The sequence below is a fragment of the Patella vulgata genome, chromosome 4 (assembly GCF_932274485.2).
Source record: "Patella vulgata chromosome 4, xgPatVulg1.2, whole genome shotgun sequence".
Taxonomy (NCBI): Eukaryota; Metazoa; Mollusca; class Gastropoda; family Patellidae; genus Patella; species Patella vulgata.
Genome location: NC_065882.2, coordinates 16,083,334 through 16,155,422, shown reverse-complemented (window position 1 = coordinate 16,155,422; position 72,089 = coordinate 16,083,334). Strand labels below are relative to the sequence as shown.

At 37.6% G+C, this 72,089-nt stretch overlaps 2 protein-coding genes and 1 long non-coding RNA gene across 7 annotated transcripts; all 3 read right to left on the bottom strand.

Annotated features, from left to right (window-relative positions):
* Positions 1-4,286: 4,286 nt before the first annotated feature.
* LOC126818642 (zinc transporter ZIP3) lies at positions 4,287-5,634 on the bottom strand. Its single transcript, XM_050546166.2, has one exon. It carries the CDS (start codon positions 5,417-5,419, stop codon positions 4,310-4,312), a length of 1,110 nt encoding a protein of 369 aa, XP_050402123.1. The 5' UTR covers positions 5,420-5,634; the 3' UTR covers positions 4,287-4,309.
* Positions 5,635-23,422: 17,788 nt separating this feature from the next.
* LOC126818582 (uncharacterized) lies at positions 23,423-46,925 on the bottom strand. 5 transcript variants are annotated; one of them, XM_050546044.1, is made up of 10 exons: positions 46,788-46,925; positions 39,990-40,070; positions 38,402-38,516; positions 36,542-36,938; positions 35,902-35,987; positions 35,306-35,455; positions 34,101-34,523; positions 32,772-32,887; positions 31,619-32,219; positions 23,423-30,698 (listed from the first exon to the last, which is right to left on the bottom strand). In XM_050546044.1, exons 2-10 carry the CDS (start codon positions 40,053-40,055, stop codon positions 28,849-28,851), a joined length of 3,804 nt encoding a protein of 1,267 aa, XP_050402001.1. In that variant the 5' UTR covers positions 40,056-40,070; positions 46,788-46,925; the 3' UTR covers positions 23,423-28,848. The 5 variants fall into 5 exon arrangements, with proteins under 5 accessions (XP_050402001.1, XP_050402003.1, XP_050402002.1 ...); XM_050546046.1 differs by having other exon boundaries at positions 36,542-36,935; XM_050546045.2 differs by having other exon boundaries at positions 46,784-46,873.
* A 2,967-nt stretch (positions 46,926-49,892) lies between these two features.
* LOC126818687 (uncharacterized) lies at positions 49,893-53,292 on the bottom strand. Its single transcript, XR_007679303.1, has 4 exons — positions 53,259-53,292; positions 52,576-52,678; positions 51,149-51,274; positions 49,893-50,089 (listed from the first exon to the last, which is right to left on the bottom strand). It is a non-coding gene; the product is annotated as an uncharacterized LOC126818687 (long non-coding RNA).
* Between the last annotated feature and the right edge of the window lie 18,797 nt (positions 53,293-72,089).

Below are 72,089 nucleotides of genomic sequence, written 5' to 3'. Positions count from 1 at the left end.
TAAAACTCGTCGGTTTAATTGGTCGCAGAGTGAGTGGAAACGCCAAATTCTTCTCCAAACAATACATTTTATCTTAGTCTAAAAATAACTGAGGCATTGTGTTGATGGGTCGTTCTACTGTCGAGATTGCCGAAGGAACAGGTTGTCATATAATACGTTGTTATTTTGTTATTCCAAATATTATTTTACAATTATGTTATAAATTGAGCCCACTTCGCACATGGTCTGACATTTATTAATGGCTCAATTATATAACTAAATGTGAATATAGCTACATGTATACGACATTTATAAATCAAAACACAGTAATGGATAGAAATAAAAACTGGTTTAACCTCCCTATTTTCTGCACCGACGGGCATCCACGGGCATGAAGACGGACATCCATCAAGCAGTGTGCTTTAAGGGACATTTTGCCCGAACAGCGGCCATACGGCCTACTTTTATATAGAATTCCAACTGTCGATGGTTCTTTAACGTGCAGTGTGCTATATAGGACATTTTGTCATGACAGCGGCGCTACAACCTACTCTTATATCGAATTCCGACTTGTCGAGGGTTCTTTAACGTGAACACCAATATGTACACGGATTTTTCGTTCCATTCGAACTACTAGACGCTGTTCCTTGTCAGACCCCGCCCTTTACTACTGACAATGGGAAATCATTCCAGAAAATCTCGAGCAACTATCGCGGCTGTTGGTTTGTTGTTTTTCTTTTGTTTTTTTTATTTTTCGTCTTTGGTTTCCTGGCTGGGACTGCGACTTTAAACAAGTGTCAGCCAAACCGTGCCGTGGATTATTGTGTCTTTATTTGGCTATGTGATTTTCCTGAACTGACTAGGACCGTCACTTTAAAATATTGATTATAACGCACGTGTAGTACGTCAAAACAACTAATCCCTCACTTTAACGATTTAATTAACAATATTAATAATTAATGGCTTCCATGACATGCCTTCGTAAACACCGACTAATTAAAAACGCTGTCATTAAGAATATAAAAATGTTTCATTGATCCAGGTGGTAATTTCCTGACGAGAATAAATCTCTGATGATAATACACCTTCTTGCCTCATTAAATACAATAATAGCCCTCTCTTTCTCTGTCTCTCCCTCTCTGTCTCTCCCTCTCTCTCTCTCTCATTAAATAATATACAACAAACGGCAAAAATGGTTAAATAGCAGGATGGTTATTCCTACACGAATTATTTAAAGTCCCTGTGCGTCATTTAACTTTTGGAGGAAATGTCAATGGTATTTTCACGAAATAATCCACCCTAAAAATCATAGTTGGCACTAGCATGTGTTAACCATTTCCATATATCATCTGCAGACAAATTTTCAATTCATTACAAATAATACTGAAAAGAATTGAACCATTTTATTGACTGTTGGTAAGTCCAGTATTTCACCAAATTGTTAGTTTGTTATGATGGACTTCCGGTCAAAATACTATTCACCTTTTGTGAAGACAACCCGTGATAGAATATAGTAGGGTTGCAACTCGGGAAGGTTATTTATGATTTAGTTTCTATAGTTTTAGTTTTAACATGACGTTTTATCGTTAAATAAAATATAAATTTTCGTATTCCACCCATGATAATGTCCCTTTAAGTAACCCTAAAATTACCATCTAAATTGTACATATGTTTTTGATACTGTATTTTTGTGTTCATATTATGATTGCCAGTTGTGAACCTGTTAAAGAAGTGATTTTATATAAGCTGATAAAGTTTGTTATCGTATCCTGTATATATTATATGAATTTTGTAAATTTAAATTAATAAAATATTGTTTCGCCCCCTCCCCCACAAAAAAAAGCCGTTTTATCATGGCGTCGTCATGTTAAAACTAAAACTATAGAAACTAAATCATAAACAACCTTCCCGAGTTGCAACCCTTATCCAAGAAACATGTCTATTGATTCCCTTTCAATATTGTGAAAGACAAATCTCTAATAGGAATGCCCGTCTTCATTAGCCCAGTCGGTGCAGAACAGTAGGACGTTAAACCCCATTTCATTTCATTTCTAATAGAATTATCAGTGCTTACAATGTTCAATTCCGTTTAGTATTTACAAAAATATTTGGAATTGAAAGTTCATCAATATTTGCAGATCGACGCCATTTTGTTGTCTGCGAAAATGTATTGATAGTCCTGTTTTAAATCCCTTTGAATCCAAGTCGGAAGATTATCTACACCTGATACGTTGGTAAATAATCAATACGAGTACAATGTAGTAACGTGGGTTAAGCCGTGCGAAATAAAACATTTTAGCTAAAATTATCATTAGTGCATTACTGTTAACCATACACCTACCAGTTGTTTCGACCGTTAGCTCCAGCCCCTGTATAATATAAAGCCCCTTGTTTAAACAGATATCGACCTAATATTAATCTTGTTCCCCATTGTCAGTGGTGCAGGTCAGAGGGCCTGTCAATGGACATCGTGTAGTCTTTCGGATGCGACGGAAAACGGCACACTGTATGGCGTATGCCCGTCTTGATTAGCCCAGTCGGGGTAGAACAGTAGGGCGTTAAACCCCATATCATTTCATTTTCCTGTATAAATATAGGGACTGGTTATTTAGACAGAGATCGTCACTATCTATATAAATATACTTTAGAAACCAATAATAATATATTCTATTATAATACAAAAAAAAGTCAACCGGCAATAAGAAGGAACAGGTGGTGGATATTACGTATATTACCAACCTGATGAGAGAATGAGTACTGTAACCACAATTTCAATATGAGGGAGATATTCCTTGTCGCGTGTAAGTGTACGATCGGATCCACACCATTTGACTCAATGACAGACCTTATGATGTAAAGCAAACGCGTTAAACCAAACGATTCCCCATAAATGAAAATAATAGAATGGTGTTTAACATCTTATACTGGGTTCCCACTATCACGATTAGTGGTACGATTGAAATCGTGGGGTTTTTTTTATCGAGGCGCAATCGCGGTGATAATATCTGGTCTGATCACACGTTTGAGGTCAATCGTAGCAATCGTGTTGACCGTATCGAAAGTTATCCGAACGTATCTGCACGTAACAGATCGTGGGGTGAGGGGGGTGGTCGAATGGTTAGCGTGTGTGCGTTGTATCATAAGGTCTGCCATTGAGTCATTGATTCTTCTGTTGTACGTGACAAGGAGTAGGGTCGCCCGTCCAGCCTCGTGGGTTTTCTCAGGTCTAACGGTTTCCTCCCACTGCTAAAGACCCCTACGCCCAAGCAAATTGGACCATATGTTAGTCCCGAAATGACCTACTTTGTGTCGAGCGGACGTTAAACCCCTTTTCGCTCTTTTTCTCTAGCAGATCGTGAACACAATAGGGACAATCCTATGGTAATGCATCGCACGGCAGTGGGAACCTGGCAATATCAACACGTCACTCACTTCGTTTTAAACTATAAACATTAAGCTAATACGGTTGCCAATAATTGAGTGTTCAATGTTTCGAGGAACTGCGTTAATTTCTACATCAACCATTCTTAGCATTCCAACCTCAAACCATTTACTTACTTGCATTATCAATGTATACACGGAACCTGGTCTTTTGTACCCAGAAATCTTCCAGGGGCAAATGGCTTCTTAGAATTAATTATCCAGTAAATACAATTAATGCTTCGTTTTTACCGTTTACATAACAGGCATGTATGTTAGGGGACTACTGATGCCCGGTTCCGCTCTAGACAGCCCTGTATTAAAGATGCATTATGTAAGATTTGGGTAAAGAGCTGACAGTCCTCGCTATAATAGTTTAAACATAGATAAAGAAAAAGTAGCATGTTGAAAATTTCAGTTAAATTACTTTATTCTGAGCGAAGTTATCAATGTTAGAATTTTTTATAGGCATAGCGTAGAGTCGATTTTCATTGCTAGCCCACCATTGTTACGATAATAAACAAAGTCGTTAATCCATTTTAAAATTATAGTATTAAATGACTATCGTTTTTCGTATCGTATGGCTATCTGATATTCTAGAGAGTTGACTGTGGGCTTGTCATGTGAATAATTGTCTAATTAATAATCTATATAGTATAACATTTGAGGCCAAACGAAAGACGTTGAATAGGCCGATTTAGCTTTTACATAATGTTTCTTTAATACCAGAGTGGCAATCCCCAATGTAATTGATTTGTTATAATGTGAACCAAATAATTTCAATCCAGGCCTACCCCTCTTTACAACGAAACAGTTGTCGTAATTCATGAAAACCGCTAGGTGGTTACATACCCTGGATCAGACTGGACGATGGAGAACAAACCGTGTGTAGTTTACAAACAATTTAATTTCAACTTTGGGTAATAGCAAATATAATGGCCATGAGCGTGAAGCCAACAAACGAACATGAAATCCTTTTTAAATCACCTTGTCCTTCTAAATCCTTAAATAAAATGTCGAAAAATATGATATAAATGATTGTTCCGGTTGCTAGGCTTTGTAAAATGGCGTCCGGTACGCTGACGTCATCATACAACATGGCGCCTGACGATATGACGGTACCGATCACAATACCGACAGCAGAAATCAAAGTAAAAGTACCGACACATAAAAATGCCGTTCCTTGTTTTTCGTTCGTAGAACATAAATCCATTCCTAATTTAAAAGCAAGAACACATCGATGTACACTGATGGCGAAACACAAACTCCAGACGTGATTCTCGACACTTTGTAAACCCAGTGCCATTCCTTCAAAAATTCCGTGAAACGCCAGCGCCATTAGATATATAATAGAACGATAATGACCGCCATTCGTGACGTCACCTTTACTTAGTTCACTCACTACTTTTTTAACCTCCAGTTCCTGAAGAGGCGTTGATTCGATCTCATAATCCACCGTTTCCGGGATAACTTCAATTTTATCCATGTCTTCTAGCACGTGGTCCGTGTGATTTGGTAACGGCAGCGAATTTAAACTCACTCCATCGAATGTGTCTGATAAATGATTTGAATTGATGTTAAAATGGTCTTCACTATTGTTTAGATTATTTCTATCACACTGGTTCGTTTTTTCTTCAGAATCCTCGTAAGTGAGAGCACGAACGTATAAAAGTTGAATTATTTGTTCCACGAACACCACGGCGTAAAACCCCGCCATTATAAGAAGTTCGGCGACGGCGAACGTCGACCGGGAACCCAAGTTTCTCATCACGGCTTCCACCTTTGCGATGGTATCAGGAACCAGGTGCAGAAAGCACGTGGCTAGAAATAATCCGCCCGAAAAGCATCTTAATCCACACAAAACATATTCCACCGTTTCCTTGTGCTGGTTTAAAACTTTCGGTACGTTTTTCATGAGTCGAAGGGGGGATAACCCAGCAAGAACGGAGAAAGTGGTGATGAGGAGGAGAGAGATGATTTTTGCCACCACCACCTCCATGTCTATTTCTCGTGTCGTCATTGAGAAAGGTAAAAACTTTCCTCTTACCTTTACCACCTGACAATATCACTCATCATACATCCCTTTCATCTATACCGACTTAATCTCTTTGATGTTCCACAGGTAATCCCTTTGAAGTCATGTCGGCGGATTACCCTCAGATGTCAATGAGCGGTTGTTATAATACTCAGTAACAATTCGTCTGCTACAGATTGACACCGTGAAATGCGAAATTATTGAACAGTAGCGAACTGTCTAACACATTATTGATTGTCACGTGACATAGTTTCCGTTTGGCACGAGGAGAAGAGAAGAGATTATTGTCTCGAGAGCGCGTGGAACTTGTTCCTACCAACAGGTTGTCTGATATCACGTCGTATCGCATCTTTAGATGTGTAGTAGATATTGTCTCGGCATAACCGAGTGGTGAATTCTGTATTCAATCTGTATAATTAACCATCGATCTCCTTTAGCTAATTAGATAATGTCTTTAATAATGGCGGAGATTTCTGTAATAATGAAGAATAATATCAGAAACTAATTACATTCAGGCGGGGAGGCAGAACGAAGGGAGTAGAGCATGTTAAACAAACCTTCTAATTATCTCCCTTTCATGTCCTTTAGATTCATATGTTGGGAGTGGCGGGTGGTGTGGGGTGTAGATGTTCAAAAACACTGTTTCATGGGCCGAGAAGAAATTTCGAGATTTTTGAAGCTCCGCTCCCACTTTTCATAGGTTGCGCCTGTTGGGGTGGAAAGAGAAGTGTACCTAGTCTTTCGGATGAGACACAAACCGCCACCTCTTGTACAAATTGTTATTTGAAGAAGAGTGGGCGGAAACACCGCTGCCCGGACAGAATTCTTCCCCTCACAGTGCAAATGTTACCATAAAGATACAAATGACCATGCTTATTTAAACGTATTTCCTATATTTGGATTGCTGTCTGCGACATCACCTCGGTGGAAGCGGGTGTTAAATAAAGCTATTTCACACAATTTGGATTGCCAGTGTGGCAGAACGGTGGGTCTGGCAAGGTACAACGTTTTGGCCTTCGGTTGCCGAATAGGACGAAAACAGCGGTAAACGTTTAAAGAAAAATCGTTGACAGGGTCCGGTCAGAATCTCATTTCCTGAATGCCCGACTCCAATAGTCCGGGGGATCACGTGGCTAAGTGGGTAAGGCGCTGGCTCGCTAGCCTGGAGGTCGGGTGTTCGATCCCGTTTGGTGCATAGCAGAAGAACGATTCAAATAGCTGCTAACGGATACCAATACTGGCTTCATGATTTAAGACCTCAAAGGCTGAAAAGCCTTAAATTTTTGTCACGAAGGATTGATCCCACCCCTGTTCTTTCGTCCATCGATTTCTACTCCCGTACGTGACAAGGAATAGGGTCACCTGTGCATCCTCGTGGGTTTTCTCCCCCCCCCCACCTCTAAAGAACCGTAAGCGAAAACGAATTATTGAAATAAAATTGAACCGCGTGTTAAGTCCCGAAATGACCTAGCCTGTGTTGAGTGGCCGTTAAACCCCATTTCTCTCTTTCTCCTTCTTCCCTTGATTTCTGTTCCCAGGTTGTGTTTGACCGTGTAGTGGTAATATAAAGAGACTGGTTCATGTTAACAAGTAGTCCGTAATAACTAACTGTATTATTACACGATGCCTTGTCACTCAACTTCTGTTGATACAGTCAACACCGCTTCAATAACGTCTCGTCTCACTTCATATCTTACAACTAATATTTGTTTCTACTAGAGAGAAGATACGTCATATAATAAAACCCTTCAGTCTAGTAATAAGGCAGCAAGAAGAATGGTTAGAATTGAACCAGTTGATATTCAGTTCATAAAAAATGGTGTCGCCACAATATAAACAAACCCAGAGAAAGAGTTTCTATAAATGGAAGCGAAGAGTCCTGAGAGGTGATCATTCATATTAACAAACTCTTCATAACAACAGGATTCTTAGAGCCGAGCCGCTAATATCAGACTCGACACACAGTTGATTGGGTGTAGTGAGTCTTGCCATAGAAAAACAGGACAGAGAAATAAATTCATCTAAACAATTCTTCATATTCAAATATGCTGATCGTCATTTGAGGGGGTTTGAACACAGCACGATTCTTGGAGCCGAGACGTTAATATCAGATTCGATGCACAATTGGTAGGGTGTACAGAGTGTCACCGTAGAATAAACAATTACCAGAAATAATATAGAACCAAACCAGAGGCGTCATGTAATAAAACCCTTCATATTTAAACCCGCTGATTATCTTCTTAGAGATTTTGAAAAGCCACAGTATTGTGAAAGTAAATTATACTAAACTTAGGCTGCCTGTCTACAGTTAGCTCCGCTTGAGCACAAACACTAAGCTAGTTGACCGACATTTTAACTCCTAAATCAACGATTTTAGTCGAAAACACTAAGCATATTTCGAGAATTTTGAGAGGTATATATTCTGCTTTCATTTAATAAAACTGAAAAGGTTAATTAATTAGCCCCTTTGTGTATAGAAGATGTGCACCGGAGTAGGACCACAGTATTGGTGAATATGACAGCCATTTAGGTCAGAGATCTATTATCGAAGTATGAAGTAAATGGATCCCTGTGTGTAGAATGAAGTTATATCAGACCCACCTCTTTAGACTAACTTCAAATAAATAGTCAGAAGTAGAATTAAGCCAAGATTATTAAATCATTTGTCCATATAAAAATAAAGTAGAGTACTGTTTAGCCAGGCAGTTGTTAGAGAGTGTCACAATAATAAACCAACAAATTGGTGAAAATACCTTAGTAAACTCACGAGCTTATAATTGCACAATAATAAACTAATTACCTATTTGTATAAATGCCTGTTATGCCCTCTTTTCTCTGGTTTATTTTTTATTCTTCGTGTAATTGCGAATGAAGTACGTCTATTTAAGGCAATTGTCTCTTTTACTCTTTTTGAATGACCTTTTTAGTTGCCTAGAATTTTTTTTATATTTTATTAAATAGTCATGATTTTGAGGTGCAAGGACCAGGAAGTAAACATACCTGCATCAGGAAAATCCAATCTGTTTCACAGAGTATTACGAACTAATATCTCTGTAAAAGATGACTACCTCCAGCACGTGACGTCTCATCACGCGGCGTCTATCATTGGCTCAATGACGCGTGCATTGTTTACATAAGACCTCACTGGTTCGGGCTGAATGGAGCCTTTTACTAATTTAATACCATTTTTACACTAAATAGGAAATAATTTTTACCTACAAATACGTCAAACGTCTTTATTTATTTTTCTAATACATAAAAAAAATGTTTTAGAATTTAATTTGTCTGAGAAAAAAAGTTAATATTTGTGGCTCATTAAGTCGCATCTTTGTCATCCTTATCAGTGATTGTCGCGGCCTAGCGAATATTCACTGCTGATCAGTGTGAGGAAAATCTGGTACAAATATGACAAAATCAAAAGAAATGGGGTTTAACGGTGCACCACACACACACATTTTGGGGTATTAGTCACTCTGATTAAAATACAGATCCATATTTCGTTTCGTTTTTTTGATTCTTTCGTGGCCTACTCTACATGAAAATCTGACCGGTTGTATAGTAAAAGGTCACGTCAATTAGTTCGTACGAACGACTTTTGACCTTATGACGACAGACAGTGATAATCAATCAGCATTGGCGTTTCTAGTGGTTTACCCACAGTTAAGTTCATCGCACGTCAAAAAGTCGCCGTGACAGATGGTTTCATTGGCTAATCACTCACGCCATCCAGAACGCAGTTTATATAACAAGTCTTCCAGATCCTAGTGTAGTACAGACAAATAAAACGAAATTTTGAACTATAAGAAACGAAACGAAATAGGAGCTGTGTTTTAATCAGACTGGGTTTCAGTACAAGGTTAAAGGGTCCATTGGTATGATCGAGAGATTCGCGTTGTTACGCGCCCAGAATACACCTCGAAATGCAACAAATAAAATCTATTTTTCAAACTTTTCTGTTCTGCGAGAGGTCTAGACCCTACGCTTTTTATTTAATTCAGCATCCCCCCCCCCACAGCATTGACAAGGTTACTGGGGTCGATGACATTAGCTACTTAAATCATTACTTTTTCGGATATTGTAAAACAAGAATTAATAAAAGTAATGTGACCCGCTGGTGTGGACATAAAGACGACATTTACGCGAAAGATATTCTGCCTTTGAAATTTTCCTTTGCTTTATATTGAACTGGAATTGTAGCCATTAATGCATCTCATGTTTAACATGACGTCTCGTTTCCTCTACTACAGAAATATTTTCTTTCAGGCATTAATAAAAGAATTTTAAAAGAGTCGAGATAAAGTAAATGACACTTTGATCTTTCTAGTTTTATCTGACGTCATCCTTTGTGATCTGATCAAGTCTAAAGTCAACAGTTAGTGTAACGTTGGAGTGATGGTAATCAGAGAGAAAGAGAGAGAGAGAGAGAGAGAGGGGAGAGAGAGAGAAATGGGGTTTAACGTCCACTCGACACAAACTAGGTGATTTCGGGACTAACATGGTTTTTAATTTTATTTCAATAATTCGCTTGCGCGTAGGGGTCTTTAGCAGTGGGGGGAAACCGGAGGACCCAAAATAGTTCATATTGGGACCAACATGGTTAGCTTGTATTTTTTCAATAATTCGCTTGCGCGCGCGCGTGTGTGTGTGTGGGGGGGGGGGGGGGTCGAAACCAAGCCACTTGACTATAACGCCCCCTGGACACAAAATAGTTCATATTGGGACTAACATGGTTCAGTTGTATTTCAATAAACCGCTTGCGTGGGGGGGGGGGTCGAAACCAAGCCACTTGACTCGATGACAGACCTTATCATTTCACGCGCACGCGTTAAATCACTAGACCACCAACGCCTCCTGTGTAAACATCGAAGTCCAGATCACAAGGGGTATGCTCATCTTTATTAGCTTGGATTGTGCAGAAAAGTAGGACGTCAAACCCATTTAATTTCATAGCACACTGCATGGCGCATGTCTGTTTTCATTATCCCGACTGGCGCAGACGTACGCCTATAATTGACACTAAATTTCCCTTTCGTGTATTTTAATCAATGATGAAACAAAGGGGAGACAATCTGGATAGATGATTGTCTTTGGTGTCGTTGTTTTTTTATTATTTCTATCAGAGAGTATATATTGTCTTCTAGACTCAGTTACTGAGCTATAATTACATCGCGAGATTTAGTTTCTTTCTTGCACGAGATGTGGGATTGATTTATACACGTATCAAAGATTATTTCATTCAATCCTAGTTAACGTGATAATTACGTCTATAGATTTTTTCATCCAGTGTTTATTCGATGCGACTGTCGCTTCACAGGGAATTGCGTGACGTAATTGAAAGGTTGGTTTGAAAGAGAAACATGTACTTTATACATGCAATGTCTACAGCTCAGGGCCCAGGGATATAATATAACGACCTTGGAGCGATTTCAGAATCTGTTTACCAATTGGTTTCTAACAGTTAAATTTAATCCTAATAATAAACGTAATTCATAATACGTGAAACTATGGGTAGAATATGAGTTGGGAAGCTATGGTGGCTCAATGTGGACGGCATAGGTTCACTAACCGAGAGTTCCAGAATTCAGCTTCTAATCGTTCGAAAAAAAAAAACATTCGACGACCATTAGCCGAAAACGCCGCTGTCCGGGCAAATATTTCCCCCATAGCACACTGCTTTGTGCACACTGATCCGCAGTGAATATTTGCTTGGCCGCGACAATCACTGATAAGGATGACATTGATGCGGCTTAATGAGCTAGAAATATTAACTTTTTTCCTGCGACAAATTAAATTCTAAAACATTTTTTGTATATATTGGAAAAATAAATAAAGGCGTTTGACGTATTTGTAGGTAAAAATTATTTCCGATTTAGTGTAAATGGGTATTAAATTGACTAAAATGCAGCATTCTCTCCGAAGCAGTTATGTCTTATGTAAACAATGCACGCGCCTTCAGCCAATACTAGCAGGATAGTGGAGTAAGGGGGAGTTACGATCAGACGAACTCGGCACCTAAACACTATTCTGCAAATAAAACTGATACCAAGCCCAAAGAGTGGGATAGTGGAGTAAGGGGAGGCCACGACAAGACGGGCCTGGCACCTAAACACTAACCCCAAACGATGACATCTACCAATCCAGAAGCAGACGAAATCATCTACCAAACGATATGTTTTATATTAAATAAAGGGAAGAACTTCCCACTAAACCAAATCCATGGCCTAATGCCAAATGGAAAGATTGCAAAATCATATTCTAAAAACAGGAATCAGCTTCGGCTCTCCTATGTCTTGTCTGCGATATCACTTATGTGGAAGCAGACGTTAAACACCAAGAACTACTACTACTACTACTACATTCAGCCAATGATTCACACCGCGTGCTGTGACAGCACGTGTTAAGGCAGTCATCTATGACAGAGATATTATACGAGACTCGTAATTCTCTGTGAAACAGATTGTGCTTTGTGTATACCATCTTCATTAGCCCGGATTGTGCAGAAAAGTATGACGTTAAAGACCATTTCCATTTGTGTTCAGATTTTTCGTACCTTGTAGAATATTCTGGGTAAAGTTTATTAAAATATTCTGGTCCTAGTTTATTGAAATATCCAGGAACTTGTCTGCCCATACAATAGATGCTACATCTTTATAAGTACAGACGTTTCTAATTTGTTTTATATTTAGAAACCTTTGGAAAACTTAAATAGACTTAATTGTGCTTAGTTGCGTAATTCCATCTGTTGTTATTGGATTTAGAATGTTCACCCATTGTTTCGTATCAATTTTATGGGTCACACTTTATTGGTGTCAATAATAATGTTTCGTTTCTTTGTTATTTAGTATTATTCAACCCTTCTGTCTTTAACACTAGACATATTCCATATCTGATTGCGTTTCCAGGAAGTGACGCATCAAGACAACAGTGAGTTTACTGATTGGTTGGCTCAGCACTTCCTGTCTCGTGCTATACCGGATGTATTAAAGCGGTCATGAACGTGGTACTTTACGCAGTTGACAGAACAATGGCAAAGAAAGAGATTAATAATATAGATTCTTTTCACACACATTTACAAAATAAATGTTTTTAAACATATCCCCCATCAGAATAAAATAAACCTTTTAACTGTATCTATGTTTTGTAATGAAAGCATTCGAACTGACAATGGCGTCTGTTGTCAATCTGTCAGGGTGATCGATGTTTTTATACACTTTCATCAGATAAACACAACGACTGATTTATATTTTTTCACGCTGGAGAATAACAAAATACGTTTGATAAAATAACAAAATATATGACTGTTTTAAACCTTTTAAAAAGAAATGCGTGCCATGTTAGTTAAATTCAACTGTGTTAAACCTTTTAAAACGAAATGTGTATTTTATTTGTACTGTGTTAGTTTTATCTGATTCGGTTCTAAAAATAATTCATAGCAAATTGTACAAATGGTGGAAAATCAACACATTTTTCGCTCTTTAATTAAAGTCAACAGTGACTAATTTGCTGTCTAAAGAGTTAGAGTTTATTAGGTAAGGTCGTCTAATGACCTAAACATGCAACCAAAGCTCATTATTCAACTAAAGATAACATAAAGTATTTTATTTATAAATAATGTGTGTCTCTAGGATTGGAATCATGGGCATTAATGTATTTATTTAAATTATATTGACTCACTATATGTTATAGTCGAACTCGTTGCATTTTAAAAAAGGTAAATACGATTTTGTCTGTTAGATATTAATTGTAATTAACGACTGTGTTCATGTGTAATACATCATCAGTATGTGAGTGTGGCCACGATTAGGGACACCTTTCCTTACACATGAAATACAAACTAAAAAGGGGTGCGCTTTAGAGTAAGTAAATATAAGGAACAAAGTTAATTTTGTCAGTTTTGATAGAATAATGTTACTGATCGAATCACTGATCGATATTTGCTTTTTCAGACATATGTAATGTTTCACTGTTTAAGAACCCTTGACAGATAGAATTTGATAGAAGTGTGGGCTACAGTACCGATGTCCGGGCAAACTTGTGTGTTGTGTTGTGTTGTATATTTTGTTGTGTATTTTGTAGGGTATCGCGTATTGTGTTATTTAGTGTGTGCTGTATATTGTATTGTATATAGTGTATTGTATATAGTGTATACTGTATTGTATATTGTATTGCATATAGTACTGAATATTGTACTGTATATTGCACTGTATTGTATAATTGTATTGTATATTGTACCTTCATTTGTTTAAAAACATCTATTCATCTTTAAACCCCTTTCCTATCTATCGCATGTATTGTCTCGTCTATTCTAATGCGTACTGGATTGGACCATTAACGGATATACCAGCCCATTAGCTTAAATATAAACATCTATATAAAGTCACGATACAGATAAAGAAAAAAATATATAAATGCCACTAGAAAACAAAAAGACAATTTAAAATATAAAATGTGATGTGAATAATGATCACCCGCTTATTGTATAACCAGATATAAAGTCATTATTTCTAGAATACAACATCAATATACACATTATCCCCAGGCTCGGTAATCTCTTAAGATTGGTATTGTCTGGTGCCTGCAATTAAACAGGAATCGTTGCATGCAAGAGTCTAAAGACTTTTAATAATCTCGCGTATAATTTCCTAGATGGGATAATAACCTCTCGAGTCGATACATTATTCTCCCGCGATTAGAATCTATAAAATGATATTATAAGTTAATTATTCTCATTTAAGAGTAGAAATGATTACAAGAAATGAGTTTTCTACCCAACACCTGACAAACCTGTTACAAGTAATGAAGTTAAATTGTTTTGTTGTCTGGTTTTTTAGATTGAGTCAACATTAATTACATCCTGGCATTATGATATGGTGAGTAGGTAGGTCTGTGTAATTCTTAACTTATATCGCATTCAAAACCTGCAGGGCAAAATAAAGACAAAGGGGTGAAATGAAATGTGGTTTAACGCCCTACTGTTCTGCTCCTGAACTGGGCTAATGAAGACGGGCATACGCCATACAGTGTGCTATGAGGGACATTTTGCCCGGGTAGCGACACTATTGTATACACGGGACCTCGGTTTTTCGTCTCATTCGAAGAACTAGACAGTTGTCCTTGTCAGGTCCTCCATTCTGCATCACTGACAAGGGGAAACCACGCCGGAAAATCTGGATGAACTTTCTCGGCCAGTGCAGGGATCGAACACCCACTTAGCCACGACAACGGGGCGGGGGTGGGGCGGGTTGTGCGGCGATAAAGAACTGATATACATATGGATATTCGTTGTTGAATCTGTTTTTAATGTTCTCTCAATAGGCTATTGACGAGACCATTTATAGACTTATCACCCGGTATTGTGTGTGTCTGGGGGAGGGGGGGGGGGGTATGGAAGAAAGCCCAAGAGATTGTTGTGCAGACATCTATAGTTAGACCTAAAACAAGACTGAGTTCACTTCTTTATTTTCCGGGGGTGGGGGTGTTCACATAGCTTACATTGATTGTGTATATTCGAGGGTTTCTATAGCAATGGGAGGGGTGTGGGGTATCAAAAAAAGCCCAGGATATTGTTATGCAAGACGTAGCATACATTGATTTTTGTATACACTAATATAATATGTCCTTTGTGAATTAAGGACAACAACATCAATCAGATACAACCCATATACAAATAACAGCCAAATTAATCACGTGGTACGTGTTTACATTCTATCGTCTGCTGGTAATTTGTTGCTGTCCAATATTCCCGCCAAGATTGACCAACCGATAGATGCGTTACAATTAAATCTCGACAAATGATAAATGAAATCCAGTTCTACGACTCAATCGATCAGATAAATTTACGAACGCCTGGGGAATAAAATTATATGAAAGTGCATTTGATATGACAGGAAACAATAGGAAATAAACAAAAAATGTATATATCTCGAACAGGACTTTTCTCTCTCTTTCCCATCCCCACATTTGCATCCGCATGACACGTGTAGAAGCGGGTTGGGGGGGGGGGGGTAAAGTTAGATTTCCTGCCAGATTTTGGCGAATATTCGCAAGGATACATACTTAAAGAGGTTGGTAACGTTGTGATGTAGAGCGGATAGAAATGGTTCCACTACTGATATCTTGCGTAGTGGATGATTAGACTTCCTTTGATCGCAAAAAAAAATTACTGACCTATAACTACCTCAATTAAACGGACCCCACATTCTACTGCGTATAGCTTAACACATATATATTAAACTAATTCGCATTGAAGTAAACGTGAAACCTTACAACATAAATTCGTGATTTGATAAAACTCAAAAGTTACGTGATATTTCATCCTTTTAAAAATGGCCGCCAAATCAGAGTTAGAGCACGTACGTGATTAAACGTCATCTGGAAACTGACGAAAAACTGTTTGGTAACTATTTCAATGGTCCACTCTTCACTATTTGTAACATACTTACTTATTTTCATAAGTAAACTGTGATGATATGTATTGAGTCTTTTGACTTTGAAGCTATTTCTACTTGTTCAAAGCCTCGAAGAATGTATTTTCATAAGTAAACTGTGATGATATGTATTGAGTCTTTTGACTTTGAAGCTATTTCTACTTGTTCAAAGCCTCGAAGAATGAATCAATTGTAGCGGCGTACAGGACAGGCACCGTTACAGTATTGCAGCTATAGGGCGGATAGTAAGTAATATGTTTACTGCATGTAGCACCAGTATGCCAAAATGAAATGGGGCATAACGTCCTACGTCCAACCGAGGTAATGAGGGATTTTTTGCCAAGACAACGGCGTTTCCGCCTACTATTCATCCTATTCAAGGATTATTTCACATGCACCCCAACCTGTTTACAAGATCTAGGTATTTATTCCCATCTGAACGACTAGCCCCTGTTCCATTCCAGGCGCTCCGTCCGCCACCTCTGACGCCACGAGGTCAATCCAAGGACCGCAATGACCGAATCTATATTATAAGCAATAAGATTTCATTACAGCGTTAAAGGCTCGGGTGACGTGGCTTTAATTCCAAGCTTGTACGTAACAAGGAGTTGGGTCGCCTGCCCAACATGGTGGCTTTTCCCCGGGTCTTCCGGATTATCCCCACTGCTTACGACCCTACGTGAAAGCGAATTATTGAAATATAATAGTACCATATGTTAATCCCGAAATGACCTGGTTTGTGTCGAGTGGAGTGGACACCGCTCTCTCTCTCTCTCTCTCTCTCTCTTTCTCTCCGCCGTTTAATATGGATCCCAGCGGCAAACCAATATGTGGTTGTAATTCCTCGAGATTCAATCTAATCTCAAATAATTGCATCAAGACTTACATCACCCTCATTTCATTTTATTCCGTTAACCCCTGTCTCAATTCTGTACATCGATACGTTTTCATGACCCTGCAGAATTGTAAATGCGATTTCCGTGCCAGTCTGATTTGGAGGATTTAATTCAATTAATGATAATTGTTACGAATGCGTAGACGGTACGTACTTGACAAGAAAGGGGGTTAATTTACACTTGAATACGAATAACGGTAATTAAGACTCGCTAATGTTCGGCTCCATAGTGAATAATTTCTATACGTGAATTGACAAGTGATTAATCAGCGTAGAGGGAGGACAATAGAATAGCCGTTCTTACAGGTCACATATCAGACAATTAGGTCATGCCAGATGATCAGACTGCAAGTTAGCAATTAATAATTATACATACTATACACCTAATAGAACATGGAGCGGAATAAAAGGAACGTAGTCGACTGACGATCCCTATCCGGAGGTCATTTTATAGTTAAACATTTCTTACGTAATGACATATATCTAAGATAGGCTATTAGAGAGATTCTTACGCAGAGGAAACTCTGGCCTGATGGCCGAAAAACTTAAACACATTCATATTATATTTTATTTTTATTTCGTTTTGACTTTGATATTTACTCAATCTGATTAAAAAATACAGATCTATATTTCGTTTCGTATTTTTATACTTTCGATGGCCTACATTACATGAAGATCTGACAAGTTGTACTCGAAGGTCGTGCCAGAGGTCGTACGAGCGGCTTAAAATTTTGACCCTATGACGTCAGACATTGATTAATAAATCAGCGTTGGCGCTTGTAGTGTGTTACCAACAGTTCCGTGCATAGCACGCTACGAAATTGCCGTAACAGACTGTTCCATTGGCTTACCCCTCACTTTAACCAAAACGCCGGTAATATGGGCACAGCTCAGCAAATAGGACGAAAGTTATTTTTAGTCTTTCTCTCCCTTTCCCCCTTTTGCATGGCGATTTTTATTGACTTTTTGGTGTAGAATCGAAGAAAAGGGTTTGAAAATACATTTTCTGCCAGGTTGTGCTGAATATTCATGATTTTGAGGCGGAAGGATACAAGAGTTGAGGGGTTGGTTAGGTTGCAACGTAGGGCAGAAAATGGCATGTTTATTTGTCTCTACTTCCAGCTTTTGTATCTCAAGTTTTTCATGTTGAACCCCATACATAATTTTCGGCAAGAGTTTGCCACATGTTGCTCCATCTCTGGCAGAAAGCGTTCTACCGAACAAAAATTTTGGGAAAAGTTAGAGCTGGTCTAAGAGAGGAGAATTAACATTAAAGTCAATGGAGAAATCATTAGTGATCTGTGGCCATATAACATGAAATGAAATGAAATGGGGTTTAACTTCCTACTGTTCTGCTCCTATACTGGGCTAATGAAGACGGGCATACGCCATACAGTGTGCTATGAAGGAAATTTTGACCGGGCAGCGGCACTATCGCCTACTCTTATATCGAATACCAACTGTCAAGGGATCTTTTACGTGCATTCCAATGTTTACACGGGACCCTCCGTCCTGCATCACTGACAAGGGGAAACCACGTCGGAAAATCGAGATAAACTTTCTCGGCCAATGCAGGGATCGAACACCCGACCTCCAGGCTAGCGAGCCAGCGCCTTACCCACCTAGCCACCGTGGCTCCCGGCCAAATAACAATTCTTCCAGATCCTAGTGTAGTAAACACAAGTAAAACGAAATTTTGAACCATAAAAAAACGAAACGAAATAAGATCTGTGTTTTAATCAGATTGATATCTACTCTACGTGCTATCTAACTACTTCTTGACTGATTATCTGAAATTCTCTTTATTTCATTCTGACTTGATGTGTTATTGGCTTAATTTTAAAACGTTTTCATTCCGAATGAATCCGAGTCGGTCGGGCGATTATCTACCTTTAATTCATGTTAAATAATCAATTTGATACTGTTGAAAAAAAAACCCAATAACGCACATAGGCTTTAAAACCTACACTGTTTTCAGTGACCTTTGTGAAATTGCCACACTAAAAACATAATTACTGTGATAATATCATATACCACGCTCCTCTTTAATTTCAAATAGAATGGCTCGACAACGAAACGTGTTAGAGATGGCGAACATATTGGTAAAGTTTGTCAAGTTTTATCTTCCAATGTCCTTTTTTCATATTTTTTGTATAAAAAAGACGATGTGTGTGTATAGTTTGTTGCAGTTCGTGATGAGAATAAAACGACCAGTGTTTATGAAGGTTAGTTGAATATTGACATCATTATGTTGTAACAAATAGAAAAATGGCCGCCACTTTTACTCGATAGATTAAATAGAACACGTCTTAACTCCTTAGTTACCAACTCCCTATGTCAGAAACATGTCCGCCAGTTTTACTTCTTAGTTACCACTCCTCGGTTACAAGCCAATCATAGTTTTGGGTCTACGATGGCTACTTAGGGAACGACATTATAGGCTAGCCTATATCACTAGATTATTAGAAGCAGAACTGAAAAGGAGAAAGAAAAACATATGGTTCAATTGTATTTCAATAATTTAAGAGGAACTGGAGAAAACCCACGAGGTTGGACATGCAATCCTACTCCCTCCTTGTCGCATACACGAGGTGATTCGAAACCACGCCACTTGATTCAATGACAGACCTCATATATGGAACGATAAACGTCCAGTCGTTTTGAAGGGACAAACACCAATGCAGAGTATACGTAAACTCCCCTGTCCGGGAAAAATGTCCCCCGCATAGCACACCGCATGGCGTATGCCCGTCTTCATTTAATAGCACAGTTGGTACAAAAAGTAGACCGTTAATTTTCATTTTTTCGATCACATCACGGTTAGGTCAGATTTCTGGTATCTTGACAGAATATTCTTGTCCAAGTTTATTAAAATATTCTGGAACTTTCTGTCAATAAAATAGACGCTACAGCTTGTTCAGTGCGGATATGATGTCGGGTACTAATTGATCTCGCCTTCAGCAGATAAACCAAGTCGCCATTGCAATATGCCAGGAACAAAACCCAACACGGAAATATGGTGACACGTATTCCTGGGGTCTAATTGACGAGGAAATGACGGTAGGATATTTTCAGTCATACCGAGTTCATTCTTCTCGAGACTCAGAACAAAATGGTCGGATGTCTTCGGAAATTAGCTTGCAGGCGCGTGACATGTTATTAAACATATATCCGGTAATTATAGAGAGCAGGACGGGTAATAATCACTGGCTGTTGGTATTATCATATTACAGTTAATAACATGGCCGCTTGTTGAATTAAAGGGGATATCCCACGGGTTATTGGTAATATTATCTTATAGTTTATAACATGGCCGCACGATAAATTAAAGGGGGTATCCCGCTTGCTGTTGGTATCGTGATTATAACATGTCCGCTTGTTGAATTAAAGGGGATAACCCACGGGTTATTAGTAATATTATATTACAGTTAATAACATGGCCGCAGGATAAATTAAAGGGGATATCCCGCTTGCTGTTGGTATCGTGATATTGTTGAATTAAAGGGGATATCTTGCTGGTTATATTCCAGATAAAAATACCGAAATTGAAGGAGATTTCCCAGATAAAATGAAATGAATTGCTGTTTAATGGAGGCGGGTATACGCCATACAGTGTGTTATAAGGGAAATTTTGCCCCGACAGCTGTGCTACGGCCTACTCTAATTGAAATCGAATTCGTAGAAAATCGCCTGAATTTTTTGTATCAGATGAATACTAAACATAACTGTGACATATTATAGACAAATGTGATCGAAAACCATAAAAATAAAACACCGAGGAGTCCCGAATGAAATATTTGGATAAACAGTACCCCTATCCGATTCAGATGTTCAAGACATTCGCCTCAAGTTTATGAACGAAATGAAAACTATCTTCAGCTATCATTAATTGTGCATTATCTTTAATTAAACTTATACGAACGACTGGTGTAATTATATTCTAGCCCCTGGTTACCCACAAAATGTCTTTCACAAAATAAATTCTAAAATATCAAATTTACCCTGACAGGTTTCACAATAATTAGAAGATATCCAATCTATTGATACCACGACCGTATTCTTAGAGAATTAGTTTTACGATATTCAATTTAGTTCCATTCTCCCGGCGCTTTCTTACAATATTAATTCTAGTCGGTCCAATTTATTTCTTGTAGCTTTGGGTGATCGAATCATATTACATGTACGTAGATCTTCCCGAAGCAATTCTATGATGTTCAGGTTGAATACTTCCCGGGAGCTTTCTTGCATTAATTCTACGTCCATCAATTTCATTATTCTGACTTCCGGTTACACTATTTGAATGTGGTTAATTAAAGGTGCGAGAGAGAGAGAGAGAGAGAGAGAGAGAGTCGGATATGGTCATAGAGGTTTATTTTGTGTGCATAAAAAGTCTTATAGGCTTAATTTGTGTGCACAGAAAGTCTTATAGGCTTAATTTGTGTGCACAAAAAATCATAATAGGTTTACTTTCTGTGCACAGCCACAACCGACGTTTCGTTGGTTAAAAGGTATAAGCTTCATCTTTTAAACTGTGTGAAGAATATAATGTCAGGGTCAGAATATGACGTGAAAATTATCAAAACTGTTTGTAGGTTCACAACATTCTTCTTCTATTAGTGTTTAACGTCCGTTTACACCGATGTTGTATTTTAGTATGCCCAGCGCACGCGCAGGGATCTTTTATATGGGAAGAAACCGGAGAAAATTGACGAGGTTTAGAAAGCATACGCTCACACCTGGAATCGAAACTACTCGAAGCGCTACACCCCACCTTTATAACAGCCATTATAATGGAATAGGGTACTCCAGTATTTGGAGACTAACATAAGATAAATATACGTTTCTATGGTAACGTGTGCAATGACATCCGAACTACTAGACACACTTTCCTGTCGGTCGCGCAGGCCCCACAAATACCTGGCTTTGTAAATCCTGCGGTTCTTCCAGTCCTTACCGGAAGTAGAACCCGGGACATTCTAGCCAAAAGACTAAAATACCCCACATCTCAACTACCGAGGCCCGTCAAAATATCCCACCGCTCGACTACCGAGGTCCATCAAAATTCAAAATACCCCACAGCTCGGCTACCGCGGCCCGTCAAAATATCCCACCGCTCGACTACCGAGGTCCGTCAAAATACTCCACAGCTCGACTACCGAGGTCCGTCAAAATACTCCACAGCTCGACTACCACGGCTCGTCAATATACCCTACATGTATAACTCGACTACCGCGGCGCGTCAAAATACCACACAGCTCGACTACCGAGGTCCGTCAAAATACACCACCGCTCGACTACCTAAGCCTGTGAAAATACTACACCGCTCGACTACGACGCCCGTGAAATTTCCCCACCGCTCGACTACCGAGGCCCGCCAAAATACCCCACCGCTCGACTACCGAGGCCCACCAAAATACCCCACTGCTCGATTACCGATATCCGTCAAAATACCCACAGCTCGACTATCGCGGCCCGTCAAAATACCACACAGCTCGACTATCGCGGCCCCTCAAAATACCACGCAGCTCGACTACCGAGACCAGGTAAAGAGTAAGAAACATCAGAATATTCTTACTATTATTTTACCTCGAGTAATATCGCAGATAAAATTCCCAATTATGAAACTAGTTATACTTAATTAATGTTTACATACTTAACTTACCCTGTCTATAATTAGACACGAAGCCGGATGACCGACATTTTAATTCCTAAATCGAAGATTTCAGTCCAGACAGTTGTACTTCGAGAATTTGAGAAGTATTTATTCTGCTTCCACTAATAAAGATTTTATGACAGGTGTGAAACCGCGGAGTTGAACCGCATTGTCAAATGGTTTACTAATTTTTAATATGGTCGCCATTCAGGGCAGAGATTTATTCCTAAAGTAGATAGTTCTCTGTGTGCAGGATGGTAATGTCTATTGTTTCTAAACCCCGTCAGTAATTATATACAATATAAATAATTGATTTATTCCGTGACATTTCACACCAGACAGTCTCCGTTGAACTCGATTAAAATTCTCAACTGTTTGCACTGTTCGGTTCGTACATTCGCGGTTAAAGCATTCACAAGTTTCAGCAACGTTAGGAAGGTATTCACGAGGATCTAAAGAGTGGAACAATGACCGTTCGTAACTACAGAAGTAATTAACAGAACTCAATTGGAATTTATTATCTTCTTGGTTTCATTAATTTAAATTATCCGTATAAATTTCACACTGATTGGATGATTGATTACATTAGCTGTTAGAGCGCTTACAAGATTCTTCAATGTGAAACAAGGGTCACAACTCGAAAAATAATGAACAAAAACTGTTCAAATTTAATATATTTCTCAAATTCTTCGCCTTGCCAATATTTCTACTCAAAGGGCAAGTAATGGCCAAAGAACTGGGGTTTAATGTACTACCTGTCTGCACCATATAAATGGCCCAATGAAATATATGTAATATCCACCACCTGTTCCTTCTTTCTGACTTTTTTTGTATTATAATAGAATATATTATTATTGGTTCTAAAGTATGTTAATATAGATAGTGACGACCTCTGTCTAAATAATCAGTCTCTATATTTATACAGGAAAATGAAATGGCATTTAGCATCATACTGTTCTCTGCTCCCTCTGGGTTAAAGACGGTTAGCCTAATGAAGAAAACAAATCTCCGCATCTATAATAAGTCATTTATTTATTATATTTTACATAGCACTATTTTATATACTTACACTTTCTATACGTGATTAAATAAATTAAAACCATTAACAAACAAAACTAAAAAAAAAGGTTTTAAAAAACGAGAAAAAAATACAAACAAAAACAAAAAAGTAAACAAACAAAATTATATTTCTCACACCAAATACCCAGAGTCACACCAAACACCAGAGTGGGGATATCTAATGGTCCTTACACCAAATTTTAACATGAAAATAAGCATTTTAAAAATGACAGCATACTTGTGCAACTATTAAATTTCAATACTTAATTTACGAGAATTCTTGGTTCAAACACCAGAGTTGGAATATGTAATGGTATGTATCTCTTACACCAAATTTTAACATGAATATAAACTTTTTAAATTAAATAATTTATTCAAAAATAACAGCATACTTGTGCAATTATCTTAACTTATAATTTCAAAACTTAATTCACGAGAACTCTTGGTTCAAACACCAGAGTCGAGATATCTAATGGTATGCAGAGCCTAACACCAAATTTTAACACGAAAATAAGCATTTTAAATTAAATAATCTAATTTACAAGAACCATTGGTTCATGTGAAATAAATATCTAGGTATTGTTGTACATGCTAAGTCTGAATTTCTGTTCTTAAGGAAACGCTCATATTCCTGAAGCAACTGCCCGAGAAATACCTTAAAGATTGATTAGGTCTTATCAAACGAAACACTGCGAGAGTATAAGAAATACTCAGATACACATTCCAAATGCCTGCATTCAATATATTTCCACCGGGTTACGTCCCTTTATAAAATATTCTAATATGTGATCTTCCCCGCCCTTTATAAAATCAGTGCCAAAATGCAATTATTCCTTCGCGTCCTGGGGGAGAGACCCTTTCTGACATTCTATGTCCTTATGCTTCATATTCCTTAACAAATGCCCCTGTGCTTCATATTCCTTAACAAATGCCCTGAAATCGATGCAACTGAAGTTCTATGAAACAAATCGACAGCTAATAAATATAACAACATTATAGGGAACACAATTACCATTTTAATTAAAGCGACGTTGCGCCAAGAGAACCCTCAACGAACCGTCGCATTAATGAAAGTAGCAATTGTGTTCCATATTATGCTTTTGTGTTTATTACGTGTGTCATTTGCTAAATGCCGCTCAAAGCCTCATACCATCTCTCATACAACAATAAACGGTAGTGTATATTTATATAGCGCTGACAAAATCAGCTGGTCAAAGCTGCTCAAAGCGCTGGTAGTTTTACATTTCTTGGCAAGTCATCTCAACCAATAATAATATTAGAAATTATTTTCAACCAACATTATTAGAGCTTCATTTCTACTAATAACACCAGAGCTTCATTTCAATCAATGATATACCATTTTCTTTTCCATTGATAATATTAGAACTTCATTTGAATCAATAACATTTCAACTAAGGCTATTGGAACTTCATTTCAACTAATGATGTCAGAACTTAGAAACTAATTAGAAATTCATTTCTAACAATAACAACATTAAACCAAAATTACGACACAGTTGATACCATTATCTGTAATACGATTGTGAAACTGGATAAAAGGTCCAGAGAAGGCGTAAATTATGCAGCCCCACCCTCCAAACCCAAACACACACCCCCAAAATAAACTCCACCAGACAAGCGTTTAATAGTCTAAAAAGTCCGACTCTGTCCCTGGCCCGTCCACGATAGATAGCTATTTGTACTGTGATGTTATCTTACTGATGCTCAAGAAGGCCATGAAAGGAAGTAAGTAGTCAGATATTTCACAGTAGAATCGTGTCGGGTCAGTAGGTTTATCTTTGGCAAGATTTATTTTTTGTAAAACGAAGCAGGATAAATAAATAAATCCAATACTGGTATTGAAAAAAACATGGAGGTTTGGCACCTGAACAAAACGTAGTTATTAGAAATTGTTTACATATATACATATAAGAAATAGTCTATTTTAGCCTAAAATTAGCCCAGAGATTACCCTTACTTTTTTTGTTGAAAATAAATACATGTATATATAGGCCTTTACAAGAAATAGTCTTGTCTATCCATTCCTGCTGCTTACTTAATTAACTCCTACCTAATTCATACAATAATACAATATTCACATTTGATATAGGTTTCAGACTAGTAATTCATCCTCCTGACTTCAGTTATGTCAATTTTACCACCCTAACTCACCAGCAACCTTGTTGCAATAAGTGTTAACTTGTGGGATTATAATCAAATGGTTTTGGTGCATATTCGTAATTTTGAAGCGGAAGGACATCAGAAAGTAAACATTTATATAATAGGGAAATCCCCCCCCCCCCCCCCCAACAACCGAAAAAAATAAAATTGTGCAATAGCCTGTAGAACTGCAATCTGATTAATATACAGATCTATATTTCGTTTCGTTTTTTTTATACGTTTGATGGCCTACACTACATGACAAGTAACACGAAATTTTGAACTATAAAAACGAAAGTATCTGTGTTTTAATCAGATTGGTAGAACTGAATTCACTGAGGAGAGAATTACTAGTAGTTTGAGGACATACAAATAGACTATAGCCTAACTAATAGGTTTAAAAAGACTACCTGACCGCGACCTTAAAAACTAATGCACTCTGAGCGCTATGTGTATATACATCAGGTCTATATATGATATAGAAAGCAATGCGCAAGCAGGCATTTTAAACCAACCGGATAATATGCATTGTTTTATCAAGGTTAACCCCCTTTAGCTTTCCAGGGTGCTACAGTCTAAGGGAAACAACTCTTGTTTTAATCACATCAATATAAAATGTTGTCAAAATCCACACAGTTATCAGATTATTTACATATATTTAACAATTAACCATAGATATATTATTTTATATGTACATTAAAAGAAATCACAAGTTTTAATTATCACAAAATTAGATACATCTTAGTTTTTATTAATCTATCTACAGTTATACACTCATGAAAATATGGAAGGGGGCTTGGGGAAGAGTCCTTAAGGAACTGTCAGATTCCCACTTGTGGATTGATCCTTTAAGACAGAGTCCCACTAGTGGATTGATCCTTTAAGACAGAGTCCCACTAGTGGATTGATCCTTTAAGACAGAGTCCCACTAGTGGATTGATCCTTTAAGACAGATTCCCACTAGTGGATTGATCCTTTAAGGCTAAGTTACACTAGTGGATTGATCCTTTAAGCCAAATCCTTGGAGAAGTCTTGAAAGACAGGTCCTATAGGTCATTCTTGGCCGAGTTCCCCGTCAATAGATTTTAGAACAAGTGCTAATCCATTTGTAGCACAATTCTTACTTGAATGAGACTTCTTCTATCAGGTGCCCAACAACCTTTAACCTATAAGACAAATTGATTGGACAAATTGATTCATTAAGACAAATCCTAGGACATGTTTAAATGGATAACCCCTGTAGGTTATTGTTCTCGGTGTTGTCCTGATTGAGTTTGACGCATTGGTCAGTTTGTGAAATGAAATGAAATGAAATGGAGTTTAACGTCCTACTGTTCTTCTCTTAACCTGGGCTAATGAAGACGGGCATACGCCATACAGTGTCCTATGAGGGAAATTTTGCCCAGACAGCGGCACTACGGCCTACTCTTATATCGAATTCCAACTGCCAAGGGATCTTTTACGTGCACGCCAATGTGTACACGGGACCTCGGTTTTCGTCCCATCCGAACGACTAGACAGCTTTCTTTGTCAGCCCCTCCATCCTGCATCACTGACAAGGGAGAACCATGCCGGAAAATCTGGATGAACTTTCTCGGCCAATGCAGGGATCGAACACCCGACCTCCAGGCTAGCGAGCCAGCGCCTTACCCACTTAGCCACGTGATCCCCAGGTCAGTTTGTAGGATAAATCTTATTTGAATACGGTATGTACCATACTTTGGGATTTTTCAATAGGATAAGAAATGAAATGAAATTGGATTTAACGTCCTACTATTCTGCTCCAACTGGGCTAAGAAATCTTTAACATATAGGACATATAGTTCCGTTTACATGAAAGGATTTGTAAAACCTCAAGATAAATTCACTAGTCTGACTCGGTCCTTTGATCTTTATAAAGAATATCAAACGTAAAAAGGTACTTTACAGTACATAACGGTTAATAGAAACTTTTTAAATCAATCACTAATGATGAAAATACTATAAAGCAAGAAATAATTGCCATGCATCTTTTTCCTAACTTCTTTCATAGGAATTTAGTAATTGAAAGTAGAATTTTATGGATACTCAATTACTATGCAGCATTTTGACGAAGATACTATAGTGTTAATGAAAGGAATTCTGACGTCTGTACATGTATATAGATATCAGTAGCAGTGATTGTTACTTATTAGATCACAAATTGATGCGGATACTATAGTCTCTTATCAAGCAAATCAGAAAAGGTGTGAAATAGGAGCCAATGTGACATATTAGATCAAGTTATCCAGTCTAAACTAATAGCAGTTGAACGCAAATTTAGCCTTTGGTTCTATCTGTGAACATACTGTATACACATAGACATTCATGTATACCCACTTCACAAAACATATCAACACAACTAATTGAACTAAATCAACACTTTTGTTGTTATTTTGTTACAAAAATCAAAGTTGTCTATTCATTTTAAAGACTATTGGAAATATCAAAAACTATTACCGAAAACCTGATTTATACAAATTAAAGCACCAGTCAAACTTTTAACACAGATGGGGCAAGCCTAAAATATCACTACTAGAGAACGAACAAAAAGTCACCTTAAACCTCAATATCTAGATATTATACGGAAAACAGAAATTAAGTAATTTGGCCTAAAAAAGGATTAAAGCATTTGAGAAACATTTCAATAGAATGTAACTTGAATAACTAATCTCAGAATTCTTGTTGGTGATTAACAATTATTTGCATGGTTAGCCCAATAGAAGAGAGACCATAATAATATTTAAAGTCAAAATCATCATTTGTATTTTTCTGACAATGTATAATTTTTCATGGCTTCATCCACACCTAAATATACTCATTGATCATTTAAAATTAATCGAAATCAGATTAAAAAAGAGACCTACCAAATATTTTAGTGAAAACTATAAGTGGCGCTGGCTTGTTTAGACCATATCCCATTATTTATAACGTCGGCAGAGGATGTAGAATACTTTCAATTTTTCAAATTATCATGACTTTGCAAATACTGAACAGAATTTACCCATCTTTGGGCTGATCTTCCTTTTAGAGATTTAACTGTCAAAATATTGTAATTTACAAGGGATTTAAAATACTCAATTGACGTTCAGACTTTAAACAATTTAAATATTTTAAGAGAAATTAAATTGGTAGACTTATTATTATTATTAAATTGAACAGGAATATAGGTAAATATAATTTGCTAGATCAAAAAGCACCAATTAGAAAAGATCAAAATCAACTTCTCCATCAAAAAAATGATCACTTCGTGTATTTGGTCGAAATGTGGCTGGATGACGTTGTCTATACTCTCGCTTCTCTTTACGATTATTAGCTTGATCAAACATCCAGTCAGATTCCCTATGGTGGTCTCGCCTATTTTTGCGGTGGTGAGCTTGATTGAAAATCCAATCTGGTTCAGTTTCCTGCTGTCTGAGATTTTCACGATGATGCGCTCTATCGAAAACCCAATCTGGTTCACTTTCATGCTGCCTAATATCTTCACGATGATGCGCTCTATCGAAAACCCAATCTGGTTCACTTTCATGCTGCCTAATATCTTTACGGTGGTTAGCTCTATCGAAAATCCAATCAGGCTGACTTTCCTGTTTTCGGATATCCTCACGATTATGTGCTCTTTTAAATAACCAATCAGGTCGAGGTTCTGGATACGTTTCAAGCTTTTCATACCAATCATCTTCACCGTTGTCGTCACCATCATCATTTACCTCATGTAGATCTTGTTCAGTGTGATCATTATCTTTAACATCACCATGGTTACCATTGTTTCCATGGAAACTCTCTTTGGATTCTGGGATATCTGCCTCCATCCCTAAGCCATCTTGTTCTACTATCTTGTCCTCCAGCATTTCTGTCTGCCATGACTGCAGTCTGTCTTCGCATTGCACTATCGACTCCTTTTTTAGCGTTTCCATATCAACCTGATTACTCCAAAACAGCATCTGACAATCAAACCACAGTGTAACATCCCCATCTAACTCTAAACCAATCAGAAGTCTGCTTGTTTCCCTGACATAACCTAATAAGGAAGACTTAGAATCACTGTTCATTTTTTTAAAATGTTTTTCATTTATCTTTAAAATTTTGTTTTGAAATTTTTTGAATTTTTTCAATGATTTGTTTTTTGCTTTAGCAAATTCCTTCTGTTGTTTTTGAAGAATTTTAATTCGTTGTCTCTCATCTTTCCTAAGCCTTTCATTGTTTTTCTTTTGTTGTTTTTTATCTTTCTTTGTGGAATTTTTGTGGTTCTTTTCACTAGGAGTTTTTGTATACTGCTCTTCACGCTTCTGCTTTTCTGTCTTTCGAACATTTTCCTTTACGTACTTCTTTGACGGACTTCTGCTGGGATTTGGTTGTTTTTTAGACATTCTGTACCATCTTTTGACCTTTCTTTGAATTTTATTTTTAATTTTCTGCCCAAAATTCACCACTCTATCGGTTATTTTGTTGAGAGTGTTTGAAACAGCTGGTTCGTGTTGGGTCAAGAATTTAACAGAGAGATTTTTAACCTGTAACCACGTATCTTTGATCTGTTGGCTGACATTCGTCATTTTATTACGCGTTTTATTCATGATCTCTTTGATGTTTTCTGACCATTTAACGTTTGGAGCCGATTTACTGTTCCTTTCTTCTGTGTTGTTGGAATTCTCTGTTTCTGACTGATTCATTTCCTTTTCGCCCAAACCATCACCTGTTTCTGCAGTTTTTTCAAAAGTTTTCTTGACCTCGCTTATCGAGTCAAAAAAATCTTCACCTGATTTTGTCATCTCTTCTAGAATTATTGTCGTAAAATCTGTCACGGATCCTTTCACGTCGTTCGCTATGAAAAATGAAACATTAAGGAACTTGTCGAGCATGTCCGAGTCTAGCTGTGATATGATGTCAGCCATACTGAGATTTGTGAGTAAATACGTCAGACAGTTTGTTGAGTTGATGACAGTCTGTGATTCCAACGTTTCATATTTCTCCTGAAATTGTTGAAGTTCTATTTTCTTTTCCTCTAGTTCATTCCTCACCTTGATTAAATCTTTATTTTGAACCCACAAATCATCTGAAAATTGAAAAAAAAAAATAAATTGAGGTTTCAGGTACTACTTTTCTGCAACCACTGGGCTAATGAAGACAGGTCGAAGTGTACTGTGGGGGGAATATTGCCAAGACAGCACCGATTTAATCTGCTCTTTATGGAATTTTAAATGGGTTCAAGACACTTTTACTAGGTCGGCCCTCTGTCCTGCACTAATGACATAAGGAGAGAGAGAGAGAGAAAGATGGGGTTTAATGTCCACTCGATACAAACAAGGCCATTTCCGGGCTAACAAATGGTTCAATTTTATTTCAATAATTTGCTTGTGCGTAGGAGTCTTTAGCAGTGGGAGGAAACCGGAGGACCCAGAGAAAACCCACGAGAGAGAGAGAGAGAGAGAGAGAGAGAGAGAGAGAGGGGGAGGGTTTAATGTCCACTCGGCACAAACAAGGTCATTTCCGGACTAACATATGGTTCAATTTTATTTTAATAATTAGCTTGCACATAAGGGTCTTTAGCAGTGGGGGGAAACTGGAGGACCCAGAGAAAACCCACGAAGTTAAACAGGCGACCCTACTCCTTGTCACATACAACCGGGAAATCGAAACCACGCCAGCTGACTTAATGACAGGGAAAGAGAGGGAGATGGAGGCCAATGGGGCTTAGTGTGTGCTTGACACTAACCAGTTCATTTCAGGTAAAAAAAATAGACTCCATCAATTCGCAGATGTCCGACATTAAACTTGGCATGCTTATTCATTGGACTGACTTTTAGATATGACTAATAGGCTCATAATTGTTAATTTCAATAACTTGCTTCGGCCTAGGGTTTTTAGGAATTGGGAGTAACCCAGAGTAAATGCACACTGCGAGATTCAGCAGCACAGATAACAGGGCTGATGATTTGTAGTTAAACTCCTCGTCTACCCAACACCGTAACTTACCCAATCTTAAATCTGCTGGTCCCTCATTCTCATGATTTACGGGTTGATCGGTTTTATCTGCAACATCAAGGATTGATTCTAAAGGATCGCAACTATCTGACTTCATACATTCTTTATCTCCCGGAATGGGTTGATCTGATTCATCTTCAACATGTTCCCGATTCCCGGGATGTTTGGTATACCTCAACTTCCCAATTTCCTGTTTCAGCAACAAATTATCTAACGCAGCTGCATCGTGCATCGATTCTAAATCGTCTAATGAAAAGTCTGATGTATGCGATTCTTTCTCTACCGGGACTTTAACAACAGATCGATCACATGATTCCTTCTTAACGAACTGAGGTTGACTGGTTTCTGATATGTCATTGGCTGGATGGATCATGTATTTCAATCGACCAATCGCTTGCTTCAATTCCTGGTTCTCTGTTTCTAATTGGTTGATTTGTTTTTTCAAATAAAGCCTCAAAGTTTCCTTTTCCTCTGCCTTTTCCTTGTCAGTGTTTTTTGAGTCTATTTCTTTATAAAGGGCTGCGTTTTGTAATCGAAGTCTTTCTAAATCCCTGCGACTCTGATGGAATTTCTGCATCAATAGATCATATTCCTAAAATAAAACAAACAAAAGTCCATAAATAAAGGTAAAAGTAGACCCAGTCATCAAGCTACTTGGTCCTTCTATACCAAAAACTAGTCAAATTTGTTTCCAAGCAACCACAAATTAGTATTAAATTCCTGAAAAGGTACAATTACTATCTACCAGTAATAATATACTTAGGCCCCTCCCCCATTATATCTGAAGAGAGAGAGAGAGAGAGAGAGAGAGAGAGAGAGTTTAATCTCCACTCAACACAATCTATGACATTTCTGGACAAACACATGGTTCAATTTTATTTAAGTTATTTGCTTGCACTTAGGCTTCTTGAGCCGAGTGAAGTAACCAGAGGATCCAGAGAAAACACAAAAGATTGGACTGGCAACCCGACCCAACGCCTTGTCTCGAACAAGCGGGGAATAGAAACCACACCCCTTGACTCAATGACAAACCTTGTCATAATGTGTTAAACCATTCGGACCCCCAATCCCTGTCTGACAGTCATAGCAAATACTGATGTCTTAAGGTCTTCATTAGGGGTTGATAGAGTGAGGTAATACCAACCTTATTTAGATTGTTCAATGTTCGTGTCTGTTCAAACCTCTGACCTTCACATTGAGATATCATATTCTTCATTGAGTTGTGAATAGAATCATATGCATCTATCTCATCAAACGTGGCTGAATAAAACAAACAAAAAATCCACATTTATTTTTCTTATATGACAATTTTTTAAGAACATACGCCCACAGCAGCTAAGATATCCGGCCAGTCAACAACGGTTGTTGCAGATTCTGTCAGTATAGAAAGCATTTACAAGACACTAATATCTGATTAAGGGTAGCAACCCATGAAAGTAATTATCAGATATCATTACAATTTACATGTAGCTGTTCAAGTTATTGAACATCACTGAAAATCCATAGGCTTTTTTCTCCTCATGATCTTAAACACTATGTATGAATCTAAAGACAAACAGACGATTAGGTCTCTAAGAGCATTTATTTCAGAGTGAGCAAGGTCCATAACTCTTGCAGTAATTATCGGAAATTATTGAAAATCAAGTCTTAAACAATGTATATAAATCAAACGTAAGAGCTGTTAGGTTTAATGCCATCCTAATATCCCTGTGGTATCGATCCGTTTTACACCACTAACCCCGGGGTCCCTTTACGGGTGAGACACTTGGTCAAATTATCCGTCCCTTGATAAATTTCCTATTTTTATCGACCAATCAAAAATAGAAAATGGAGATGAATTTATATAAGCTATGGCTTGTTTTCAGATCCACAATATCTGTATTGTAAATAATCATGATAAAATAGAAATAAAATATTGTTTAAACCAAAAATAGAAAACAAGTGGTTTAACGTTGAAATTTTTATCGGATATCAATTTCTTTTATCAGTTGAAAGTTCATATCATAAATCTATAAACATACATAAATCTGGGTATAGATTACAACGGGCAGGTTCATTCCGTCTGACGTAGAAATTTTCTTGTTGGCATTGTTGGATTTGGAAAGTAAATCTTTCGATATCATTATTTGAACATCTTATAAATTTTATAATCCTGTGACGTCACTAATATTGTATATATAAAGGTGGGACGGGATTATTTATTGTTGTCATTTGAAAAAGGGTTGTATCATCCAAAACATTATGAAGAATAAAGCACCTCTCATTTCTACTTAAAATCTGTCAGTACTATTGTTGAGCGGTGATTTTTATAAATCTATTTATGTCTACTCTCTCCGCCGGCACTGTCCGTCCAGCCTCTGCTACTTTTTTAAGGGAGTGTTGCTGTTGCCCCTCCCCCTTTCTCATTACTTTGCATATCTATACTATAACAGTTTTCCTGTATCAGAAGATAAATATGTTTAATTTCACTTACCAATATAATGTCCGATGCCGAGTCCCACCACAATAGTAAACATTAGTATAGCGAAAATATCTAACTTTAAATTGAGATGACGATTAGGATTGTGAACATACTGCCGTGCGACATCACCTGCCACTAAGGGAAGATCACCGATGTCATTGACAAACGACATGTCATCATCTAACGCAGGAATAGAACTAACATCACTTTGATCACTTTCGATCCTAGCGTTTTCCTCATCATCGATTTCTGATTCCGTGCTTGCATCCTGTATTTCTTCAATTTCTGCTGGTATGTCACCATGGTGATCATCATCATGGTCATCATCTTCCTGATCCTCCTCCTCCTCATGTTGATGATCCTCGTTACCATGGATATCACCATCTTGATTATCTGGTGCTGGCTGTTCAACAGGGATATCTGGAACTTCAACATCTAGATAAAACATGAATAACATTGAAAATTGTGACTGAATGGGTAAAAAAGATTTTATATTATTGGGAGTCCTCAATTTCGTACTTCTACTCTCTCTTTTCTATCTGTAGGACAGCCACAGTGGTTCATTGAGTACAGGGGCCTGTTTCACAAAATTTTAACTAAGATAAAATCCAAATTTTAGTAATTTGATTGGCTAATATTAGATAGATTTTAGTGCTTAGCCAATCAATATTGAAGTAGCTACTAAAATTTGGATTTTATCTTTAGTTAAGATTTCGTGAAACAGGCCCCGGACCTGTTACATGAACATAGAGCTCTAAATGTCTGCTGAGAAAGTCACCTATGCCACTGTTGTCAGAGGTGCAGTACAGAGGGACTGCGTAATTTGGATGGGAATCAATCACAGACTCTATGTTTTAAAGGGTGCTCGTTAAGTCACTCATACATTTGATTTAATGACAGGCCTTATGATCTAAAGCATGCATGTTAAGCCACTTGTTCCCAACCCCACAATACATTTCATTCAATGACAGGCCTTATGATCTACAGCCGCTGCTAGTTCATGCACTAAACCACTCAACCACTCCCAACCCGATATACATGAAAAAAGGCAACGGTCATAATCTAATATATTCTCACCACTCGACAATACCCCTATCCACCCCACACACATTTGATTCAATGACGTGCTTTGTGATGCACATGCTAAACCACTCAATCACCCGAAACCCCTTGCATACATGAAAAGGGCAGCAGTTATAATCGTAAAATATTCTTACCGTCAACATGATCTGGTTCAGGTGGAGAATTTTCTCGACTCATAAAACTAAATCTTGAACTGACGGATGAAGACGTCATGGCTGACTGATCAGATGACAGGTTGTCAACATCCAGACTTTCTGATACTTCAAGCCGTATAAAATCAGAATCTAGATAAAAACAAGAAGCACACGTAAGACAAATCAACTAGAGAGAGAGAGAAATGGGGTTTACCGTTCACTCAATATTAGGCCACTTCGGAACTAACATATGCTTCAATTTTATTTCAATAATGCGTTTGTGCGTATCGGTCTTTAGCAGTAGGAGGAAACCGGAGAACCCAAAGAAAAACCCTGACATTGGACACAGGCGACCATACTTCTTGTCACGTACAAGCGGGTGAATCAAAACCACTCCATGTGACTCAATGACAGACCTATGATTTAAAAGCGCATGCATAAAACCATTCGGCCACCCAAATCCCCTGGAGAGAGATACATGTAGAGAAAGGAGGTCTAATGTCTACTTGACACACGCTAGGTCATTTCTGGAGTAACATATGGTTTTATTTTTATTTTAATAATTCACTTGGGCATATTTTTAGAACACCTGGTACCTGTATCACTGTTGTTGTCGGAAACATCAGAAATATTCTTCTCACTTAAACCACTCAGTCCAACAACGGCTTCCATTACTACTTCCCTACATAAATAAAACAATATTACTTGTAAAAAAATGGAAGCGATAAGGTCTGTTAAACGCCTACCCGCCCGTCTCCTACCTATGCAAGACAAGAATCTTGTCTGCAATATCAGCTTTAGTGGAAGCGTACAGTACATGTATGCCTGATACACTCACACAGTTAATAAGACACTTACTACAACCGATATTGAGTCAATTTACCACACAAAAAAACGAAATGTCCTATTGAACATAGGAATTACACCATACAGTGTGCTATGAGGGGAAATTGTGCTATGGCCTCATGAAAACAGGCATACCAAATACAGTGTGCTATAAGGATAATTGTGCCCAGACAGCAGAGCTATGGCCTAATGAAGACAGGCATACACCATACAGTGATGGAAATATGGCCTGGACAGCTGCGCTATGGCCTACTCTGATTTCGAATTCCAACTGGCAAACAGTGTATAGTCGCACGGATTAGACAAACAACTGAAGACCTGTGTACACATTGGCGTGCAAGTAAAAGACTCCTGGACATTCAGAATTCAAAATAAATCCATTATACCTACCCTGTTTGTTGTTCTTCAACGTTTGACGTCGGGTTGTTGGAAGAACTAATCAAGGAAGATAACTCCTGAATACCTTTTTCATCATCAGAATCAGGTTTTAACGCTGTGAAACTTGATCGACTGCTGGTCGATGACTCTTCTTCATCTTTTAACTGGGCAATACTTGACATCGAACTCCCGGTGCTACCATCTAGAAGTCCTTCTTCAATAACAGGTCCCATGCTCGATACGTGAGCAATGTCCGCCATTATTGCTGCAGCATCGGCTTCACTAAGCCTATCATCAGAGCATAAGCTATCTGGATGATCTAGACTTTCTGGTAAACTTGTTTTAGCGGTATTCGAATTTTCACCAGATTCAATTGTTGGTTCTGACTTTTTAGATTCATTATCCCCTGCTAGAAAATAGATATTTACTTTTCTGAGACCTTATATTTTAAACAATGTACAGAACATGTTTTAAATATGAAGAGTCCAGGGGAAGAACGAACGATCTAAGTAAAAATTTTGTCATTTCACATACAATGCAAAACAAACTTTGAAACCTGATGGAAGAGAATGCTTTATGCGACTGGGACGCTGTGGATTTAGATCAATCTCGATCGGGAAGCCATTGCAGAAGGGCCCTGGTTCAAGGAGACTTAAATTGTTTTTACCTGAAATCGATTGTTCAACAGAAAGCTACCAGATAGCACCATTAACTGGAAAAGGTGACTTAGATCGCTCTTCCCCTGGGCTCTACATATATTACTATTACAGCAAAAATATAAGCCAGACAAAATGAAAGGCACTAGAGGGGTGGTACATGTACATGACAATGGCTGACTTTGTCTGTGACAGGTGTTTTATGGCCTGGTTTGTTAATAGTTGAACTTAACAACATCAAGAATTAAAGATGCATTATGGAAGATTTAGAAAGAGCTGGTTGTTCTTGCTATAATAGTTCAAAAATAGATAATGCAAAATTTTAATTCAAATTACTTTATTCTGAGCGAAGATATTAGCCTTTGAAGGTTTGACAATATGTGTGCATTGATTGTAACCACCGTACTTGTTGCTTGACTTTTAACCTCGAATCACCATTATTAAATTAAATCATTAAATGGTCAAACCATTCTAATCTACTTAAAATCCAATCTAATTCAAATACAGATCTATATTTCGTTCCGTTTTTTATACTTTCGATGGCCTACACTACATGTAGATCTAACAAGTTATAGTGGGAGTTCACGTTCTATGACGTCAGGTACCAAGCAAGCGACATTTGACCCGATTACGTCAGTCATTCGATTAACCAATTAGCGACTGCCATGTATTTTTTATCTACTTTTGCTTTGTTTTGATTTCTATTGCCGCTAATGTCTACCCACAGTTCCTTGCAAAAAAGGTCAAACGCTCGATTCGACAGACCATTTGATTGGCTGACCCCTCATTTCAAGCAGAACACGAGTTAAATAACAACGCTTCCAGATCCAAGTGTAGTAAAGACAAGTAAAATTGAAATGTTGAACTATAAAAACGAAACGAAATTGGATCTGTGTTTTAATCAAATTGCTTAAAATCAGATCGACTTATGTTAATAAATGTCTAATTAATAATCTAGATAACATTTCAGGCCTAAAGAAAGACTTCCCATAGGCAGATTTAGCTTTTGCATAATGCCTGTTTAATCATAAACATTTCACAAGTAGAAGTTTATTTCTGGTGACGCTTCGATGAGCAAAGAATGATTAAGACGAGAGAACCCTTGTCGAAATGTCACCAGAAATAAACTTCTAAAGTAACTTGTATTCCATAAAATTGTTTCATGTGTTATTCTCATTCTGTTACTAAAAGTTGCGTAAACTAAGTATTTATTTACCTAAGGTTGGTGAAACTGAGCGTTCTGATGATCTTCGGTTAGTAAAAGCCACAACCTCTGTATCTAGATTGACGACCTCTAGAGAACAACTGCTGCTTGAACCATCATCACTAACCTAGAGATAAGGATATATTTTCAGTAGTAATTATGTTATTTTTATTACGGGTTGTTTACTGTAGCACTAGGTAACAACTAAGCAATATTTCTAAGCGCTTAACAAATACGGAATTAACAGCACTTAATTATACAACTTAATGACAGATCTTCCCCTGCCCCTTTCACCTCCTCTAAAGGGAAATATAGACCTTAACTCACACCATGCATAGGGGTGATGATTTTCCGTTTCAGAAAATAGCAAATTCCGTTTTAAGTATTTTTAATTCCGTTATTTTCCGTTTCAGAGCTGACCATATTCCGTTTTTTCGAGATAAAATGTTATTTTATGAATAAATGAATAAAACATCTTAAAATGCCTTTTATTACAAAACGGATCATTTTAAACCAATGATAACAAATGTTGAATTGTGAATGACTTGTAATGTTCAATGACTAGTTATTCTTTAAACCTGTTTCCCGAATTAAATAACAGAAAATTACATCTTGTGAGCTCGTTTCATCTTTTTAGCAGACGAAGCCATTTTTCTCAGATGCTAGGTGTAGTCGCGATTTATCCAGACATCTTCGTAGTTACTACCGTTTCTTCGAGAATAAGGGCTGGATTCACAAGGCTACGGTATATTTCTGATGTCACGTGGTTAATGCGGATAAACACGAGTCACGAGCCCGGCAGTAAAATAAGAAGTAAATGAAAGATTTTTACTTTTATGAAGTGACAGAAGTTTTTTTAAAGACATATATATACATTACAATGTTTAATTCAAGTTAAACTACAGAGTAATTTTATAATGGGATACATGAAAGACGGGTTTTCGTTTCGATTAAAATTATGATTCCTAAATGATGAAATGAAAGTAGCGAAATACTAAAATAGACAGTAACAAAACCACGCGATATCATTCAATATTTCCGATTTTTATGAATAAAAAGATGAAATACTTGGATAACTGCAAAATTATTTTGAGTTTGTGTTTAGTATCAGCAAATATCGGCTTTTCCGTCTTTTTCCGTGTGAGATTTCAAATTCCGTTTTGAGTGGACAATTCCGCGATTTCCGCGTTTTTTCCGCGATCACGGAAAATCATCACCCCTACATGCAGAACAAGCCAACAGTGAGGCTGCCCCCCACAACTCTTAATGGCAGCCTTCTTACATGTTCCTCTAACTCCCCAATCTTACCTCTAACTGCCCATCTTTATCAACTATAGCCCCCAATCTTACCTCTAACTGCCCATCTTTATCAACAATAGCCCCCAATCTTACCTCTAACTGCCCACCTTTATCAACAATAGCCCCCAATCTTACCTCTAACTGCCCACCTTTATCAACAATAGCCCCCAATCTTACCTCTAACTGCCCATCTTTATCAACTATAGCCCCAAATCTTACCTCTAACTCCCATCTTTATCAACAATAGCCTCAATCTTACCTCTAACTCCCCATCTTTATTAATGATAGCCCCAAATCTTACCTCTAACTCCCCATCTTTATCAACAATTGCCCAATCTTCTTCTAAATCACTCGATTTATCAGACATCTTTCTTTATAATGCCTGAAAAATTAACAAATTTTTTTGTCATTTTAGGAGTGTCTACATGTACATATTGGTCAGTAGCCATATTCACAAAATTTAAACTAAAGAATGCAGCCATTTTATTGGCTAAGAGCTAATATATGTACTAAAATTTTAACCATCAACCAATGGAAACGCTGCATCCTTACAATATTTCAGTTAAGTATTCATGAATAAGACTCCTGATCCTCATAAGTCTACCACTCAATGGTCTGATGGGAATTTGGATGTGGGCATTTCATTTACGCTGCTGATCCTCATAAGTCTAACATTCACTGATCGGACAAAGCTGCTGGTCATAAATTGCATTTTTCCATAGATAAATCCTTCTAAAATGTACTATACATGTATATTCAATTTGATCATTTAACACAATATCAATGGTACATACCATGTAGATATTATTTTACAAAGTGAACAAGGGCCATAACTCTAGCACTACTAGAATTAATAAATGGACACAGCTCACCAAATATTTCTACGCCGTCACCCACGAATGTAGGGCAAAAGTTATTTTTAGTCTTTCTCTCCCTTTGCCTTTTTCCCCCTTTTGCATGGCGATTTTTGTTGACTTTCTGGTGTAGAATCAAAGAAAAGGGTTTGAAAATACATTTTCTACCAGGTTTTGGTGAATATTCATGATTTTGAGGCGGAAGGATACAAGAGTTGAGAGGTTGGTTAGGTTGAAATGTAGGGTCCGAAATTGCATGTTTTCTTGTCTTTACTTCCAGCTTGTGTATCTCAAGTTTTCCATGGTGAACCTCATACATGCTTTTGGGCAAGAGGTTGCCACATGTTGCTCCATCTGTGGTAGAAAGCGTTCTACCCAACAAAAATTTGGGAAAAAGTTAGAGCCGGTCTAATAGACGAGAATTAACATTAAAGTCAATGGGCAAATGTTTAGTGATCTGTGGCCAAATGAAATCTGTTCTAATTCCATAGCCTTCTCCACTTCACTAAATTGAACATATAGTTCAAGCAGATCGGGTGATCACTTTTGTCAGGTAGGCCTACATCTAAAACCGTTACTTCCATGACTGCTGAACGCAAACTCTGCCAGACTTTTTGGCAGAAGAAATATTCATGAAATGAAAGGCGTCAACTGATTTGTAACCAACAGAAGTCATTACATTTCTTATAATTGTTAGAAGTCCAGGAAGCTGTTTTACAATATATGTAAATATCATTTGAGCATGTAAATCGTACATACCAATATACATTTTTGTGAAATAAGGACGGTGCCTTTACGAAGTGAACGATCCATTACAATAAACGTAATTTACATAAATTTTTCAAAATTAATAAGCCAATTCGCTTCACTAGTTTTGAACAATGAATATAAATTTCCAGCAAACCGGGGGATAATGTTTGTCAAGAAGTAATTAAAATCAATGGACTTCTTTGTTTCACTATATGAACAATGCATATAAAATTCAAACAGATTACACAAAGTGATCAAGTCTTGCTATGTCAAAATTTTGTGAGTCATGCATTAATTACTGTAGTCTATCTGAATTTAAAATACAGGCATGTGAGGTCAATCTCTAATGTTGGCATACCATTATTTCACATAATGTACAGGGCAATGTGCAAGTACATTATTTATATTACTAGATGAAATATTGGACTTGCATGACGATTTCATTGAAATGCACATGTGGGATAGTGCCTGTATTTTAGTTATTTAACGACCGTGAGTAATATATTGATACAACACTCAGGCTAACTCCATCATGCAGTATCATATGTTGTAATGTCTCACTCTTGGTCATGAAACTCTACATGTAGGTGGAAGCAGATGTTAAACATGAATTAGGTGGAGCTAAATTTGGCTTCAAATGTTATAGAAATTATTATTTTGACATTTATTCACAAAATAAAAATATAATCAGCTCTCTAGAGCATCGTTTGGCCGAGATTTAAGTAGATTTATACTTCGGTGAGAATTAAAAATCTAACAATAAAATGGAAAATTAAGACTTAGTCTTGGTTGTCAAGTACATGTACCATGGTCATGATAATGAACTATCTACAATATATTTTTTTAAACAGTCCTAACTTCACTCAGAATAAAGTAATTTGAATGAAATTTTCAATACCTATTCTTGAACTATTAGAGCAAGACCGTCCAGCTATTTATCTAAATCTTACATACCGATCTGTTTCACAGATATCTCCTAATATCTCTGTAACAGATGACTGTTTCAACACGTGACGTCACATCACGTGGCATCAATCATTGGCTCAATAACGCATGCATTGTTTACATAAAATGTTACTGATTCTGGCTAAATGGTGAATTTTACTTATTTTAATGCACATTTACACTAAATAGGAAATGATTTTTACCTACAAATAATTCAAACCTCTTTATTTATTTTTCTAATAAATGAAAAAAATGTTTTAGAATTTAATTTGACGGAAGAAAAAAGTTAATATTTGGGACTCATAAAGTCGCATCGATGTCATCCTTATCAGTGATTGTCGCGGCCTAGCGAAAATTCACTGCTGATCAGTGTGCTGCTACATACATGGACATATAATGCATCTTTAATGTTTCCCTCTGGATCATTAAACCCAAGGTGGAAGTAGACATTAAGCTGGACAAGAAAAATAAGACCATTAAATCACACATATCCTTCAAAGAATGTTATCCTGGTCATGAGTCAATTATCTAAGATGTCTAGCCACTACCTGAATGGAGAGGTTTCACTGTCTATAATGATTAGGCCATTAATCATTTTAATAAGTCACCGTGATGTATATGTAAATATCCTGTCTCTAATTAATTATAATAATACATGTATGTCCATTTATAAAGCACTCTATCCACAAAACATGCCCATGGCGCATTATACACTAACTACTGTACATGTATTACATGTGGTGTCTAATAATATGATTATTTTTTTTTAAACAAATATCTTATTCAAAAATTGAAAGGGATTGAGGAACAGACATACAAATGTAGCCTATGACCTAAATACAAGAATGAATAAGAAATAGGTGAATAAACAATAAAACAATGCATTTGTATACCTATTTACACATTAGCTATCTGTGGGGTATGCAGTTGTTCTTGTCACATTTTGATTATGATTGATAAAGATATTACTATGGTAGTTATGTTTAACTTTCAAGTCAGACTTGAATTGCTTGAATGATGGACTTCAGAGAGAGAGAGAGAGATAGAGCGAGAGAATTAACCTCCCCTCACACAAACTAGTTAATTTCGGGTCTAACATACGGTTCAATTTTATTTCAACATTTCACTTATGCATAGAATTCTTTACCAGAGGGAGGAAACCAGAGGACCCGGAGAAAACCCACAAACTTGGACAGGCAATCTTAGTTCTTGTAACCTAGAAGCGGGGAAATGAAACCACGCCACTAGGCTCAATGACAGACATCAAAATTTGCAGACCATCAAATTCAACAAGGAATAAGCAAGCACAGGTTCATGTTGATCACACTTGAATTGGAAGAGCCCTGGGGTGTTTCCGAAGAGTTTCGTCCCCAAGAACAAACAACATCAGTGCAGTAGAAATCAAATGGGGTTTAACACCCTATTGTTCTGCTGCAACTGGGGTAATGAAGACAGGCATGCATACATTCATATTCCTGAAGCAACGACTGCAAGTTTTACAACATCTGGACGCTGCTAGATTACTTTGTAATTCCCCAACTTACATGTATAGCTACGTTTTCTCCCTTTACTGCAGAGATGTGGAGGGTAGCGTCCAATCAGAAGTTGTAACACTAACACACTCAAATCAAATATTGCGACCTCCACAGAAATCTTGACATTGAACAAACCTTGAACTTTGCAACTCAATTATCACAGGTAGACATTTTAGCTGGAAAGCGTGAGACTTGGTATTCGCGATAATCGAGGAATCTGATGGACTCTCAAGCTGGGTGAGTGCCGAAATATGCAGGGTATTACGGGAAGGCCTTCATAAGATGTACTCAGTTAAAGCGAGATCAAGCATTCTATTGAAGATGGCATACAGTGTGCGATGAGGGACATTTTGCCAGGTAGCGGTGCTACGGCCTAGTCTTATATCGAACTCCAACTGCCAAGGGATGTTTTTGTCCCTTCCAAAAGACTATACGTTGTCTCTTGCCAGGCTCTCTGTCCTGCACTACTGACAAGTGAGAACCAGATTGGAAAAACCTGATAACACAGGACCTCAAGCCAACGACTTATTAACTGAGCCACCGTGGCTCCCAGTGCAGTAGATGTTGGGGCCCAGTTCCTGGTTAAAAATATAGTGTTTGACGAATTCAAAATATTGCAACATTTTTCTTCCATTGCCAAATTGGTTATTATTGAGGTCACTGATAGTACAGACTATGCATTTTTCTTACAATATTTAATTTTTTTCACGACTTAATCCATCTCAAAATATACTCAAGCTGACTAATTTAACATTTAAAGTAGCTAAGTCCCTAACTCAATATCATCCAAAGTCTTTGACATTGAAAACACGATTTATTTGTCAATTTAAATCAACATTGATGTTGTGGTCTTACCAGCAAAAGGTGGGCTTCTGATATCCAATATTTAAGACAAAATAAACATTTTATCATTGGTACACGAATCGTGTACCATAATGCGTTTCAGGCCCATTTTAACCAAGGGACTCAAAGAACGAGCTAGGCTTATATATTTCACAAGTCATGTCAAACAGTCCGCCATATTCTTATCTGGAGAGCATGCGCAATAAATACTATGTAGACTGGAATAACCAGATGCTAGAGATCGTCATTTGATTGAGACTTCTGGCTTATTTCGCCAAACATAACTGATTTGAAATTAGAGTAAAAACGGAAACGATTAAATGTATAACAGTTTATATACATTCATATTACATTATTATATCTTTGCAACAACCCATTTGTGTCAATTTCTAGGTCCCAAATATTAGCGCTTTAGCATCTTTAAATAGTAAAGAAAATAAAACTGTCGAAGGTATCTCTCAGCTTCCATTTAAACAGATTGGATGAAAGACCCATCTAAAGATTTTACCCAAGACTTAATAATTATGTTGCACTGGTTTGTTTATACTGAGTTAATACCTTTGCATGAGATTTATGAAGGAATTAAATATAATGAACGGAATTTGGTCTTATCAACCTAATGCTTTTCTGCTCCAACAGGCCAAACGAAGACGGGCAGCAATTGAACTCCAACTAACAAGGGTTCTCTTCCAAACAACTAGACGCAATTCCTTGTCAGGCCCTCTGTCCTAGCTGCATCACTGACAAGGGGAACTTTTTTGGCCAACACCTGCTCCAGGTTAGTGAGTCGACACTGAGCCAATTCAGGAGGGCTAGGTCATATAGAAATGAAATAAAATGGGGCTCAAAGATACATTCCCGCATACAAACTGGGTGATTTGATGATATATTTGGGCTAAAAACATATTCAAACTAATTAATTTATCATAATTTTGCTTCAAATCCTTCTCAAAACATTGCCAAGGAATACCTAGATAACAAACCTTTATCTCTCAACCCTCCGTGTTTCGAGATAAGAAATGGTGCCGCTAACTTCAACATAGCACATGCGGGAGCGATTCTCACCCGGCATTTGTAAACAAAATTGACAATATTTTTAATTGATTATTGTTATTTATAATTCTGTCACACCCAACTACAATTAAGCATATAATCCTACCTGAAACGGGTACAAATCCCCTCTTTTTAAATCAAAGCGACAGTAGATTGCTTTTTCTGACATTTTAAATTTACGCCTGTAACACATAAAGGCGGGGTCTCGTGTGCAATAGCCAATCAAAGTTCTTATCTGATCAGAGTTGTGCAGTTGTAATACACCGTAATTATGAACGTCCGATTCAATTTTGATAAAAACAACGCTTGATTTACTTTATTGTCAATATTTGCTAATAAATGATAAAAATCGATCAAAAGAGGTCATGTTTGTGTCACGTTACTGACCTCTCTCGGTACCTAGAGCAACATGAAGGAAACTTTGCCTGGACAGCAGTGCTACGCATGGACCTATTCTTATATCAAATTCCAACTGCAAAGGCATCTTTTACATGCATGCCAAGGTGTAAATACTTTATTGGACCTTGGTTTTTTGTCCCATCGAAATGACTAGACAGCTGTCCTTGTCAGGCACTCATCCTCATCCTGCAACACTAATAAGGGGAAACCACGCCAGAAAAACCTGATGCCTTACTCACTTAGCTACCGTTGCTTCCTATGTCAGATACAACTAAAATGGTACCCACCTTTAGCCCCATACACAGAAGTGGGTTAAGAAATGAGGTAGCCTTCCTTATAGCTTAGTGCAGTCACCAAGAAAAAAAGAAGAAAAAAAAATTCACGACATATAACCCTGGCACTCGGGAGTTTATAGTAAATTAGAAGTGACGATTGCATTTAAACAAGAATGACTGACAATAACATATGGAAATTGATTTTTTGCACAAAATAAATCTGCACTTCTTAATGCTCGGTCGATAAAAACAATATACCAAAAAGGCAACATTTGCGAGAAATCGCACAATAATATTATTTCCTCGTGACGGGTCGATATTAATTTTACTCCGTCGTTTACTTCTGGCATAGCATCTTCTTATAACCATGGCAACCTGGCAATTTTGTTGCATTTTTGCAAAAGAATGTTTAGATAAATAAAAGCACGATAAAAGTTTTACCTACCACCTTCGGCAATGCCCCTTCTACATGAATAATTCTACTCGAACTGTCAACTGACGAAATTCACAAAATGACAACATGACCTACATTTAACTATTTGAAGCTAGTTTTATAATAAGTTTCGTATTCGATATTTATCAAAATTCATTCAAATTAAAATTTCTGATAAGCACTAAATAAATACAATGGAAAATCTTCAAGATTTAATATCTAAAACGGCAGCATGAGTGACAATGCATCAAAACTTGGAATAAAGTAAACATAATTCAGCTCTGCATAGTCGAGATTATGTCATGTCTATTTATACTGACCAATGAGAGGTGATAATAATATCCAATGAAGTAAAGCCTAATCTGCAATAACAACAACACTAGCACGTGCCCTAAAGAGCGTCAGATAAGTCTACGTGTAAAACTGTACGCCCTTCTTCCATAACTTTTCGTCTGTTTAACATTGATTTGTAACTGTTCCTATTAAACGAACGGCTAGCTTTAGGCAGCGTTCTTTAGAACATAATTATAAGCTGCACCTCTGGAATTCATATCAGGAATGATTAATTTCCTATATTTTCAAACGTCATATAATAATATACTCGTTTCTATTAACTGCATTTTAAAGAATATTAATTGTTATCGCTGTTCTGTTTTTGATTTTTGTTGTGGTTTTTTTGTTTGTTTGTTTTTTGTTTGTTTTTTTTTGGTACTGCTACGGCTTCCTCCCACTAAAGACCCCTATACGCGCAAGCGAATTATTGAACCATGTTAGTCCCGAGACGACCCAGTTAAACTCTCTCTCTCTCTCTCTCTCTCTCTCTCTGTACTTCGCTGAGAGAGACTAGAGAGAGAGAGAGAGAGAGAGAGAGAGAGTGGTGGGGGGGGGGCAAGTACGATCCCGGGCATCCACTTAAAGGGGGCAACCAATTATGCTTTTTTTTTTCAAAATGAGAAATTTTACGTACCGCTGTTATCTTAATTTGGGTTGCAAACTGACTTACTTAATTTGAATAAAAAGTTTATTTCATCTGTTCAGACATGTTCAAAATGTCTTTCTTTGTACGTCGCCAGTACTAGCCTATAATGTAAGTATTGAGGCAGATACAATAGAGACTTTTGGCAAGCGTAAATTCCTGGGGCTGGTTGTTCGAAAGCTGATCCGTTAACTTTTAACGACTCGTTAACATGGAGTTAACGGATCGTTAAATAACAGAGAGAAAGCCTGTTGCTGCAAGCCCCGTTAACTTTAACATGTTAAAGAGCCTTTTGGCAAGAGTAAATTCCTGGGGCCGTTTGTTCAAAGCCCTGTTAACTTTTAACGACTCGTTAATATGGAGTTAACGGATCGTTATCTTTAACGGAGAGAAAGTCTGTTGCTGGAAGCCCCGTTAACTTTAACATGTTGTTAACTTGCCGTTATATTTAACGGGGGTGTTGGCTTCGTTATCTGTTTAACGATGGCATTATTATAGTAGGCTGTCAGTCGAAGAATATCCTTAGCAAAAAGTCATAATGACATTGACTTTCCAGCAATAATATCGTTGACTTTTAACTTTTTTTTTTCTTTTTTTTTTGCTACTTTTAGACGCTAAAATACTTTGCCATAGCGCTTTTATGAATCTATGCGTATCCTATAGAACACGAAGGAGTATATTTGATGTGATTTTAACCATGATAAAGACTGGAATTTAATAATTATGTTTGAAGATTTTTACTCGGAATTTTCATATTTGTTCCGTCTCTCTGCCTGCATGCTGGTTGAATAATATAACTTAGCACCTAACACTCGGAGGGAATCACTGAATCATAAAAGAACTCAAAAAGTAACCTTCATATATCTGAAGCGCAGGGACCAGAAATCGTCGTTAATTGGACATAATCTCGAGATCTGCCTGTCAATATCGCCTGTTTTGTAAGGGTTGGCAGAACTTCCAGTCTGTCGCCCCACAACAAACGCACTAGCCGTACTATTAACTTGACTGAGATAGTATAAGAACACAGAAGAGTGGAAGAATGGTGCCATAATGGAATCGAGTGCCGTATAGGCGCGAAAAAAATTCAGATAGAAACGTATAGTATGGATTTGAGCTTTTAATTGCTTGGGACTGGACCTGAAAATTTTCGTCAATGTCATGGCAAATGGAAGCGAAATCTCGTGAACGAGAGGATTTCGAGGCCTGGGTGTCAATTCCGCCTATTTTGTGAGAGTCGATATGGTTAACATTTGTACAGTCTGTCACCTCACTCGAACCTCTCACAAGTGGTAGCCCACTACCAATTGGGCGATTCTCTGTGAACGTGAATATGATAGTGATCGGACAGTATAAGACAGTGGAGTGGAAGAATTATAGCATAATGGAATTGAGCGAAGTAGGCGCGAAGTTTGGTCTGCCTACCCTCAAACACGCCTATGATCAGCCACCATCTTCTACAAGTTCCCCGAGTCGTGTTTATACTGACAATTCTCATTAATTTCATATTCCTTTAAGTTAATAGGAAGGTCAGAGGACTTCGCCCGCTCAGAGACCGTTCCAACAAGAACTACCCGAGGAGTTGTGTCGGAACATATCTGGCCCCGAGTTCACAAAGCATTCTCGGACTTAAGTTAAGAATTTATTCAACTTAGCACATTGTTTCTTATTGATGTATTTGGTACATTAAAACAATAAAACAACAAGATTTATAAAGGGCTATATTGTAGTTAAAATAAGGCGAAAAATTTTGAGTAAATTCTTAACGCTGTAAATGTGAATTAACGCGCACTGCCAGGGTTCCCAAGTTATGTTGGGTATACGGGAAGTAATGTGCTGGAATTAAAGGGATGCAGACCACCATTAATTTCCTCCATTGACTTCAATGTTAATTCTGTCTATTTGCCCGGCTCGATCCTTTCCCCAAATTTTCGTTTGGCGGAGTTATAAGTAGACGAAGTACAATTGGCTACCGAGATAATGAAATTTAATGATGGTCTGCCTCCAAAGTTTTGCCGGCAGATTAAGACCCCATGTGATAATTTATTGATACAATTGAGCGTCATTTTACCATAACCATGATCCATAACTTATGGTCGTAGTAAGACATTTCCATACTTTTGAAATTAATAAATTCTGAACAATTTAACCTAAAGATGTTTTATTACAATCTTAGGTTCCTGTAATGAATATCGGTTTGCTCCAGTATGTCCCGGCGGTAGGCCATAAAAAACAGAATCCATCCAACGAATATTATCAGCAGTACATTTAGCTATAATAGTACCGTTATCGTCAAATATGTCACTCTCAAATTTCAAACAAGCTCCTTCATAGACACATCCTGAAACATAGGCAACAGCAAATAAGAGATGAAAAGCGCGAGAGAGAGAAAGAGAGAGGGAGAGGCGGGGGGGGGGGTGGGTTAAAGTCCGCTCGATACAAACTGGGTTGCTTCGCGAATAACATAGGGATCAATTAACCTTCATTAAATCGCTGTAGCGTATGAGTCTAGTTGTGGGAGGAAACTGGCAGATCCGGAAAAAAAAACCCACGAGATTGGAAGGCCTTGCCACATAAAAGTGTGGGCTCGAAACAACGCCGCACAGTAAAGTTTGTCTATATAAGCCCAGGTATTATACGCTAATACAAAATAAAATAATATATAAAATCAGGAAATATTTCTCATCAAATTCATTTTGCACGAGAGTATATATTTACCATCTACGTTCCTCAAGAATAAAGAATTACAATAGGGTTCAGTTAGACTTTTTTTATTTCAAAGTAAAAAAATAAACTGAAATTTATTCTTGAAATTTATTGCTGATTTCATATTTATTTCGACTATCTTGACCTGTTTAGTCTTATTAAACATACATTATGCAAGAGCTAAATCTGTCTATTGCAGGTCTTTCTTTAGGCCAGGAATGTTATAATAGAAACTATTAATTAGACATTTATTAACAAAACAAGACCATAATCGACCCTCGATGGCATCGGATACTCGAGGTTTTAACTAGATTAAAACAGCTCGCCATTTAAAAATGGGAAAGCGGGGCTAAGTCCCGATTATACCAGTGCCCTAGCGGGTTACCACAGTGGTAACCACTGGTCAAAACTACAAACAATGATAACTTGGCTGAGAATGAAGTAGTTTGAATGAAGTTTTCAATATTTTCTTTTTTTATCATCTATTTTTGAATTATTATAGCAAGAATGACCAACCCTTTATTAAACTCTTAACTAATGTATCTTTTTAAGTAGATAGAATGCATTTTATTTCGTTCAAGTAAACCAGGACGCATATTTCCGATTTTTGGCATTTGGCAAAACGAACCCTCAAATTGGTAACCTTTATTGGGGTTTTAACGTATAACAATTTATTATGTTATTCGTTACTTACCCCGGTAAATAAACGCTGCCTGCTCGTAGAACTCATTAAAAGAACATAAGTAACCTGTACAGCTCATTTGATCCAAAGGCACAAATGTGAACTGGGGTATCCAACCATAACCACTAACATAACAATCTAAAAATATAGATACAGAAATGAAAATTGGATATTGAAGACGATGTAACATTAGAATTAAATACAAATTTTGTCATAATGATATACAGGGCCGGATTTACCTACGTGGGCAGACAACTATAATCCTTGTCACGTGCAAGCTGGGAATCAAAACCACGCCACTTGACTCATCTTATGATCTAAAGCGCATGCGTTAGATCCCCCCCCCCCCATAGACCACCCCATCTTATACATATTATGTTTATTTGCGCATATCCAGAACGGTCATTCGATATGCAATACTTGTTATCTGAAAGTATATTTCTGGTGGTCAGGAACAATCAAATTACAGACTCAACTACACGGAGACAACGTCTGTTGTTCAAAATTTGAAATGAAACGGACTTTAACGCCCTACTGTTCTGCACTGACTGGGCTGATGAAGACGGGCATACGTCATATATGTCCGAGAAAATTTTGCCGGTTAGCGGTCTAGTCTTATATCGAAATTCAACTGTCATATTTCACGTGCAGGCCAATGTATACGGGACTTCCCTATTTTGGTCCACCCGTTGGAGACAACGTCGGGTTTGACGTGAGGTCTGGAGGATCACCCGAGGAAATAGGATTAAACAGTGAGGTGAGGTATTCATAGGCGTACGAGCTGGGGGGGGGGGGGGGCTGGGGGCGGCCGCCCCCCCCCCCCCATTTTGGGCACCAAATGCTGGGAAAATTTGGGCACACAATTGTACTTTGTAAAAGTTGTATAAAAAAATATTGTGTTCTTGAATGTGTCCAATTTAACAGCGAATTTAAATTCAGAGTGTCTATAGTTAGGCAATTAAATAGAAATCTTAACGACTCGAACCCTCTATTGTTTGGAGTACAGTAAGCCACGGATTACAGTTACATAAACAACTGTTTTTAGTTGTGTATATTACAAGTAAATAAAATTTAGTTCCCTTTTATTGATGATTTAGAAATTAAGAACTTATTCATCGCAAAAGAGATATTATTATTATTATTAGCCTATGTAACATACTAAGAACCTAACTACATTTTTGGGGCACCAACCACCACCGCCCCCCAGTAAAAAATTTCCCCGTACGCCTATGAACAGCACTACGGCCTACTCTTATATCGAACTCCAACCGTCAGGGTATCTTTTACGTTGTACACGGGAGCCCGATTTTTTGTCACATTCGAACGACTTGACACTTTCCTGATTAGCAAGCCAGTTGTGTGTGTGTGTGGGGGGGGGGGGCATTCAGAGACCCCATGGACACGCGTTAGTAATTTACCATGGTGAAAATGAAACTAACCTGGTATGTCACTTAGAACCACTCCATATAAACACGAGAGCAGTAATATCTTGTACATCTCTTATTCCTGTCAATACACTGCTGCACGATTCTGGTTATCAACCTTTCAATTACATTAAAAGATGTTTTACGCCATGGGCGTCCATTTTTAATATGAATAACGAGAATCGATCCCATTTTATCTTTTTAAAAAGGTGAATTTAAAGCTTACATCAAACTGAAATAACGTTTAGTCAAAACGACCATTATGGAAGTTTAATCTTTAAAGATACATTAGTTAAACATACACTGTGCAAAAGCTAAATCTGCCTAATGCAGGTCTTTCTTTAGGCCTGAGATGTTATATAAACTATTAATTAGACTTTTATTTTCGACTCTCGATGGCATCGGATACTCGAGATTTTAACTAAAAATGGGGGGTTGGATGGCTGAATGGTTAGCGTGCGCGCGCTGTATCATAAAGTCTGTCATTGAGTCAACCGGCGTTGACTACAGTAATGAAACTACAGTATAAAATTTGCCATGCATCGAGTTGACAACCTGGTGCATTACCCACCGAGCCACCAGCCCCCCCCCCCTCCCTCCATATTGGCCCATGCACAGCCTAGAAAACGACAGAGGACATGAAGTCATTATACAACAAGTCTGCCTGTAATGGAACTAAAGTATTAAATTTGCCATACCTTTTTACGTCCGGAGCTAAAATGCTGATGCAAGATTCCGTCATATTTTATATCTTTCCGAAGACAACAGCTGGTCAAATTCTAAAAGTGGTTGAGTTGTTTATGACATAAAATGACACAGGGCGTGTTTATTTTTTATTTTTTTCTGACGCAAACATGTACATGCAAAAAGACAGTTGTGTCCAAACTTAGACATAGTTTCATTAAAGCCCCAGCATGCCAGAATATATGTTAAATATAGAGATTAAAGTCTCAGCATGCCATAATAAATGTTAACTATAGAGTTTAAAGCCCCAACATGCCAGAATATATATGTTGAATATAGAGTTTAAAGTCCAAAAATGCAGAATAAAAGTTAAATACAATACTTATCTACATGCGCAATTCTTTCTAATACTAATCGATTCAATCCAGTACTCATCTATGTACGTGATTCAATCCAATACTAATCTACGTGATTCAATCCAATACTAATCTATGTAAGTGATTAAATCCAGTACTAATCTATGTACGTGATTCCATCCAGTACTAATCTATGTACGTGATTCAATCCAGTACTAATCTACGTGATTCGGTTCAATACTAATCTATGTAAGTGATTCAATCCAGTACTAAGCTACGTGATTCAATCCAGTACTAATCTACTGACTCGATTCAATGCAGTACTAATCTATGTATGTGATTCAATCTAGTACTCATCTATGTATGTGATTCGATCGAGTACAAACTTACATGTATGGTTCACGTCAGTACTCATCTACGTATGTGATTCTATCCAATACTAAGCCAGAAGCTGTATTTCAGTCGTAATTCAGTCTGAAATGCAGTTTTCATATTGACCAATCTGCAATTTCAGTCGGAATTCAGTCTCAAATGTGAGCGTTATTTGATTACAAGTAAATGTCCATAAAACGACCCATGGAAACGCAAGGATGTCTTCTATGGCGCAGGGTATGCTTACTCTTTCTGTGCCCTGTTGGGGTGGGGGGGGGTGTCTAAGTCGTGCGCTACAGATCAAAAGTCTGGCATTTACTAAAGTGGCGTGGTTTCGATACCCATATTACAAGTATGTGAAAAGGAGTAGGATCGCCTGTCCTACTTCGTTGCCTTTCTGTGGGTTCTTCGGCTTCCGTTCACTGACAATGACCCCAACGTGCAAGCGAATTATTGAAATAAAATCAAACCATATGTTAGTCTCGAAATGTTGGGCGTTGACCTCTCTCACTCACCCTCTCTCTTCTCTCTCGCCGCCAAGTATATATAGACACTTTAGTGCTTTATTTTAATGAGCATTTACTTTAAATAACAGACATCGTTCTACATGTATAGATTGCGAGCACGGTGATTTTGTTATTAAAAAGATTTGATATGACATATGCAACATTCGTATATGATTTAATCATTGACAAGCTCTTTCATTTATTGACAAAATTATTGATAAATTTCTATTTTGGTTCAGATATTACATTCGTAAGCCTGCTTTAATTTATCAATCAATTTTGTTCAAAGATCCCTTATGTAAGCCGACCGTTCGTGCAATATAATAGTTTAAGAATATACATGTACATATATATGGAAAATGAATTGAAAATTTCAGTCAAATTACTTTATTGTGAGCGACGTTATGACTGTAGCGTATATTGTTTATTATCGTATCAACGGTACTTGACAAACGAGGTTGTGCCTCGATCATTCATTTTATCGTTAAATTTTAAAATCTCGCGGATGTTTTAATCCATTTAAATCTCAGCCATCGGTACCCACGGTATTTGACAATCGATCATCCATTTTATCGTTAAATTTAAAAATCTCGCGGGTGTTTTAATCCATTTAAATCTCAGTCATCTGATGCCCCAGCGAGTTGAATTTAGGTCTGCCATGCGAATCAATGTCTAAATAATAGTTTATATAACATGTGAAGCAAACATAAAGACCCTTTGCTAGTAAAGCCTAATCGAGGACACACATGGTGCATGTCGGGAACGCCGCGCAACAAGGTCATCTGTTCTATACTGTCATACTGTGGACACGACACTTATTGTGATCTTTAACCTGTAAATAACTACGCTGTTGTCCCGACTTTGACCACACATGGGGAAAAAAGAAAATCTAACCGTTTAAAATTGATGCACGATTCAGTATCATGATAGAACAGTCATGCATTAATGTCATCAACCAAGGACGCACATTATGTTTTAATACCGACAAATGAGGACTTGTGTACGGTGAACTTCAAAAACCGAGTATATATACACTCACATTCGAGGACGTTACATGTGTATATCAATAATACAAATTGAGTGCCCCCTGTATTTTGACCACCCGAAGCTGCCTATTGATAAAATATTTTTTTTATATTGATTTAGCCACTTAATATTATAATTTGCTAAACCAATCTAACTGCAAGGTCTTTCAGTCTGTGTGTGAACAATCAAGGCCTCGCACACTATTACATACGGGGAAAATGTTCAATTTGAAGCTGGGAATCCGGATCTCAAACAAAGGATCTCAAAATTTCATTCTAACAGCAACATAAATCATCGTCATCACCCGTTTTGTAATGGGTTTAAAAAGAGTCGAGCAGGAGAAGAAAGAGAAATCGTTGTAGGGGCAGGTGGGAGAGGGAGCATTTTAACTCTATTTACCCTAAGGTATATTATTACAAGGAGTTATAAAGTTCATTTGACAGTGGGCTGAAATGGAGGGCAGGGAGCAGGGAGGGTGGGTGTGTAGGGAGGTGAGATGTTCGGAAGCAGAAAATTGAGGGAGGGCGCACAAACTCTGTATTGCTGGAATCATGATAACCCCAATATAGATCCTCATTTCATGAATTATTGTAATTGTTTCCATGTTGTTACTAACTTGAATTTTCAAGTTACTACCATGAATTTCCAAGGCACTCACTTTAATTTCAATGACACTAACTTCAATTTTTTAAGACACTACCATGAATTTCCAACTTGACTTCTAAAAAACAGTTAACATGTGATAATTGTCCTTTGATTGAAGGTAAATGGTTGGATAAAACTGACTATCTTGAAAATACGAGATTGTATCTTGAAATCTCAAGTCAGTAACGTGAAATCTCAAGTTTGAAAATTATATTTAAATTGGTATTTTGAACATTCAAGTTTGTAATTTGAACATTCAAGTTGGTAATTTGAACATTCAAGTTGGTAATTTGAACATTCAAGTTGGTAATTCAAACATTCAAGTTGGTAATTTGAACATTCAAGTTGGTAATTTGAACATTCAAGTTGGTAATTTGAACACTCAAGATGGTAATTTGAACATACAAGTTGGTATTTTGAACATTCAAGTGCTTGAAAAATCAAGCTGGTATCTTTATTGATGTAATTATCATGAAATGCAAGTTTGTATCTTAAAAGTTAAGTTGGCCCTGAAACAAAACCATTCAGGTTGACCAGGCGAACCTACTTCCTGTCACGTACAAGCGGGAAATCGCCACTTGCCTCAATGCGATACTTTATGATCCAACGCGAATAGAAATAGAGATCCTCAGCCCATCTTAATACAAGTTTCCAGAAAGTTTCTAAGCATTACGAAAAATAAAAAAAAGTACTGACAAGAAGTGTGGACAATTCGGCTAAAGGGGCATAATTCAAAACATATTACCAGGACCGAAAATTCGATCTTATAACTCGATCTTTTCTTTTTGAGGCATCAATTAGGTAATGTTTTAAGGCAATCATAATATTACCGAATGCTCATACATCATTAATTATCCGTCTTTTGTGCATCAGACCCTATCTTCTCCCAGCCTTTGTACCATAATTAATTAATTAATTGGTAGTCATACTATTTAAGTGATTCTGTCTCTTATATTAAAGTCTCGATGCGTCATTTTAAGCATTAAGAATCATTTGCAAGCTACAATATTGTGAGCAAGCGATTACAATGCAAGATACGCCCACATTTTGCAAAAGATAAACAGGGAACTAGCCAAATAAAATGATTTTTCGTACAATCAGGTTACATAATCCAGGAAGTGTCAATATTGCAAGGAACCGAGATCTTTGGGATATAAACATAAAATTGTGACCTCAAGGGGGTTGTTATTATATACTTCTACACTATTTGCGTACAGGACGCGTCTATTTTGTAGGGCAGTTTCGGTCTGATTTTCCCGAAATTCGAACTCAATCGTCATTACGGTGCAACTGTGATATATTTGAACGGTTTTTAAAATCAAATAAAAATTTGCGGGTCCACGAGCTAAAAACGCGATTTTTCGTACAATCAGGGGCCATAATCCAGGAAGTTACAGTCCGATAAGTGAGACATTGCACAATGAGGGATAATCCAATCCCACCTCTGCCATCAAGAAAACCCTGTAGCGTCCAACGGTTGTATCTTCGGTAAAATGGGCCCCTCCACCACAAAGACTCGCTAGTGGAACCTTGGCTACTGGTCTGTTATCCATGGATCACAACTCTCCCAGGTTGGTAATGGGCAAGTCTCAGCTAAAGAGTGACTATAAGGAATACCGTTCAGGGTTCTTGGCGGGTATCTCCAATAATCGAGACAACACAATCTGAACGAAAAACGGCTACATTGCCGCCTTGCACAATGTCTCCCCTTACTGAATAATACAAACAACAAATTTATTCATATAAATATATATTCTGATTAAGATCCGGACCCGATGTCGTACAGGATAACACAATAATGATAATGATATTAATGCAATAAATAATATCTAAATCTTGATCACAGTAATTGATCAAGAGTGAAACCACTTTCAGGAAAAACCCAAATTATGGTACATGATCAACAACGATATAAAGATTCTGGTAAACTGACACACATTAAACTTAATAAATGAACAATAGGATAAAAAAAATAATACAATAACGCTAGGGGTAGTGAAACATAATGAAACAATATGACTTAGCACTGAAAACTCGGAGGGAATCACTGAATCATAAAAAGAACAGAAAAGGAACCTTCATATGTCCACTCGCGTTCGAACACAGTCAACAATAATCTGAGATCTCTATCGAAAATGCTCGTTCGTTCGTTGGGTTTTACGTCCGTTTCCACCTTATCAATGCACTGTGTAACCGCTTATATATGGGTTAGATCTAAATATTAAGATCACCTGCAGATTTCGCGAACGTCATAGGATATAACAGGGCTAGACCTAACCCTAAATCACAATGGCCTTAACATTTCGTTCGTTCGTTCCTGGAATTTTACGTCCACTTTCACCGAGGGTGATATCGTAGACAAGCTTGATATTTACAACTAACCCGCTTTATACAATGTAAAATCTCGTCAAATAACGGGCAACGGGAAGTACCATAAAACCTTGCAAATACAGATTTTTAACGAAGTCTTCAATCTTGATCAGAATGACGCTTTCTTGACATTTGATTTATAGCTTATGTAGTACTAGCAGGATACCCGGCTTCGCTCGGGGGTCATAACTCCGGAAGTGGTAGACTAACGCCACCTGGTCTATGTTACTCCCCGGTCCGAGCTACCCCTATACCCCAAATTTCAGACTCGGGGCAGACCTAGTGTAGCCGCCAACCCCGAACAGACCGGCTTCGCTCGGGGGTCATAACTCCGAAACCGGAAGTGGTAGACTAACGCCATCTGGCCTATGTTACTCCCCGGTCCGAGCTACTCCTATACCCCAAATTTCAGACTCGGGGCAGACCTAGTGTAGCCGCCAACCCATAACAGACAGACAGACAGAAAGACAGACATACAAACGAAATGAAATGAAATGAAATGAAATGAAATGGGGTTTAACGTCCTACTGTTCTGCTCCTATACTGGGCTAATGAAGACGGGCATACGCCATACAGTGTGCTATGAGGGAAATTTTGCCCGGGCAGCGGCACTATCGCCTACTCTTATATCGAATTCCAACTGCCAAGGGATCTTTTACGTGCATTCCAATGTATACACGGGACCTCGGTTTGACATACAAACGACAGTTACAAATATATATATAGATAGATAATCTTATTGTTTACATTTTTACACCTTTATATAGAGAATCTCCTACCAGTCTTTTTTTATATCAAAAAATATCAACACAAGTTGATAAAGTAACAAAAAACGAGGCTCTGCCGAGTTTTTGTTTTTACTTTATCAACGAGTGTTGATATTTTTTGATATCAAAAAAGACGCGTAGGAGATTGTATTTATCACCCAATTTCTTCTTACATGCACAAATAGATAAATATAATTCTTTGCTGTAGATTTCACTTTTACTGAACATTACGGCGTAGTGATACATCATTTTTTGACAGCAATTCAACCATTGCAAAGTCCTTTATATTAACCCAGTGTTTCCATCAAGGTCAACTGAATAACAATAGTTCATTTTTAATAAAAAAAAAAGTTACTTTTAATAAGAAATGAACTGTTCTTTGAAAATAAAAAAAAGTAGTTTCTTTTCAACTGACCAATCAAATTAGGAGATATCGCAGTAGATTATGAAATAGATCACACAAGCGATATCTACTGTAGAATGTATTATTGGGTGATAAAGCAAGATGCCCAACCTGCAGTGGACTCGATCCCAGCTGGGGTCGCCAAGCACTTTTCGTGGTGTCGTGGCCAACCATGTTTTCTGATCTATGGTGTGACCCCAGCTGGGATCGCGTCCACAGGTTGAGCAACCAGGGTGTAAGGTCTAAATCAAATCAATTGATATATATAAATTTTAATTGATGATCTGCTCTTAGCTTGTATATATGGAAATTAAAATATTGAGAAAAGAAACACAGTATTATGCGGCTAGTGCCTTCAGTTCCACCGGAACGTCTTCAAACCTTTTATTTAATTATACATATTCTCGTGGGTTTTCTCCGAGTCCTCCGGTTTCCTCCCACTGCTAAAGACCCCTACGCGCAAGCGAATTATTGAAATAAAATTGAACCATGTGTTAGTCCCGAAATGACCTAGTTTGTGTCGAGTGGACGTTAACCCCCCCCTCTCTCTCTCTCTCTCTCTCTCTCTCTCTCTCTCTCCATATTCTCCATTAATATTTAATTACAAGTATATGTAATGCACCAAGCTTTGCCTTTTGCCATGTTATGTTGGTAGAGATGGCAATTCGTAAAAGAAATATTACATCGAATTGTTTTCCAATCCAAATAAATTATTATGTATTGTATATAGTATGTAATATATGGTAAATAACTATTGTTTAAACCAACTGCAAGCATCAATAGGAATTTACAAAATCAATAATCACCACTTGCTTCGATGATTTTCTTACTAATGAGTGGATAATTCTTTTGTCAAACGTTTTGTATAATAAATGAAAATTTAGAAAAGTAGGGTCGACGAGTAGCATTCAATTGAATGTTATCAATATTATATATTTGATATTGAGATGCATCCCAAGACTAACACCTTATAAATCATTGTATAATATCTACTTTAAATCTTTGATTCTGATCAAGATTGAAGACTTCGTTAAAAATCTGAAACGTGCTACCCGATTTGCTGGAACGAAATGAGATTTATTCTATCTACGTATTTGAGAAAATATTACAGTCCTTATCCAATTTAATTTTTTCACTTTAAAAAATAATAATAATCATAATAATCCCAGTCACATCCTGTCCGAAAGGGCGGGGGGGGGGGCACAGGCATATTTATTGTGTAAGAGATTTGCATAGAAAATATGCAGACGAAGATCATTTCAGGCAGCGCGCATACAATCTTACGTGCAAAATTGGGCAAAACTTTCCATTTCCACTTGTTTAGTCATATAATAATATATGTCTACGATCAATAATCTGCCGAAAAAAGTCAAGGCCAGAGATAGGCTAATCAAAACAAATATAAAATCGGAAATATGTTTCATCAACATTTTTATCAGCTACGTTCCTCAAGAATATAAAAATACAATTAGACAGCTGCTGTTGTGTTTTAAAGTAAAAATGTTTGAAAATTTATTCTAGTACATTAAATGTTCTCTCGCGCAATGAAAATAATGATAAAAAAAATGCTGTTGGATTTTATGACATCTATTTGTTTGATTTTCTGTGGTTTATTTAGACATACTTTAAAGGACAATATTGGTGTCAGTCATTATTACATATGTGATAGAACTAATTAAACACGTTCCAAATTTCAACAGAACGACACTGCGTGTAATATTAAGTAGATAGAACACAAAAAAATCGTTCCAGTTAATCAGAACGTATATTTATGATTGTTATCGAAGCCTTCGATCCTTTGAAAAATACGGATTTTTGACATTTGACACCACACCACACTATATAGACTGGAGGCTCAGTGCGCGGGGGTGTCCATCAAATGGACACAAAACCAGACCCAACTTTTCTAGAGTAAAATTTTGCGTAGAATACGATGCTGAGTGGTAATCACTCCGCCGTTGATGCGTTTTCGAGATATTCGGGGTCAAAGGTCAAATGAGTCATTTGCACTGAAACTGAATGTGCAGCCATTCTTGTATCATGAAAATATGCTAATAATGGTCGAAAGTAATCACTCCTTCAATAAAAATTAAATTTGCTAACTTCACCTTTAGTCTTAGTGACCCCGGAGGTCAAAAGGTGAAATTTTCCGTTTTTGCACTAAATGCTTAATGCGCTTACGTAACTCACATGAAAGTAGCAGTATTGATGTAGTAAATATTACAAAAACACTCTGACATGAACAGTTGGAGGGCGTGTCTGTTAGGGGTAACCCACCGCACAAACTGTCTGGCAGTGGTCATTCATGACTCCTGTGGTGGTACTGAACAACTCCAAAGCTGTTTTAGGTGGTACAGATTTGAGCTAATCTAGCCTAGCTTTGATCTGGAAATTAGATAACTCTTGTCAGGGATACTCCATCACTACAAATGTCTGGCAATTACATAGCTCTGTCAGGTGAACCCCACCACTAGAAATGTTTGTCAGAGTGTTTTTGTAATACCTGAAGATGTACGGTACACTGCTGTACGATTTTCATTTGGTACACTTTTGAGCTAATCTAGCCTAGTTGGGCGTCATGGCATTTAGGGTGTGAACCCGGCAGACTTACATTCTGATGATACTAGATATACATACATTGATACCATATAGGAGAAAATTGTTACACTTTTCAGCTAGGTTAACCCCCTGGGCTCCTGCTCTATTAATCTGTGACCGGAAAACATGTATCTGACCACGAGATTAAACGTTTGCAAATTTTTTATGAGTTGTCATGAATTTCGCCGGAACAGCTAAACATACATTTTAAATGTTCCTATTATTAATAAGAACAGGGTTCGCTTTATTTTTTTATATTTTACGCTGACATTTATTGCTTTAAATCTTTCTAGTGCTAAAACGGAAAATTTCACCTTTTGACCTCTGGGGTCACAAAGAACAAAGATGAATTTAGCAAGTTTACATTTTTATTGAAAGGGTGATTACTTTCGATCATTTTCGGCTTATTTTCATGATACAAGAATGGCTGCACATTCACTTTCAGTGCAAATGAACTCATTTGATCTTTGACCCCGAATATCTCAAAAACGCCAAAACGGCGGACTAATTACCACTCGGCATTGTATTCTACGCAAAATTTTACTCTAGAGAAGTTGGGTCTGGTTCTGTGCCCATTTGATGGACACCCCTCCGCACTGAGCCTCCAGACTAATAATCATCCAGTATATTCAAATCTCGTGAACACGCCACCATTCCGGGTAACCACTGCCATAGAGATAAAACTAATATCACTTACAGAAATCAAAACACTAATTTAAAAAATTTACTACATCAATACTGCTACTTTCTTGTGAGTTACGTAAGCGCATTAAGCATTTATTCAACCAGTTCAGCTTCATACATCTGATGGCATATACTTGCTAAAAGGTAAGTCGGAAAAATATTTATTTTGTAAGTTAATGGCTCAATACGACTCTTGTTGTAACTGAATAATATGTCCCAATCTTTATTTTGGTCAACAAATTGTACTATTTTACAATATTCCAATTAATTGATGTTACAAATTTCATCTTAACACACCTAATTTAGAAAATTGGAAAAATTCAACAAAATGATTTGAAAAGCCTGACGTAAGGCTTTTCAAATGTGACTTGGATTTAAAATTATTTTTGAACCCTCTCGACAATTAAAATAGGATGTAATGGATAATTTACACAAAAGGTAAGACACTAATACATCTAGTACTTAGAATAGGGGTTGCATGGCTGAATGGTTAGCGTGAGCGCGCTGTATCATAAAGTCTGCCATTGAGTCAACTGGCGTGGTTTCGAATCCCCGGTTGTACGTGACAAGGAGTAGGGTCGCCTGTCCAACCTCGTGGGTTTTCTCCGGGTCCTCCGGTTTCCTCCCACTGCTAAAGACCCCTACGCGCAAGCGAATTATTGAAATAAAATTGAACCATATGTTAGTCCCGAAATGACCTAGTTTGTGTCGAGTGGACGTTAAACCCTGTTTCTCTCTCTCTCTCTCTCTCTCTCTCTCTCACTTAGAATAAGGCTATTTTTTGTTTTCTGGAGCTGTCAAGCCAGCAAGAGTGTTATTGTCCCTTTAAGGAGCCACCCTAAAAAAAAATCACTGAAAAGCAATAGGCGTCTTCGTCTCATGACCATAAACACTATGTATCAATTTAAAGTCAATCGGGTAATAAGTTTCGACTCTTAGAGCGTCCACAAGTAAGCAATGGTGGATGCCGGACGAAACGGGGGGGGGGGGGGCAACATTATGCGACCACATTTAATGCGGGCGTATTAAAAGTGCTTAAAATTTTATCCTGAGAATTTCGAGAAATACTATGTGTGTATTATTATCAGTGACACATTCGTCAATTTAAATAAAATCTCAATTATCATTCTTTATTTGTTGAAATCGCAAATTTTGAAGCTTTATCTATATTAGGAAATATAAATATATCAAACAAGTTAATTCATGTTGAAATAACTACTTATTAAAGTTTCATCTTTTTTAAAATAGTGAACAAAAATTTGTTTCCGATACGTCATTTTAGAATCGCATGAAAACTACAATATTGTGAAAGATGAATCTATAATATCAAGGGGTGGGGGATGGCCGAATGGTCAGCACTTGTGCGCTGTATCATAAGCTCTGTCATTGAGTCAACTGGCGTGGTTTCAATTCCCTGTTTGTACGTGACCAGGAGTAGGGTCGCCTGTCCAACCTCGTGGGTTTTCTCCGGGTTCTTCGGTTTCCTCCCACTGCTAAAGACCCCTACGCGGAAGTGAATTATTGAAATAAAATTGAACCATATGTTAGTCCCGACATGACCTAGTTTGTGTCGAGTGGACGTTAAACCCCATCTCCCTCTCTCTCTCTCTCTCTCTCTCTCTCTCTCTCTCTCTCTTTCATATGAATATATTTTTTTCAATTAGGTTCAATATTTACAAAGATATGTGGAATTGAAATTTCAGCGGTCCATGCTGTTCGCTTTGCAATAACCACGTAGCCATTTTGTTGTCCCCGAAAATTTATTGATAGACCTTTTTTTTAAATTCGATTGATTCATTCCAAGCTGAGACATTATCTACCTTTGGTATTTTGATTTTGTTTTCTTAACTAAATGTTAAAAAAATCAATCCAAGTACACATTAGCGTATATTTAGATATTTGATATTTCAGAGAAAAGTGCAAATGGCGTACCGGGACGTAAACAACACATAAACCCCGCGGTTCAGTATTAACCGTATATTTATTTCCATTTGGGTTGTATAAAATCGCTAGACCACACAGATTTATGAAATGAAAAATGAAATGAATTTGGGTTTAACGTCCTACTGTTCTGCTCCGACTGGGATAATGGAGACGAGTATACGCCATACACTGAGCTATAAGGGATATATTGACCGGATAGATCTACCCATATCGAATTCCTACGGCTCTTTTAAGAGCACGCCAAGGATTCTCGTCCTATACGAAGGACAAGAAATACGTGCTACTACGATTTACGCACACCCCAGATGAACAGTTTTCAACAGCTAAACCCTCATAATTGTAAAAATATCGTATCGAAATTCTATGACTGTATAGAATATTAACCTACCCGAAGTTCTTCATGAAAAACTTGAGATAGACAAGCTGGAAGAAGAGACAAGTAAACATGCACATTTCAACCTAACCAACCTCTCACTCTTGTATCCTTCCGCCTCAAAATCATGAATATTCACCAAAACCTGGCAGAAAATGTATTTTCAAACCCTTTTCTTCGATTCTACACCAAAAAGTCATCAAAAATCGCCATGCAAAAGAGGGTTTAAGGAAAAGGGAGAGAAAGACTAAAAATAGCTTTGGTGAGCTGTATCCAGCAACACTGGCGTATGCCCGTCTTCATTAGCCCAGTTCGGAGCAGAACAGTAGGACGTTAAACCCATTTCATTTCATTTCATTTCCAGCAACTCTTTTAAAGATTGACATTTTTGCGGGCTATTTTGTCTTCTGAAATCGAAAGTGTAAAATATTTTCACCAAAAATGCGTTTTTAGGTTGGTGACAGGCTATTTTTCAAAATGATGCCTTCCAGATATATCATTTTTAGGGTATCCAACCACGCGGAGTTCATTTCCGTTGAGAAAAATAACATATAATAATCCAAGATGCCGGAAATTCAAGATGGCCACCATATGTCGGCTACGTTCATAGTTTTTCGTTTATCTTTTCAACATTTTACCATGATATCCTTTGTGATTATGTCCTTTATGTGTTTTTTTAATGGTCGCTGGATCCATTTTCATTAAGAAAACCAAAATTCAATATTCCAAGATGATTGAAATTCAAGATGACGATCACCTGATGTCACAATTTAGTATACGGTTAATTTTATACAGATAAATGTTCCAAAATATATTTCATAGGGCATTGTTTATCGTGTACAAAATACACGATGAACAGTGATAACAGGTGTCCGGAAGAGTAAGCTTACCTTGCCTGGCGTCACACCTGCCATAGTTGCATCCAAACCATTAGACGAAATCTCGGTAACATAGCGTAATCAGCAAATGGACTGGCCATAATATCCATACTGCAACATGTGTCGTACACATAATCATATATATTTAAGGTTTTGTAAGTTTAGTGGACAAGTATCCCTGTATTTGAAGCTGAGATGACAAATGCGTTATATATCATATTTTTTGAATAGTAACTATTATGCATTATGTATATTTTAGATTCTGGTTATGAGTTATTCAACAAAGACTGCTGGCTATTGAACCTCAGCGTTACCCCACTCACAAATCATAATTGTGCTGTATAAAAATAACCAACCATAGAGAATTCAAAACAAAGAAGATGGATCTTAACTTTATTTTATTTATATCTAACTATGTTATACTTGATCAAAGTTCTGTGTTTTATGCTAGTTGTAAGTCACAGTGCGCCTTTGTGACAGGCTATAGGGGACATCAATCGTTTTTCTATCATCCCGATACCATGGCATGTATAACACTACCAGATAAAGTATACCTTACACAGAATCTTCATTACCAGACTGGATATCAATATTGGATGAATAATGGTAAGTTTTATTTTTAAAAAGTCTTTACGACATCCTTCTTATCCCACAATGGTTCCGAATGGAGAATCAACACTGCCGTTGGTCGACTGGCTCGAGAGGACAGGGCTGCTGAGGGGGAACATTGGGTCAAGCGAGGAACGATGACTCTGGCCGTCCTACGCCTGATTACCGGCGAACGCCGACGGGGAGGCCTTCCCCTCTTGGTTGACCTTATTTTGGGAAGTTTTGATTGAAGTCGGAGAGGCACCCACCATGTCGCCGTGGATGCCAGCTCGGGAGTGGAGAACGGCGGCGGAGAGCAACTGCGGCCAACATGTTATGTTTTTGTTAGTTTTTCTAAGGGATCGGGACTAGGAGTGCTGTCTGTGCCTATGGCGAGCGCCGGACGGGGCTGGGCTGTTCGTTTCGCAGAACTTGACAGAAGGTAGTGCTGATCTCGGTAAACCCCTGAACTTGAAGAGGGAGATCTTAGTACCACTTCTGAGTTCCAGCTGAATGAGACATCTGTGTCGCCAGAGAGGGTCGGGTGCCCCTCAAGCACAGAGCAAACGATTGGAATGCGTACGACTGACTGTTTAATTTTCACCCCAGGAAATTACCCTGGCCGCTTTTCAGCAGGACATCCATCTCGGAAGGCGTGTAAGGCAAGGCAGACTTGAATTTGATGAATGGCCTGTCCTCACGACTCTGCCTGGCTTGTGCCAAACAGCGCGTGAATTAAAAACTCCGCAAGATTTCCTCGTAGAATTCCTACCCGACGGGAAGGAATGGTAGATGGGAAAAAACACCCTGATCATTTCCTTGTCGGCACCGACACGTGTTGAGCAAGATCGAGTCGAAGTAGTAGGCCAGTATCGTACGGAAACGGACGGCGGTGAACTGAAACGGTGTCGATTCGCCTGTGCAGGTCTTGGGCGGTCGTTGTTAATTCCAACTGTCAATGTGAGCGATGTCGGTGACAGTAAGCAGGCTATTCCGCTGTTCCACTGCCTCACTAAACAGCATGCGCATAGACCGGCTCCTGCGGGAGAGTTTGGTCAACCACAAGTCGTAACTTTCATCGCCGACGTGGGTCCGTTCCAGAAGAAATTCGATGAACAGTCCGAACGACGACAGATAAGATTTTACGGTGTGAACGGCCGCCTCTGAAGCGAGCATTGGTATTAGCAAGAGGCATGGTCGGTCTTGTCACAATTCTATTAATACAGCATTGTCGACATCATCAACATTTTAAAGATGAGTGTCTTCGTTCGCTTCCATTAGGCTTATTTTTAAAGTCACTTGCCACAACCCGTCTTCATTAGTCCAGTCAATAAATCGCTTGCGCGTAGGGGTCTTTAGTGGAAACCGGCGGACCCGGAGAAAACCCATAATGACAGACCTCATGATACAGTGCACACGTGCTAACCATTCGGCCATCCAACCCCCACATTAAGACCAAAGAGACGTTGTCTAATACGTTTGCTATCATAGTTATAGCACGGTGTCTTGCCATTCAGTGCACGTATCTCGTCTAATAATAGTTGATATTCTATTCATATTTTGCAGTTGAGTTTTGTAAATCTAATCCATGTAACGCGGGGGATACGTGTATTGATGTTACTGGTGGGTTTGAATGTCAATGTATGAATATTCTGGATGATAGTGGTAAGTAGTATAATTTCAGATGAATTTTAAAGTCTATTTCAATAAACTTCACCAGTTGTCTATAAGTAACCGTGCACGAGGCAGCAGAAATGTTACCATAACTACAAATGTCTGCAAAACGGCACCAAAAAGAATAGGTAGCAATGTCCTTCGTTACAGCCGACAATTCTTTGCTTCACGTTGTGTTTCAATAGTGGACATTTCAATATAACTAGATTATGATGAAAAACACTGAAGCACACTGTTCTTCTTAAATACGATTTTATATTTTAACAGGATACAATAAAATGCAAAGTTTACAACGGATACATAGCACAGGCATGCGGTTAATGAACTAAAAAGCAACACGTGTTTCGGTCCCCCTCATCCCAATTTCGTCAGAAATGGAGAGAGACTGGCCAACCAAAGTACTAATTTATCAATATGGAGATGGACATGCAAATTGTATTACATATTAATAGGAATTATTCTTATGTGGGCAGCTAGCTCTGACATCATGTCATTTATTTAACACGTAGTCATACCAATTTGAAAATAATGGCGGGGGGGGGGGGGGGTTATTAAACAAACAAACGAGCAAATGTGGCGGTGTTTTCCAATATCTGTACTTTTTAAATACTGAATGTAGTGTCGATTTACGTAACATTGCCTTCAAAAAAACTTCTTAACGAATTTGAAAACTAATATTGCCATAATAATGCTACATCAGTTGTTTTTTGGGGTTTTTTTTAAATTTTTTATTCAGTCTATCTCAATGGCATTGGGGTACAGGCTTAGCTTATGTAAAGCCATTAATCGTTAATCATAAAAATTAACGTCCTTTTACATTGTTTATAGTTTCAGTTATAACATCAGCGAATTATCCTACCAACTATCTGAAAAGTGTTTATAAATGCTATTTCATAGTTGGTCGACCCGGACAGAATATCAATCTAAATCTTGATGCTCAGTATAACATTGAAACTGAAGGAGCATGCGATGATCCCCTGAAGACAGGTGCATATAATTGTAGATTTGATTCTCTGGAGCTTCAGGGAGTAAGGTAATCTGTTATGTCAAATCTATCTTTCCCATTATCAAGGACAACTCCGCTTTTTCCTGTTGCATTTAACCTCCTGCGATATAAGCTGCTAATCATACGTGTAGTAATACCGGACTTCTTTGTTGTGTTTCTTCGTGATCGTAAATATAACTACAGGTTGAGTCGTTCATACAACTTTATTATTAAAACAGCTTGGCTTCGGTGTTTCTCGTTCTCAATAAAGTATAGATGATGGCTGCTCTGGAAATCTGAGATATACCTTATTTGATCTACCAAAGACATGTCATAAACAGATAGTATTTGATGAATAGTTTGGCAATGGAAAGGACAAAACCAGTGTTTTTGCCAAATAATCACTGTTTTTATATACAAACACATAACTCAGTTTAATTTGAGTACGTTGGATCTGGCTGGCTCTATAGAAAGTGTGAACCTAATAATTAGTTAAAGATACATTATGGTCGCAAAGACCATAGTACTACATACGAAGTCATAACCTCAGCCCATAAGTTAACTGTCTGCAATAATTGATGAAATAGAAACTTAATCTATGCAGAATCAAATTTGTTGCCTGGTTCGTATCCCGGATTTTCGAAATGGGATTCCCAAATCTATCTATCTAGGTCTTAAATGTAAATGTAATGTCAGTTTGGACCATAGAAAAAAAGGGACATAGTATAATTCGGCGGGAAAACTAAACAAATGTTTGTCACATGAATAGTTCAGGACGGTTCGGTCTCTGCTATGCCAATTTTAACCCTGATCGATGTACGATTTTTTCTCTCCTGTATCTGTACATGTTAGTAAAATGATGGGTAAACAGAGTGCAAATAGTGGTCATGTGACCATGTAAATACTACTATTATAAATTCATGAAACTAATATCATAGTGTTACAGAATCATATACAACTCCATCTATTCCTATTTTATGAAATCCTTTTACGGCATTTAGTAACTGAACATATGATAAAAAACACAAATTTATATATGGAAAACAATCACTGGGTTTATTTCACACTACGTTTCAACAAGTTCCTCTTGTCGTTCCCAAGTAAGCAATGAAACTTAGTGTGAAATAAACCCAGTGATTGTTTTTCTATTTTATATTAAATATATTTTAGATATTGTGGAGCGGTACCACCAGACCCAATGGTAATCCCAACAGGTGCAAACACAACTGTACGATTTAGAACAGATAGTGGCCATCAATGTACTGGTTTTAAACTAAGTATTACCTACACAAATGGTATGTTCTACGGTATTATATTTTTTTTATTCAAGTAAGGGGTCGTTCGTGGCGCTCTTTAACCGAGAGTGATATCGCAAAGAAATGTTTCCTGGGGAAACTTGTCACAGGTATCCGTCGTGGTCGTGTTTAGGTAGTGAATGGGGGGGGGGGGGCTAGTCATGATATTTTTTATATATTTAACTCCCCTAGATGATTGACTAATTTGCCCGTAGGCTCGTAGCACTCTGACTTGTTTGGACTCAGACTAGTAATTGTTTGCCCATTGACTTCAATGTTAAATGGCTGTAACATCACAGGTTGTAGCTCTTTGCTCAACATTCCGTTTGTTCTAATCTTTATAGGCACAATGGGGACCACATTTGGCAATCTCCTCATCATAATTGTGTAGGGGGTTGGCCGTTTAGATTTTTTGCTACGGGGATTTGATGTTGACTGGGGTGAAAATCTTACTTCCGACACAATGATTGCTCTGCAGAAAGACACTTTACACCCCCTATCCCTCCGCTCTAATATCATCAGTATTACCCAAAACTGCGATGAAATTGCAAATTTGATCCCTTTTCTCCAATTCTAGACCAAAAAGTCAACCAAAAAATGCAGGAAGAGGGGAGGAAAAAATTAAGGGAAAAAGTGTCTATTTATAACTCGCACTACATTCATGTAATAAAGGGAAATAATTACTAGTCTTAGTCCGTTTGGAGGCAGACCACCATTAATTTCCCCATTGACTTCAATGTTAATTCTGGCCTCTTTGCCCACCTCCAACTTTTCCCCAAATTATCGTTGGGCTGAATGCTTTTCACTACAGACAGAGGAACAAATGGTCATGTCTTTGCACTAAAATTTGTATGAGGTTGACCACCAAAATTTTGAGATACACAAACTTGAAGAAGCATACTAAAAACATGTAACTAGTTGCCGTACATATCGCCGTAGCTAACCTGATAACCCTCTTATCCTTCCGCCTCAAAATCATGAATATTTACCAAAACCTGGCAGAAAATGTTAATTCAAACCCTCTTCGTCCATTCTAGACCAGAAAATCAACACAAATGGGCATGCAAAAGGGGAGAAAAGAGAGAGAGAGAGAATTGCTATAAATAGACGAACTACAATTCGTGGGTACCGAGATGATGAAATTTAATGGTGGTCTGCCTCCGTTTTAATATGTCGAGTAGTCTCCCTTTACGAATCATATACGAAATGAATTTTCCCACAAATAATATATTTTTTCATGTATCACCCACGTGTCATCATTTATAAGCATATCATTAAAATATTAGCGAAGTAAAATGTTTTCTGTGTAACATATTCGTATCTGAATATTTTAATTTTACGAGTAACATCTAGAGAGTAACTCCTAGTTTAAAATAATAAG

Excerpts from the sequence above, each read along its gene's own strand:
- LOC126818642 (XM_050546166.2), bottom strand. The coding sequence starts at position 5,419 with ATGACGACACGAGAAATAGACATGGAGGTGGTGGTGGCAAAAATCATC.
- LOC126818582 (XM_050546044.1), bottom strand. The coding sequence starts at position 40,055 with ATGTCTGATAAATCGAGTGATTTAGAAGAAGATTGGGCAATTGTTGAT. Across the intron at positions 36,939-38,401 it reads CTCAGTTTCACCAACCTTAG|CAGGGGATAATGAATCTAAA; the intron begins GTAAATAAATAC and ends TCTATTTTCTAG. Across the intron at positions 35,988-36,541 it reads GTTGAAGAACAACAAACAGG|GGAAGTAGTAATGGAAGCCG; the intron begins GTAGGTATAATG and ends TTATTTATGTAG.